This window comes from Pinus tabuliformis, chromosome X (genome assembly GCF_031772625.1).
Source record: "Pinus tabuliformis cultivar Carrire ecotype Pingquan chromosome X, CPIR1, whole genome shotgun sequence".
Taxonomy (NCBI): Eukaryota; Viridiplantae; Streptophyta; class Pinopsida; order Pinales; family Pinaceae; genus Pinus; species Pinus tabuliformis.
Window position 1 is genome coordinate 1132509551 of NC_142308.1, and position 72089 is coordinate 1132581639.

General features: G+C 37.8%; 3 pseudogenes; all 3 read left to right on the forward strand.

Annotated features, from left to right (window-relative positions):
• Positions 1–34197: 34197 nt before the first annotated feature.
• LOC149143829 (DNA damage-binding protein 2 pseudogene) lies at positions 34198–34821 on the forward strand (annotated as a pseudogene).
• Positions 34822–38484: 3663 nt separating this feature from the next.
• Positions 38485–39267, forward strand: LOC149143830 (protein DAMAGED DNA-BINDING 2 pseudogene; annotated as a pseudogene).
• Positions 39268–42786: 3519 nt separating this feature from the next.
• On the forward strand, positions 42787–43569 carry LOC149143831 (protein DAMAGED DNA-BINDING 2 pseudogene; annotated as a pseudogene).
• Positions 43570–72089: the final 28520 nt, after the last annotated feature.

Below are 72089 nucleotides of genomic sequence, written 5' to 3' on the forward strand. Positions count from 1 at the left end.
TCATTGCATTTTCTATAAGAGTATTTATTGTTATGAAGCATGGCATCATAAAAGAAAGCATATGATAGTAGAGGACTTAAAAGATACATGATTAAGTTGCTTTGGAAATAGTCATCTCGCTAAAATGAATGAGAATATTTGGATCATCTTGCATATCATTGTTCATCCAAGTATTTTATAAATTTTAGAGGTAGTCATTTTGCAAAAAGGATCACCAAGATCCTCCAATGAGAACCATCATTTAGGAAAGGTTCTTGGAAGAAGAATTATGACATGACTGGGTAGATTCCATCTGGAAGGATGAAGGCATGCAAATGATCGTGTTGTGGTTCGAAAGGCATAATTGAAGTCTTTCTAAGGATACAAGTAAGCTAATTCAAGGGAAAGATGACTAGATAGCCATGTATAAGAAAGAAAGAAGGTAGAATTCATATCTATAAGAAGTTTGCAGAAAGAGTTGGTTATAAGAGCATAAGAAGTCTTCCATATACTTGGAAGAAGGAGTTTGATATGCTTTAGATCAAGACTCTGTCACATATTAGAATGGGTAACATGGTAATGTTGATCAACATCAAGTATAGTCTTCAAAATAAAGAAAGGGTGTTAATAATGACAACTCCAAGGAAGATATTACAACTTGGCAATCAAGCTTGATCCATGGGCACTTTGATGATTGTATGGAGAAATATTCATATGGAGATGAATCATGCAAAAGGATTTTAATCTCGAAGAACTCAAGTAAGTTTATGCTTTGATGAGAAGGGCCATCATGACAAGGTAAGTTTGATATTTAACATTTTGATATGGGTTATCTGGTTAACATATTGTTTTGCTACCTGGTAAGATATTGTAGGAATGAATGATAACAGTCGAGACAAGTTCAACTGTGGGTGTTGAAATCAATTAAATGAACATATAAATTGAGTATGTGATTTTGGAAATTAAAGGTTTTCACATTATCACCCCGGGATTGAGAGGTAGCAGTGAAAGAAGATAACCTGGTGTTCATCAACAAATATCACTTTCAAGAGGGAGCTATGACTAGCTTGAAGTTTGACAAGGCTCAATATAATGCCTTCATTGATGATGATGAAAGGAAAGTGATATGAAAGGTTGATGGACTAAACCGTGTCACAAGATTGAAGGAGGATGGCTCCAAAATCCTCGGGAAGGAATAAAGCTCAACATAATGAGATGCAAAGAAAAGAGGGAGCCATGAAACTAACTCCATGAAGAACTAGTATCCGATACACTTATGGAATCAATCTAGAGAACTTATGGAAGTTAGGAATATCCTCTATATTTGAGAGAGTAAATGAGTCTCCTTGAATTCTTAAGAAGGAGCAAGGATTTATTTCCTAATCAAGAGGAAATAGGAATATCCTCTCTGGTTGAGAGGAAGTGATGATGGACATCACATTTGTATTCTCTTCTTCATGTGCCATGCGCTTGACCAAGACTAACAACCATATGTCTAAGTGAAGGCCATGGAGGGAGAATGGAAAATGAAGTATTAGATAAGCACTTGTAATTTCCTTGAGGATAGAAAAATCTAAGATAGGCTATGGACCAACACTTACTTTATGTTTGTAATGTTTTATCACATTTTCCATTGGAAATTTCATTGATACAATTGAGTGTGATGTTACACTGTTGGATTGTTGTTATGAGATTTTTGTCAGGCACTACTAGTTTGACAAAAAGGCACAAAATTTTGGGTATTATAGCTTTTACAAGCTTTGCAAGGATAATAAGATCTACAATCCCATATCTTCTGCCCCTTATTATACACAAGATAAGTTATTAGCCTTATCAATATCCACAAGTTCAAAATTCTCTGATATTCTCTAATGTTCATCCTTGTTGACATTCATTTACCTAGTTTATAGTTCTCACACTTTTGCACGGAGATGTTTTTCCAAGCACCAAGTCCAACTCCAATCCTCACCTTACTCCAGACCATGCCCTAGTTACCCCATCAATGAAATTGATAAAGTTGTGTCTTCTTCATGGTTCAACTACAACTAAGGACATGAAGCTCATATTTTTTGCATAGGTGCCTCCAAAACCAACAATTAACTCAATCTTTATTAGGAGGACATTGCTTCTTCCAACTGTTATAAATGAAGATCATTTCATACAATTGTTTCATCCACTCTCACTTCAACATCCATTCTTCTAGTGTCCAACCAGGCTATTCTTTTCAGCGTAGTTCCTACAAACAATGATGTCCTTCACTAGAAAGAGTGTACAATCAATAAAAATTGAGGAAACATTATTTTCACCATGACAGATTTGTTCATACTTGATCCCTAATTCCTAATGGATTTAGTTCAAATGTGTAATATATTAATATTTTATTTATTATGTACCTTATATCTTGTAGTTTATCTACCATATACTGAATATTTCATTAGTGTCTCCATCAAAGATGATCATTCACCTCACTTTGCACCTGATATTTGTAACCCTTGGTGGCTTGGTCAAGTATGATCACTCTCCACCATTTTTGTACAAATATAAACACATAAAACAATAGTGTACAACATGTATGATTTGATGTTCTCCTTTTGGTACTTGCATTCTTCTTTCTTGTGTGAATATGTGCAATGTAGGCTACATGTACTCATATCAATTGGAAATAGAGGAACAATAGTGGAAAATGTAAAAGGAAAATCCAATTTGACAAGTCTTGTCATATTTTAAATTTCATGAGTGATGTAGTATCCATTATAGATGGCTTCATGATCTTGAACGTAAGGTCTACCAAGGAGGCTACATGTGTTCTATACTACATCCATATTAAGGCTTTAAATCTGTGATAATTATAAGTTATAAGACCTCAACACTTCTTGTTAACACTATTCTATACTCGTCTTCTCTGCCCTAGGATTAGTTTGGAGCTAATGTTTCCCATATTCCAATGCCTAAATTCCTAAACTTTGATCTATTGAACTACTAACAATTCTATAATATGAAAAATAGCTAGGTAGTTGGCAACAATTGGAAGTTTAGCAACCATTGGTTGGTTTTCCATGTAAATAAAAATAAAAACCAAGGTCATGGGACACGTATTCCAAGTTGAATGGTGTGAAAACATTATAGTGGGCATCACTTGTGGTTTATTAAGGGCTATGGAAATTGGAAAAGGCAAAGAGGCAATAAATGGCATTTAATTAAGGAAATAAAGGAAAATAAGAGAAAAGGGAGATGAAGAGACACAAATATGCATGCAAGGGAAATTGAAGATAAATTAGAGAAAAATGAAAGAAAAATGAAAATGGAAAGGATGAGACTAGATATCAATGATAGAAAGGAATCAGAGAAACAATTCACAACTTTTGTTCATTACATATTTTTTCAATTTTAGCTTTTGTCAATTTAGTTTTTGGCTCTCTTCTTCCATGCTCTTATACTCTTGCACACTTATAGCATTTTTCAAGCATCATAGCATTCACTTAGACTTGGAGAAAGCAAGAAAAAGACAAGCAAGGAATTGGTGGGCAACAAAAAAGTAGATTGGATCAATAGCTACAACTGGTGTTCACTGCAAGTAATAGGTTGCATGTGTAATTTCCTTGTTGAGATTGGTATGCATGGTACATGCATCTGTTTCTTTGGTTATTTTGTTGTCATTGGCATGGGATTTTCCTGCATTGATAGTGGTTTCATCCTTGCCTTGCCATTTCTTGGATAGCCATCATGTAGTGGGTTCTCTATTTGATTTATCTTTGGATGGAAAGTAGACTTGGATACCGGTTGAGGTGGTCTCGGGAAAACTACCATGGGTCAAGGATGGAGATGGGATTTCTCATAGAACTCTTGACGGATGGGTGGAGATAGGAGAATTCCTCTAGAGGTGGGAAGGAAGTCATAGGAATCCATGCTTTCTTTATTTTTATTGATTTATGGATCAGTTAGGTGAAATCAATTTGGTTGAGGGTTGAGGTGGTTTGACCACTGGAAGTCCTGGTTGGTTCTATTTTGGTTTAAACCATATGATCCCACATTCATGCTTGGAATATGGCATGGGGTGATTGGTTAAAAGAGATATTTGGTTCAACCCAATCTATGGTCGGGTGGTACATGGAAGTCCCTGACTTGGTTACCTTTTGAATATGCTAATATAAGTTATTTCCTTATTGTGATTGATGAGAACTTTTACTAGTTATTATGTTGATCTCATGGCTAATTTGTTATGGATTTTATGATGGTTATATGTATGATTATATGATGTGTTCTTGCTATGGATCTTGTTCATGATTTGAAAAGTGAATTAATGATTGATTTATTCATGGGCTAAAGTGTTGTTGCAACTACCTTGAGAGGGCATCAAAACTTCTTGATAATTCTCTAATGTAGTTCAAAATTTTATGATCTGATATGCATTCGTGACCTGTAGCTTCTATGTTTACTATTTGTTTGACGAAATGTCCTTCATGTATTAGGCATCTCTTGGTCAATATCTTGCTTCAGTATTGATTGTTTAGACTTGTTATCATTGTAGATTGCATTTTGGAAATTTTTGGGCACTTATTGGCAGGTCTGAAAGCCATCCCTGAAAAAGTGGCATAGATCTTGCCATTGTATGCACAAAACTAGGAAATTTTGGTCACAACCACATGCAAGCAGGCTTATGGGTGTAGTTGTAGCCTCATATCGCATCCACATTGTGTCACGTGTGCATTTTGGGTGTTAATATTGTGAAAATGAGTTCCAACTCAGGGATTGATCACCAGAGGTAGTTTTCAAGTTGTTGAGTGATATAGTGTCCCTGAGGGTTGGCAATATGTGTTCCGATTTGTAGGCTCCACTTCCATAACTGTAACTTGGAGGTCGGGTCATGTCATAGTAGCACTCATTTCATGTTTACCCTGGAGAGCTTGTAAAAGTGGGTAAATGTGGGAGGAGGCATTACAGGGTGGTATAAGAGTGACGTTGTAGCACTGGACCTTAGGGTAAATGTGTTTATTATGCATGCATTGTTATGGTTATGGTTATGGTTATGATATTTATGTAAGAATTGATATGCTTGTGATATTGTATCGTGCTAATATGGATTGGCTTGTGCAGATGCAATAGCTTCCCCTGAGACACAATGAGGTATGATTTTTATTATGTCTTCTATTTGGTTTATCTAATGTGGTATATTTGCAGGAAATAGAAGATGAGAGATGAAGAGAAGAGTGGAGGACTACAGTTCACATGACTCCCCTTACAGGCCTGTTGTGAAATCAGTGGAATGGGAAAGGTCATTTGAGCAACAAGGAGTAGATTATTCTCTTGATCTAGAAGATACACTGAGGAGTCTGAGGGTGAATATTCAAAGTTGCAAGGAAGATAATAACATGTTAATTGAGCACAGGAAAGGCTTGTTAGAGCTCAAGAAAAGAAAGAAGAATTCAATGCAGTGATTCTTGAGAGCATTGCAGATTTGCAGAAGTAAGGACAGATGGGGATCATTCATGGACAAGAGGAGAATATTAGTGGGTCATATGGCAGTAGGTCTTAGAGGAGATACATGATGGACAAAGATGATACAATCAGAGGTGGTTGATCTTTGGATACACCTGATAGGCAAGTTAACACTCATGGATTTTATTCCATCTTCGGTTTTGAGAGACATCATCATCATTACCACCATCATACTTACATGAGGAGTGAGAGGGGCTACTTTCTAGATGAGTTCAAGAAATCCAAGCATCCTACTTTCGATGGGGAAGTGAACAAGTCAGAATATGCAGAAGCATGGTTACATGGGATAAAGAAGATCTTCATATTGCATGACTATTCATAGAACATGAAAGAAAATATAAAAATATTTGGTCTCAAAGGGAAATCAGATATCTGGTGGGAATATGTTAAGCAGTTCATAGGCATCAAGGAAGAGGAGTTGAGTTGGCATGAGTTTCAAAGACTCTTCAGGAAGAAGTACTTATCTGAGAGATGTTATGATGGGAAGACCAAGGAGTTATATGAGCTTAAGATGGGTTCCATGATAGATGAAGAGTAAATGACAAAGTTTTTTGAGTTGTTGAGGTATGTGCCCTACATCAAGGATGAGAAGAAAAAGATCCAAAGGTTCATTAGTGGATTTCCATTAGCATTCAAGGATCAGATCGAGTATATGATCCTTAGTCATTGGAAGAAGTCATTGGGAAGTTGAAGCATTGTTATGAGTAGTCTAAGTGCAATCTTGAGTTCAAGCGTGACTGGAAAGGTAATGATAATACAAAAGGAAATTTTCTTAACAAGGGAGGAATATTTGAGGATGTAGGTGACAAGGAGAATGTGGTACCTCATAAGTAGTTCAATGTAGCTAAGATACGACATGGGTCTTAGCTCAATGAGCAGTAAAATAAAGGAAATGGCAGGAAACCTTTGAGGTGTTGGACTTGTGGTGGAGAGTATCGTAGGAGATATTGTCCATCACATGAGGGTGGTAGGCTTCATATTTATAGTGCTAAGGAGGCACGGATAATTGGCGATGTAGGACAAAGAATTCCCAGGATTTATGCAGCAGTGGATAATAGGTAGGCTGATCATCAAACATCTATTATCGATATGGAAGGTAAGCTTTGTGATCAAGTTGTTTCTATTTTGATTGATCCTGGATCTAATTATAGTTATATCACTCCTGACATGGTGGATAAGTGTTGCTTGAGTAAAGAAGTGCATGTAGAATCTTGGTTGGTGCAGTTGCCTATAGGGACCAAGAGAAGAGTTCATCATTGGGTGAGATCTTGTGCATTTGAGCTGAATGGCATGCCTACATCAGCACATCTAAATGTGCTTCCTTTGGGATCATATAACATGCTTTTGGGCATGGATTGGTTTTTCATTCACAGGACCAAGGTAGATATCTATGACAAGGCCATTGAGTGCCTAGATGATGATGGGGAAAGGAGAACCTTGCAAGGAAATAATAAGCCTATATTAAGGAGAATCATTACTACTGTGCAAGAATAGCACAGTCACAGAAAAGGATGTGTATTGTTTACAGTACATATTTCTAGTGACACGGGGAAGAGGATGAGGATGATGAAATCTTGAAGAGTGTCCTATTTTGCAGTAGTTTCAGGATGCATTTCCTACAGATATTCTAGAGTTGCCTCCTCATAGAGAGGTAGATTTTTCTATTTAGTTGATGTCGGGAGTAGCACCAACATCTAAGGCATTGTATAGGATGAGTACTTGGGAATTGGTGGAACTGAAGTTGCAACTTAAGGAAATTCCTAATAAGGGATACATTAGGCCAAGTTTATCTCCTTGGGGTGCACTAATGTTGTTTGTAAGAAATAAGGATAGTACTCTCAAGTTTTGCATTGATTATAGGCAATTGAACAAAGTGACCATCAAGAACATGTATACATTGTCATGTATTGATGATTTGTTTGATCAGTTGAAGGGAGCTGTAGCGTTTTTGAAGATTGATCTGAGATTAGGATATCATTAGGTGCACATCAAAGAAGAAGACATTTACAAGACAAAATTTCCTACAAGGTATGGGAATTATGAGTTTGTGATGGTTCATTTTGGTCTTACCAATGCTCCAACCACCTTCATGTGTTTGATGAACAATGTGTTGTGCCTTTATCTCGACAAGTTTGTGATATTCTTTGTTGACGATATATTGGTATATTCAAAAAATGAGGAAGAGCATGTAGAGCACCTGATAGCAATATTGAGGTTGTTGAGAGAGAATCATTTGTATTCCAAGCTCAGAAAGTGCAGTTTATTTCAGACTCAAATTCGTTACTTGGGACATGTTGTTTCCAAGAAAGATATATCATTGGATCCGGAAAATATTAAAGTTATTATGGAGTGGTCAACTCCTAGGAATATGGATGAGGTCAGATTATTCATGGGACTAGCAGGTTATTACGGGAGGTTCATCAGGAACTTCTCAAATATTGGTTATCCTATTACATCCTTGCAGAGGAAATAGAAGAAGCTCATATGGACTGAGGAGTGTGTAGCTAGTTTTGAGAAGCTAAATCATTTTCTTACTAATGCTCTAGTTTTAAAGATTGCAAATCCTGATAAGGAGTTTGGTTTGTACATATGCTTGCAAGAAAGGAATTGGTGGAGTCCTGATGTAGGAAGGACAGGTGGTATGCTATGATTCAAGGAATTTGAATGAGCATGGGCAGAACTATGTGACTCATGATCTTGAGTTGGCATCTATCATTCATGCATTGAAAATGTGGAGACATTATCCCCTAGGCAGGAGGTTTTTATTATGAGTGATCATAGTGGACTGAGGTACTTATTTGACCAACCTAATCTGAATGCCAGGAAAGTGAGATGGTTGGATACCCTCGGTGAGTTTGATTTTGAGAGAAAGTACATCAAGGGCAAGGAGAATAAGGCTGCAAATGCTCTCAGTAGGAGAGTGTAGGTAAATTATATTTCAGTTGTGAACTCTTATGAGACAGATTTACAGGATTAGATATTGCATGCTAGGTAGCATGATGAGAAATATCAACAACCGAGGAAGAGATGGAAGTAGCAGGGTGAAGTTTATAGGGAAGAGGAGTATCACCTTGCAATAATTGGCTTGGTTAGATCTAAGAACAAGATTTATGTTCCAAATAGCAGTGAGCTCAAGAAATTTAACTTGAGGGAGTTTCATGTCAATCCATATTTAGGCCACCCAAGATACCATAAGACTTTGACAGTTGTTAATAAGTCCTAATATTGGTTGAATTTGAAGAAAATGGTGGCTAATTTTGTTGCAATATGTGTGGACTATCAGTAGGTTAAAGTTGAGTGCAAGCATCGAACTGGTTTATTACAACCTATTTTGATTCTAGAATGGAAATGGAAGGTCATTTCCATGGAATTCATTACAGGATTTTTGAGGACATCAGAGCAACATGATTCCATCATGGTTTTGGTTGATAGGTTGAGCAAGATATCTCACTTCATTATAGTGAAGTCTACTAATTCAGCTAGTGAGGTAGCTCATACCTTCATTAGGGATATACTGAGGTTGCATGGATTCCCAAGAAAATTATATCAGAAAAAGTTGTTAAGTTCACTTCCAGGTTTTGGAAAGAGTTGTTTGTAGGGTTGAGGATAGATTTAGCCTTCATAATAGCTTATCATCTATAGATGGATGGGCAGACATAGAGTATTAACATGATTCTAGAGGATATGTTGAGCATGTATGCCATGCATCAATAGAGGAAGTGGGAGGAGTATCTTCCACTGGTAGAGTTTGCATATAATAATGGGTATGAGGAATGCTTGAGGATGAGTCCATTAGAGGCTCTCTATGGGAAAAATTGTAATACTCTTATCAGTTGGAATGATCGAGTTAACAGGGTGTTGATTGGACCAGATATGTTGGCTGAGATGGAGCAGGAGATGTAGGTCATTATAAGGAATTTGAAGGCAACACAAGATAGGCAAAATATTTATGCAAATCAACATAGAGCATTCAAGGAGTTTAAGGTTGGAGAGCATGTGTACTTGCACATCAAGCCCAAGAGGATATCCTTGAGGATAGGGTCATGTGCCAAGATAATACCTTGGTATTGTGGGCCTTTTGAGATCCTTGAGAGAATTGGACCAGTGGCCTACCAACTTGCACTGATTTTTTCCGTGTTTCATTGCTTAAGAGATGTGTGTGGGATGTTGATCATGTGATTGATTGGTCTCCATTGCAGTTGGAATTAGAGGGAGAGTTTCAGTCAGAGCCATAATGCATATTGCAGTGGAAATAGCTCATGCTTTGGATCAAAGCAACTGAGTAGGTTAAAGTGCAACAGAAGAAATTTGGGCCCGATGAATCTACATGGGAGATGGTTGATCAGATGTGGGCTTTGTATCCTTTCTTCTTTGTTAGTTTAATAGATGTTTTTGGTATATGATTTTTTGGTGTATATTTGTGTGTGTAAGTGTGTGTGTGTGTGTGTGTGTTATTGTAAATACCACATCAAGTTGTGTTATCAATCTCCAATAAGCGATATATTTGTCATGTTGGTCATGGTTTTCAACAGTTTTTTACTGTAAATATTGCAATGATTTGTGTTATAAAGCTTCATGGGAAGTATTTTTTGTTGGTTATAAGTGTCATTGAACACCTAGGAAGGTGTTCCCCTAAGGGGGGAGGGTTAGTAACAACCCTTGGTTGGTTTTCCATGTAAATAAAAATAAAAACCAAGGTCATGGGAAATGTATTCCAAGTTGAATGGTAGGAAACCATTATAGTGGGCATATCTTGCAATTTATTAATGGATATGGAAATTGGAAAAGGCATTAGAAAAGGCCTTGGAAAAGGCATTGGAAAAAGCCTTAGAAAAGGCATTGGAAAAGGCAATAAATGAAATTTCATTAAGGAAATAAAGGAAATTAGGAGAAAAGGGAGATGAAGAGACATGAATATGCATGCAAGGGAAACTGGAGAGAAATTAGAGGAAAATGAAATAAAAGGAAAAAGGAAAGGAAGAGACTAGAGATCAATGATAAAAAGGCATCAGAGAAACAATTGACAACTTTTGGTCATTACAACTTTTGTAAGTTCTAAATTTTGCCAATTTAGCTTTTGGCTCTCTTCTTCCATGCTTTTACACTCTTGCACACTTCGAGAATTTTTCGAGCATCCTAGGGTTCACTTCGACTTTGAGAGAGAAAACAAAGGACAAGCAAGGAATTGGTGGGAAACAGAAAAGGAGATTGGATCAACAACTATAGCTAGAGTTCATTACAAGTAACAAGTTGCATGTGTGATTTCCTTTTTGAGATTTGGATGCATGGTACATGCATGTGGTTCTTTGTTTATTTTGTTGTCATTAGCATGGGATTGCCTAGATTGACAATGATTTTAGCATTGCCTTGTCATTTCCTAGATAGCCATGATATAGTGGGTTTTCTATTTTATTTAACTTTAGATGGTCGATAGACTTGGATCCTGTTAGAGGTGGTATTAGGAAAATTCCCAAGGGTCGATGGTGGAGATAGGCTTTCTCCTGGAATTCTTAACAGTTGGGTGGAGATAGGAAAATTCCTCTGGAGTTGGGAAGGAAGTCATAGGCATCCATGCTTGTTTTGGTGTTAGTGATTTCTGGATTGGTTAGATGAAATCACTGTGGTCTAAGGTGGTTTGGCCTCTGGAAGCCTTGGTTGGTTCTATTTTGGTTTAACCCATATGATACCACATTCATGCTTAGAATATGGCACAGGGGTGATTGGTTTAAAGAGAGATTTGTTTCAGCCCAATCTATGGTCAAGTGGTATGTGGAAGTCCCTGATTTGGTTGGATTTTTCATATGTTAATATAAGCTATTTTTTTATTGTGATTGACGAGCACTTTTATTGGTTATTATGTCGATCTTATGGCTAATTTTTTATGGCTTCTATGTTGGTTATATGCATGATTATGTGAAGTGTTCTTGCTATGGATCTTGTTCATGATTTGAAAAGTGATTGAATGATTGATGAATTCATGGGCTAATAAGTGTTGTTACAACTATATTGGGAGGGAATAAGACATTCTTTATAATTCTTTGATGTAATTCAGAAATTTATGATTAGATATGCATTTATGACATGTAATTTCTATGTTTACTATTTGTTTGATGAAATGTCCTTCATGTATTAGGCATGTCTTGGTTAATATCTTGCTCGATTATTGATTGTTTAGACATGTTATCATCATTGATTGCATTCTGGAAAGTAATGGGCACTCCAGATAGTGGCTAAAGGCCATCCCTAAAAAAGTGGCATAGATCTCACCACTACATGCACATAACTAGGAAATTTTGGTCATAATTGCATGTAGGCAGACTTATGGATGCAGTTGGAGCTTCATAATTGCATGCACAGTGTATCATGGGTGTGGTTGAGGTGTCAAGCTTATGAAAATGAGTTCTAACTCAGGGATTGATCACCAAAGGTGGTTTTCAAGCTACTAATTGATTTAGTGTCCCTGAGGGTTGGTATTATGTGTTTTGGTTTGTAGGCCCCACTTCCATAACTGGAAATTGAAGGGAGGGTCATGTCATAGTATCACTTAGCTCATGTTTACCCTGTATAGCTTGTAAAAGTGGGTAAACGTGGGGTGGGGTGGTTACAGGAACCATGTTAAGATGAGCTCGAGTTAACACAATTGGACACAAACCTACAAACCGTGTCTCAAAAGCTTAATTTTTGAAATTGTAAATGACCATTCACGCCTTTGCCCCATTTCTCCACTAGCAACATTTTCTTATCATATTCTTCTTTTTTTGCACAAATATATCTACTTATTTTGCTACAAAATTAATTTTAAATCGCGATGATTCTCTTCCTACTCCACTTTTAATGATTTTTTGTGGGTTTCTGTAATTGGTTGTTTCTTTTGCTAAATTTGTTTAAATTTTCATTTACTAATTTCTTTATGTTGAAAACCCATATTCAAAAATTTAATATCTCGTGTTTCAACAACTATATGTTGATGAATTAATAAAACCCTACTATAATTGGTATTTAATTATTCATGATCACAAGTGTAATATTTCATCCCAATGCATCCAAGCTTCAAATCTAATATTTCTTGGAGCATATCATAGCTCTAATACCAAGATGAAATTGACCCACTCTCAATATTGTTCTTATACTATTTCCTTGCCATAAATTACAACTCACATTAATAATAATGATGCACTCATTATGGTGAGAAGGGACTTTATATATCCCATAAGAGGGTAATTGTATGCCAAAAGTTGTCTCCTTTTGCAGGTCCTTTGTTTGCTTAGAACAATGTGTTAAAGCTAAATGTTCCTATTGACTCTTTAGAAAGCATTAGACTCTTAGTCAAAGTATACTAAGGTTGAATTGAGCGGATGAACATTCTCCAAGGACCATTTAATTCTATGTACAATCTAGACATTATCAAGCCTAAGCATGTTTGATATGTACTCAACTATTAATATATATAGTGGCTTCAGTAAGTATGTTTATGAATAATTTAACTCATGCGATAAAAGTTGAAGCCAATAACTATTTTCACGAATGATTAATTTTACCTTATTGGTGCTTAGGTACATAACAAGAAGAAAATATATGGTACTACAAGTATTTTTACCCTATTCACTTGTGAGCAATAAAGTTTGGCACAATAGACACTTTATATGATAGGCATGCTTGGTAGCATTCAATAAACTAGTGGACACTTCATACAAACATATCCTATGGCTACGACCATTTTCTATATGGTTACTTCGAAATGTGTGGAATTCCTGTTCCACTGAGAGGAATTAGGGTACCTATGTTTATTTTTGGATTAGGTGAAGAGAAATTGATTAGGATCAAGGAAGGTAGAAAAAATGGTTTATGTCTATAATACCATTAAACTTCTTCTTAGAAAAGACCTTGGGTACAAAAGGGTCCTTCGAAGAAATGTGACCAATGACTATGTCATGTAGCTTATGAGAATTAACTAGATTGTCTTTCCATGTTGCCTATGATTTGATTCCATTGCAAATGTTTCAAAACGTAGAGAGCATCTTCATGAAGTATGTAGAGGATGTAGATAACAAGGATGTCGTCTATCATGTTATCAAATCATGGATTTGATAAGTGTTCTAATATTGTTTTAAATGTTTGGGTATAACATCTTTTGATTTTAATTCTCAATTAATTTTGAGTATTGTAAAAATCATAAACATGAATTCTCCTCTTAGGATAATACTCCCTATTGTTATATGTTGACTCTTTCCATTTAATAATATATCACTATTAATCTTGAAATTGAGATTTGATGAGATCTGATCAATAATATGATTGTAATGTTTCATGTGTTATGCATGTATATATGTATATGTATAAAATATGATATACTCCTTGACCTAATGGTGTCCTTGTTACTACATTCCCACGAACGGATCTTTGACACCTTCAAATTTACTTCTAGCTTTTGCCTTAATTTTTTTAAATCCTTTCATAACGGTTTTATTATGCCAATGTTTTGTTCTTAATTTCCATCATTAGTTTATAGAGTTAAAACAATTTCCTTTATATGATATAGATAGATTGGATATTAGGTTAGGGTAGAGTTACCTCTTTGGCATTATACTAGATAAAAATTGTTTTTTGTGTTCAGTACACATTAATGGTTCGTTGCTAAAGCTATGTTATAGTTATGAGGATAAATATATTAGTTTATTAGGTTGAATTTTAGGTCCATATAATCTAGGTTGAATTTTAATTCCATTTAAGCTACTTCTCTAGTATATCCTTTGGTGTTGGTCTTAAATGTTGTTGACAAGCTGCATGCTTCTCTTATGCCAAAGGATGTTGCTTGAAATCATAAATTATTTTGTTCTTTACCATGTTTATTCTATATTTCCTATATCATTGAAGGCGCTTTGAAATTTGCATGTTTGAGTTGCTTTGATGGGAAAGTAAAAATACACCCCTAATTTTTCCTTATTCCATGAGAAATCTATAATTGAGAATAACGAAGCGTTGCTTAATTTATTATTTGATTATTTCACTCTTTTTGTGTTTACTTGACATGGCTAATCAGTTAACTTGAAATATATATATATATATCTATATATATATATATATATATATATATATATATATATATATATATATATATATATATATAGTTAATAATGTGAATAACATCGAGGAAACTCTTTAATCACTACTACAAATAACATTTGTAAAATTATTTTATCGGTTATTGAATAATATCTAGAAAACTCTTTCATATATAACAAGATTCAAATGGTTAGCCACACCACCGAAATTGTAATGTGATCCGAGTGGATCCAGAAATAGAAGTGGCCTTGAAAATAACTCAAAAATCAAAGTCACATGGAAGTGAAACTAGGTACAGATCGTTGTGCTTGTCATCCTTATTCCAACAGTGCAAACAACACTCAAATCTGAGTTTGTATGCTCAAGTTATAGTTGGTCAAAGTTCTAGTCAAACTTGGCCAAGTGGTAGTCACTAACAAGGCAGTGAATTGGTGAAGGGTTGGTGCACGGAAAATGATGGTTGAAAAAGACAAAATTGTCACCTACTTAATTTGTCTAGTAACCCTTAAAAAAGGGATCCAAAATTTTAACTATATGCCCATATAAATAAATAAATAATTTGGGGTGGTTGGTCACCACCCCCTAACGACATTGAAGTAAACATATTCAAATCTCGTGGGCATGGCACCCCTGGCGAACCCACACGATCACTAGTCAAAGCAATGATTATCTATTACTATGAGGTAGGTAGGCTTTGAACTCACCCGGCCCGGTGGGGCCAAGCAGCCAACCGGGCGGCCTAGTCATATACATACAAATTGCAGCGTTAAAATGTAACCGCAGAACATTCAAAACTTAACTTCCAAATGGAAAAAAAACATGTTATGTGTCAAGATTCATAATTGGAACCACCCTCATGCTACACACCATTTCCACCAACAGGCCAACGACCCCACTTTGGTGGCTCCATTTGCCAACGCTACTTAAACCCTCAGCAAATTCTTTCGATGAGACCAGCGGAGGGTGGACTAGTGAAACCCTGAGTGGTCAGGAGGGTCGGAGCCATGAGCGAGGCAATCTATTAGATGCTAAAAATATTCCTTTAGAGGGCTAGAGGTACCAGTGTCAGAATTTGACAAGTTTATAGTCAGTTTTGCATGTTTTTGCTCTAGGAATCCAACCGTGCAGTCTATTTCTCTAGCTAAGGCCTCCAGTTTCAAGCCATCATAAAATTGGAGGTATAAGGGCCATTTTTTTAAATTTGATTGTAATTCATTTCCTTGCTACCACTTAATGAAAGAAGGCCTTCATACTTTGAGCATGGCCTGGAGACGTAGCCCATATTGGGTGAAATTTGTAATCACTTGTGTGCTTTTGATCTCATGGTTGCTTTATGATTTCCGCTTCTTTTTCATGTGTTAAGTTATTTGGTTAATATGCTCTTTTATATGCAATTCTGTATGCATGCTTGAAGTTAAAAGATCTGGATCAAGTTTGGTATCAGAGTAGATCTTCTTGATGCAAGTTGCATTGGTGAATATTAACCAGTAACAAGCTCCAAAGAGGAGAATGAAAACTTAAATGCTTTGATCCCGAAGTGGGGTGTGCACCACAAAGATGGAACATGGTAGATGAGGAAGCTCGAATGGAGAAAGAGCGAAGTTATTGCAAGATCTTCTTCATCATGGCATAGAAAGTTGAAAAGTTGTTTACAGAGTATGAGAAGACAATCAAGCCTGAGAAGAAAGAGCCAAATTACCATGCATCAGTAAATCATGAAGGTGGAAGAGGAGAGCCTCCTTAACTGCCCTCTCCATCCTCTAGTGACAATTCTTCTTCTTCTTCTTCTTCTTCTTCTTCTCATCACTCTAACATGCATCATAGGAATACATCTAAGAAGGCATTTTTAAAGCTAGATGTAAAGTTTGATTTTCCCACATATAATGGAGAATGTAATGTAGAGAAACTAAACAATTGGATTAGATAGATCAAGGTTTATTTCTGGATTCAGCAGATCGAGGAAGATGAGGCCAAGATCCAATTAGCATTTCTTTGACTGAGTGGAACTGCTCTCGTATGGTGGGGAGCAAGTTGCAAAAAAGTAGCAAAACCTTGGGCAATCTCCTTTCTTCTTGGTCCAATTTTGTTTCTGCATTAAAATATTAGTTTTATCCTTCGTGTTATCGACAAAAAGCTTTAATAGAATGGAAATATTTAAGGCAAGGAAAGAGTCAAAATATACAAAGCTTCACATAAGAATTTAGAAAAAAACATTGAATTTGGGAATTTCACTTGATTCACCTAAAACTGTAACAAAGTATATTGGTGCTTTACATAGTTACATAATGCATTCTTTGTTATTATTTGAGCCTACTACTATTGATGCGGCCAGTGTGAAGGCCATTCACCTTGAAAGTAGGGGAAAGAATGATAAAGAAGAGAAACTGAATAAATCATCTTTTAAACCTCATATTGGCAAGTTCAAAGGAAAAGGAAAGGGAAAGGACAAAAAAACAATTACAACCAAGAAGGAGGAAGGAGAAAATCCATCTTGCACACATTGCAAGAAGGAAGGCCATGATGATGAAAATTGTTGGAAATTTCTTCCGGAGTTGAAACCAAAGAGATTTGGTGGGAAGAAAAAACAAAATATAGTGCAAACCACACAACAGGAACTTGGATCTGATTTCAGTGATGAGACATTGATCACAACAATGGGCATACAAGGTACCTCTTTCTCTTCATGCAAATGAAAATTATGTTTTACATGCAAGTACAAGTTCTTTAAATGATCTCTTGTTAATGAACAAAAGAGAATTGAATTGTTCCACATTAGAGTTGTAATGAAACATACTAAAGTGGAAACATTGTTTGATCTAGGCTCACAAGAAAAATTTATTTCATAATCCTTGGTTAAAAAGTTAGGATTAGAGACCAAGCCTTATCTAAAACCCTACCCTCTTGCTTGGGTGTGTGATAAAGAAAAATTACATGTAACCAAGTAGTGTAGAGATAGATTTGTGATTAGATCCAAACTAGTAAATGAGGTTGATCTTGATGTAGTACCCTTGGATATCTATGGTATTGTATTGGGGAGTCTGTATCTATATGAAAGGAAAGCAGTTTTCTTCTGCCATGAAATAAGTATCATCTCACGAAAGATGAGGTGGAATACATTATTAGATCTCATCACGCCAAAATCAGTGCTAGCCTTGTAAGTGTAGGTCAGATGAAGAGATTGATTAATTCCAGTAAAGGTTGTATGCTCATGGTTGTGAGAGAAAAAGATGCTGAGACATCTGAAGCTTTCCAAGGTTGTGATCCCACTCATAAAAAGGAATTGTATGAAATTGTTTCTAACTATGATGGGATTTTTCAAGAACCAAGTGGATTGCCTCCAAAACGTGAGATCCAACATGAGATTCACTTGCAGCAGGATGCTCCTTACCCAACATTAGTATGTACAGGTTGTTATCCATTGAGATAGAGGAGATAAAGAAACATGTGCAGGAATTTATGGACCAACAGGTCATAAGACCAAGTTCTTCTCCATGTTTTTCACCTATTGTGTTGGTGCCAAAGAAGGATGACACATGGAGGATGTGTGTGGACTACAAAGAACTCAACAAAATAATGGTGAAGAATCAATACCCTCTCCCTCACATTAATGATTTGTTAGATCAAATGAAATATGTTGTCTATTTCACAAAACTGGACTTGTACAATGGCTATCATCGGGTCAAGATTATAGAACAAGATGTATGGAAGACTACATTCAAGACGAAACAAGGGTTGTTTGAATGGGTAGTGATGCCATTCGAACTACGCAATCCTCTGACCACATTCATGAGGGCGACGAATGATATTTTTTGCCCTTTTCTTGATGATTTTGTACTTGTATATCTTGATGAAATTATTGTTTAAAGTAGGACATGGGATGATCATGTGATTCATGTCAAAAAAAGTGCTTGATGTTTTGAAAAAATAAAAATTGTATGTCAAAATGTCTAAGTGTGAGCTTTGGAAGACCTCTTTGGTTTACTTAGGCCACATTGTCAATGGTGGACAATTGAAAATAGATCCTTCTGAAATTGATGTGATTGTAAAGTGGCCTAAACCCACCAATGTTACAAAGGTTCGTAGCTTTTTGGGTGAAGTACAATATTGGAGAAGGTTCATTTCCAACTTCTCTGTCATGGCATCCCCCTTACGTGCATTGACGAGTGTGAAGCAAACCTTTCAATGAGGAGGAAAGAACTAGAAAAACTTTCATACATTAAAAGGGAAGATCATCACCACATCAGTTTTGGCCTTACCTGACCTTGAACAGCCTTTTGAGATTGAGATTGATGCCACTGGATATGCCATGGGAAAAATATTGATGCAACAAAGGAAACCTGCATATTACCATTCAGAGACATTCTCCGAAGCTTTTGTGAACTATCCCACATATGACAAGGAGTTGTATTCCTTGGTTCAAATCATCAAGAAGTGGAAGCACTATTTGATCGGCAAGGAGACCATCATTCACACGAATGAACAAACCTTGTAGTACCTTTAGTCGCAAACCAAGCTTCAATATGCATTCATTTCAGATGGATGGGATTCCTCCAACAATTTCACTTGGTAATAAAATACAAGAAGGGCACTAGACACAAAGTGGAAGATATGCTTTCTCACCTTCTTATTTATGCATCTATGTTTTTGCAAAATGCCTAATCCAGGTGGCTCCAGACACAGGAAAAAGTCCTAGAAGACTCATAAAGGGTCAAAAAATAAAAGTGTTTGGATTATGTTTGAACTAGGCTCATGTTAAATATCTCATCGTCGTGATCGTGGTGGTGCAAATGGTTCGTCAATCCGAGTCCGGATGAGGAAGTTAGAAGTAGTCAAAGTTTGGTTGATTTTCACTGACTCGGTAGGGTAAGGGAGACACAATTTGGACTTTTTCCAGCACACGGAATCCGGTCAACTCTGGCAAAATTCCAGACGAAATTTTCACCTTGTTAATTTGTCTCCTTTGGCCTAAAATCTGAATAGTTAAAGGTGGCTTTATATTTAAAAAAAAATTAATATAAAAGGGAGGTGGTAGGCCATCAGCCCCACCACCCCACACCTCACCTTACGTACCATATACCAAACGTATTAAGGGGAGGCCGGCAGGTACTGAGCCCATGCCAACCACGTGGGCTGGCCCGCCACCATGCAGTGGCCTCATACAACACACCATGTAATACAGCATAACAACGTACACAAATTACAATGGCCCTCCATACCATTAAAACATTAAAACGCACCATGGTTACAGAGGTATGGGGGCAGGCTGCCCAATGTGGACCTTACCCCCCCACTCAAGTTCATTCTGTTAAATCCAAACTATAATATGTTTAAAAAAAAGGAGGGGCGAGATTTGATCCTCGACCCCTCAACCATTTTTCCCTATTTACCACCATACCAAACTATTTCATTGGGTAATTCACCTGAATTTTTTTTATAAGAACCTAGTTTTCTCAGTGCACGGGGGCACATAGAGGAACCAGGAGCGGGCATGGATTTCGAGATAGAGGAGGCAGAATATTCTTTGATGCCCAAAGATTCTCTAGGGAGGTAAAAAATTATTTTGTCAGAATATAACCAAGTTTATAGTCAATTTTCTCATATTTTCACAGGGAATGCTATGACGAGGTTCGATTTGCCTTTTGAACAGCAGATTTTCAGATTCCTAGTAGAGGAGAATTTTTGAGGAATCTTGAGGGAATCTTCCAGATTAGGTGGAGGCTGAAATTCGCCAGAGTCAGAATGCAGCCAACTTCATACTCATTTTTCTCAGAATTCCGCAAGGAATCTGATGGCACAATCAAATTTTGACCTGAGCAGTAGATTTCCAGAGGACACAAAGGAGGGAATATTTGAGGAATCTAGGGGGAATCTTAAAGATTCCTTGAGCCCCAGATTCTAAATTTCTCAGAATTCAAAAATTGGACAGTCGATTTTGCACTATTCGACGTCACAAATCTGATGGTGTGTTCAGATTTTTCATTTTCTCATTCTATTTTTCAGCCACCTTTCTAAGTGGAGTGCAGGTGTCAACATTCATGAGCGAACAATCATTTCCATGCGATTCGATGTCGTGAGATCGATGGCACGAACAACTTTAGCAGTTTTGCATCCGCTTCTTCAGATGGCCCCTGGATGTGAGGTATATGTAGTATGTTCATGTAATTATTTTGCTATGGATTGTACTGCACAAATCCATGTTGATGCTTGATGTGGGATATTGTTTCTTACTCATTTTCATGATTCCTACTTGATGTGATGCGGAATCATCTGCGTGATGTACTCTTTTTCATGATTCATCATGTTATGTTTTGAGATCCCTTTGTTGTATGTTGTTGGGATACTCATGTTGCCATCATGTATGTTTTGCATTGAGATCCCTCTTATGCCATGTTGGCAAGATGCTCATCATGCATGAGTTTGTGTCATACTGATAGGAGTCATTTTTTACTGAGAGTTCCTGTAGCAAAACATCTCTTGGAGCCACTCCTGCGTGAGGGAATTTTCCTTGTATGATAACGACATCACCTCCTATGTACATCATCACTATTGACAACACTTAATGCAGCGGCCTACACCATCTTGACATCGGGGCCCAGAGACGTAGTCCCTCCTAGATGAACTCTGTTATCAACGACTTATGTTTTCATGTGTTGATGAATTTCATGTTCCTCTTCTTTACAGTATGTAGATGTATTCATTTATGTTCTTTTAAAAATGAAATTTAACACATCACAAAAGTAAAAGGTCTTGGAAGGGTCCTTTGTCACACCTGGACCTGGAACAAGTGGTATCAGAGTGGTATTTGTGTGGATGTGAATTGCAAGTGTGAACAATGGAACGTGTAGCGACAGAGGATGCAAAATCGATGTACGAGACCATGCTGAAAATTTCCAAAAGGGTGGAAATAATGTATGAAACTCTATAGAAAGAGACAAAAGAAAAGGAGCAATTGCAGCTTTAGTTACAAGCCACAGAAAAGGCCTTGGAAGAACTGAAGCACATCAAATAGAGTCTTCAAACAGAGAATGTCGAACTGAAGATGCTTCTACATGAAGAGAAGGAGGAAAAGCAGAGTTTGCTACAACAACTGCAAGCTAAGGACAAGACCTTGGAAAAGCTGCAGCATGACCCATGTGAGGTAAAATGTAATTCGTCGAATTCATGTATGTGTCCTGATGATGATTTTGTTGTTTTTGAAAATAATACCACATGAATTGGCTCCAAATTGTTGAAGAGAATGGGGTATGAAGGAAAAGGCTTCGGCTTTAATGGCCAAGGCATTGTCAACCCCATCAAAGTAGAAGAACTACCCCATCAGGAAGGACTTGGGTATGTCAGGAAAGAAGTTGGAGAATGCATCAAAACAGCTAGCAAACCACCAACAACAGATGATGAGAATCCCTCATCAGTTCTTTCCAAATCGACAAAGGAGGTAAAAGATGTTGATTTCCTTTCGATTTCGTCTTCACATAGTATGATTTCTGTGGGAGATTTGGAGATCCCAATTACAGGGACAAACATGAGGCTCCTTACCAGGATGAGGCACAAGGAGGAAAAGGAATTTCGTGTTAATAACCAAGGCATAACTCAACCATTGGAGGTTATGCAGAGACCTCAATTTGCAGGCTTGAGATACACCAAGGGAGAATGCTCGAAGGTGTCAGATGCTTTCGAGACATCGTTGAAATCGTTGAGGAAAGAGAATGATGGGAACACATCCCTAACATCCCATGGTAGTGCCCATTGCAGGGAGAGAGCTGAGACAAACTCTCATCGCTATACTTACACCAAAGACAACAAGGAAAGGTATAACCACTCTCGATGTTTGAATATTCATTCCAATAATAATCATGTCATTAATAATGAACGTAAAACATGGCATTGAAAGACATGTAGCTTTTGCAGATTACATAACCATACATTTTCTAAGTGTTGGAAAAGAATGGCAGCACACAAAAGGATGAGGCGTGAAAGACCCTCTCAACAACAGGTAAAGAAACATGTTAAGCAAATATGGAGGAAGAAGACCTATTGTAGTCATTGTGACAGAAGTGGCCATCAAAGAGCCATGTGTTGGAGGCTCCATCCAGAGTAGCGCCTTAAAGACAAAGTGTCGATGCATAAACCAGGCGAAACAATTGTTAGACAAGCAAAATCGCCACAAGGAGGCAACCCATTCACCTTGATAAGTGAAAAATGGTTTCTAGATATGTTAGTGTTTCATGGCTGTATTTTTGTAAATCATTTGTTTCTTTTTAAAATGTAAAAGTGATGATGTGTTTTCCATCACGTGTTCAGCAACAATGATGTCTGGTCTTATTTTGAGTTGCATGATAAATTGTGAAGGTGACGTCGTGTTTCCATCACTTGTCAAAGAAAATTAGTGTTTGGCCTTATTATTGTAAATCATGTTTTACAGTGATGATGTGTTTTCCATCACCTGTTAAAGCAACAATGATATGCTGGCCTTGTTTTCGTATCTGGGGTATTGTGCCCATCTTGTTGTAAAATTGACCACCGAGTATAAACTTGTGGCAAGTGTGGGATGCTTGGGTCATTAGTTGGTCACGAAATTCAAGCATGTAATTTGTAAAAACAATGTACTACATTTTGCAGAGGTTGCAAGTGTCGTCTCATTGCTTAAGGCTTTGAAGAACAAAGGTGAAGGAGATGGAAGCGAGACCTTTTCAAGACGCTTGTGATGCAGACAGGGTAAAAAGAAGTTGTAGATTATTTTTCATGCTTTTGGAGGACCAAAAGCTCCTCAGTGGGGAGGATAGATCCAGGTGGCTCCAGACATAGGCAGAAGTCCCAAAGGACTCAGAAAGGGTCAAAAAATCAAAGTGTTTGGATTATTCTTGAACCAGGCTCATGTTAAATATCTCGTTGTCGTGATTGTGGTGGTGCAAACAGTTCGTCAATCCAAGTCCGGATGAGGAAGTTAGAAGCAGTCAAATTTTGGTTGACTTTTGCTAACTGGGCAGGTTAAGGGAGACACAATTTGGACTTTTTCCGGTGGACGGAACCTGACCAACTTCGGCCAGATTCCAGGCGAAATTTTCGCCTCGTTAATTTGTCTCATTTGGCTTAAAATCCGAATAGTTAAAGGTGGCTTAAAAAAAAATTATTATAAAAGGGAGGTGGTGGGCCATCACCCCCACCACCCCACACCTCACCTTATGTACCATATACCAAATGTATTAAGGGGATGCCGGTGGGTACCAAGCCCGCGCCAGCCATGTGGATTGGCCCATCACCATGCGGTGGCCTCGTACTATGCACCATGTAATACGACATAACAACATACACCAATTACAATGGCCCTCCATACCATTAAACATTAAAACGCACCATGGTTATGGAGGTATGGGGGCGGACTGCCCAATGCAGACTCGACCCCCCGACTCAAGTTCATTTCATTAAATCCAAACTATAATATGTTTAAAAAAAAGGAGGGGCGAGATTTGATCCCCCTCAACCATTTTTCCCTATTTACCACTGTACCAAACCATTTCATTGGGTAATCTACCTAATTTTTTTTATAAGAACCCAGTTTTCTCAGTGCACGGGGGCAGATAGAGGAACCAAGAGCGGGCATGGATTTCGAGACAGAGGAGGCAAAATATTTTTTGATGCCTAAAGATTCTCCAAGGAGGTAAAAACTTATTTTGTCATAATATAACTTATAGTCAGTTTTCTCATATTTTCGCAGGGAACGCTATGGTGAGGTTGGATTTTCCTTTTGAGAAGCATATTTTTCAGATTCCCAGTGGAGGAGAATCTTTGAGGAATCTTGAGGGAAACTTCCAAATTCCTTGGAGGCTGAAATTCGCCAGAGTTAGAATGCAGCCAACTTCATACTCATTTTTCTCAGAATTCCGCAAGGAACTTGATGGCACAGTCAGATTTTGACCTGAGAAGCAAATTTTCATAGGACCCAGAGGAGGGAATCTTTGAGGAATATATGAGGAAACTTAAAGATTCCTTGAGCCCCAGATTATCAATTTCTCAAAATTCAAAAATTGGATAGTCGATTTTGCACTATTCGACGTCACAAATCTGATGGTGTGTTCAAATTTTTCATTTGCTCATTCTATTTTTCAGCCGCTTTTCTAAGTGAAGTGTAGGTGTCAACATTCATGAGCGAACAGTGATTTCCATGCGATTTGATGGCGTGAGATCGATGGCATGAACAACTTATGCAATTTGGCATCCGCTTCTTCATATGGCCCCTAGATGTGAGGTATATGCAGTATTTTCATGTACTTATTTTGCTATGCATTGTGGATCACAGATCCATGTTGATGCTTAATGTGGGATCTTGTTTCTTACTCATTTTCATGATTCCTACTTGATGTGATGCGGAATCATCTGTGTGATGTATTTGTTGTCATGATTCGTCATGTTATGTTTTGAATTGAGATCCCTCTTATGCCATGTTGGCGGGATGCTCATCATGCATGAGTTTGTGTCATACTGATAGGAGTCCTTTTTTACTGAGAGTTCCTGTAGTGGAACATCTCTTGGAGCCACTCCTGCATGAGGGCATTTTCCTTGTATGATAGTGACATCACCTCTTATGTACATCATCACTATTGACAACACTTAATGCAGTGGCCTACACCATCTTGACACTGGGGCCCAGAGACGTAGTCCCTCCTGGATGAACTCCGTTATCAACGACTTATGTTTTCATGTGTTGATGAATTTCATGTTCCTCTTCTTTACAACATGCAGATGTATTCATTTATGTTCTTTTAAAAATGAAATTTAACACATCATGAAAGTAAAAGGTCTTGGAAGGGTCCTTTATCACACTCGAACCTAGATCAATGCCTCGTTACCTTTTGAAAGTAATGCTAAATAGTATGTTGATGATGATGATTTTAAGGAGATTTATGCAAATCTGACTCATGGATCATAGGTGGATAATTACCATTTGCATGGAAAGTTGTTGTACCACCTTGGAAAACTTTGTATACCCACAAATGAAATAATACATGTAATCAGAGAGGCACATACCTCTATTGTGTTGGGTCATTTTGGTGTAGATAAAACTTTGTGTCATTTGCAGAGGTTTTATTATTGGCCTCACATGAAAAATTTTGTGACTCGATATGTCGAGGGATGTGTGTTGTATTCAGTCAACAAACCCACTAATAGAAAATTGAGGCTTTACACACCACTCCTTGTTTCAATTCGTCCATGGGAAAGTGTGTCGATGGATTTTTTAGGTGGTTTTATTTTGTCTAGAAAAGGTCATGACTATTTTTATGTCACTATGGATTGATTGAGAAAAATGTTTGTATTAATGCCTTGTAAAAAGTAGGTCACTACAGAGCAGATTGCTCATCTCTTCTTCCAATTTGTATCAGTCCACTTTGGGCTAACCACATCCATTATGTCTGATTGAGGCTCTTGCTTTCTTGGAAAGTCTTGGACGAATTTGTGGAGAATGATGGACACCAAGTTGAAGAGGATCATGAAATTTCATATGTAGACCGAAAAAAAAATAGAGGTTGTCAATCACACAGTGATACACTTACTTCGAGGCTATTATGGCAAGCATCCCAAGTTGTGGGATGAGAAACTTCCTTATGTACAACATGCATACAACTGGGCAATGCATTCATCCACTCATAGCACACCATTCGAGACATGGTTTGGGTAGTTTCCAAAGGATCCCTTAGACACTGTCTTTGGGAGAGATGAAGATTCCAGTGGGCAAGATGACAGGGACAAAGCACAAAAGTTCATTAAGTGGATTAATATGATTCACTAGACAATGCAGGAGCAGTTGGAGAAAGGTCAAGCTCAATACAAAGCCCAACATGACAAGCACTAAATTGATCACCAGTTTCATGTTGGGGACAAAGTGTGGCTCCACATCAACAAAGACAGGATGAAAGGGGAAGGAAAGAAGTTGCAACCAATCTGATATGGACCATTCACCATACCGGAGAAGATTGGAGACAATGATTTTTGTCTTGATTTTCCATCATACATGCAAATGTACTCAGTGGTGAACGTTGAAAATTTAAAGCTTTATGATCCTCCTTTGATCATGGACACTGAAGAGGTTGGACAAGTTCCTACAGTGGAAGATTTTGCACCTGAATACTTGGACAAGCTACCAGAGGACATCATTCATGATGGAGAGATGTGGAGTACCTTCGTATTAGTTTCAGAGGAATGCATCCAAGTAAGGATCGATGGATGGAAAAGTAGAAAATGAGGGAGAAATTCCCTCGCTTTCCAATTGACTAATAAAGCTTTTGGTGGTCCAAAAAGCTCATTAGTGGGGTGGAATGATTTGGGTGGATCAAGAAATATAAGTGGCCTTGAAAATAGCTCAAAAATAAAAGTCATCATATGGAAGTGAAATCAAGTTCAGATCATAGTTCTCATGACCCTAATTCTAACAGTGTGAATGACACTCAAATCTGAGTTCATATGCTCAAGTTAAGATGGTCAAAGTTCTCGTCAAAATTGGATAAGTGGCAGTCACTAACGAGGCAACAAATTGGTGAAGGGTCAATGCAGGAAAAATGATGGTCAAAAAAGGTGAATTTGTCACCTACTTAATTCGTCCACCAACCCTTAAAAAAGGGATCGAAAATTTTAACTATATTCCCATAAAAAAAAAAAAAATAAATAAAAAAAATTGGGGTGGCGGGCTGCCATCCCTCAACGACATTGAATCAAACATATTCAAATATGTCATGTGGGCCACCCCTAGAAAACCCACCTTGCCACCAGTCAAAAAAATGATTATCTATTACCATGAGGCCAACGAGGTTTGAACCCACCTGACCCGGTGGGGTCGACTTGCCAATCGAGCGACCTCGTTATATAGATAAAAAATGTGGCATTAAAATGTAACTGTCGAACATTCAAAACTTAATTTCCGAACGATATGCCAAAAACATGTTATGTGACAGGATTCGGAATTGGAACCACCCCCGTGCTACGCACCACCGCCACCAATAGGCCAACAAACCCACTTTGGTGGCTCTGCTTTCAAACACTACTTAAACCCTCAACAAATGCTTTCAACGAGACCGACGGAGGGCGGACCAATGGAACCTTGAGTGGCCAAGAGAGCTGGAACCATGAGCATGGGAATATGCTAGATGCTAAAAAGATTCCTTTAGAGGGCCAAAGGTTCTAGTGTTAGAATTTGACAACTTTATAGTCATTTTTGCACATTTTTCGTGCTAGGAATCCAACTGTGTAGTCTGTTTCTCCAACTGAGATCTCCATTTTCAAGCCATCATCATAATTGGAGGTATAGGGGTCCTTTTTTGTAAAGTTGATTGTAATTCATTTATTTGTTGCCATTTAATGAAAGAAGGTCTCCGCACTTTGAGTAAGGCCCGGAGACGTAGCCCACATTGGGTGAACTCCATAATCAAATCATTTATTTGCCTTTGATCACATGGTTTCTTTATGATTTCAGCTTCTACTTCATGTGTTAATTTACTTAGTTAATATGATCTTTTATATGCAATTATGTATGCATCCTTGAAGTTAAAAGATCTGGATCATAATGTGTAGTGCTTTAAACCTTCATGAAATGCACTAGGATCCCATCATCATGCTCGAAACAATTTTTATTCTTTCACATTACTTGAAATTGGAATTATTCAAGAAAAAAGTCTAAAAATGGTTCATCAATTTTTATAAAGGAATTAACAAGTCTTGTCATGTTCGAAATATGAGATCTTACTAGCTATGTAGGGAATTAATATGGTAAAAATGGATTTTAAGTGTTGAGAATGCAACAAGATGATGGAGCTTAGTGGAAAGGTGTCGCCTTCACTAAGTGGGCCCGCAGGCTATTTTTGGCGCAAAGTCTATTTTTAGACATATGGATCACGGTCTATGAGTTGCAGGATGCTATTTGTGGATGATTGGTCATGTTGGTAAAAATAGATGGACTTCTATTTTTAGACATATGGGCGGAATCTATTTTTAGACTACCAGTCTAAAAATAGAACAGTCGAATATTATTAGCTCATAATAATATTTGGACTATAAACATTATCTTATCCTCTTGGAGCACTTCAGTTCAAGCTACGGATGTGGCACATGCAGCTGTCAGAAGGAAATACGCTTTTCTTATGGGTCAGTTGAGCTATTGCATGGTGAACTTCAATTAGAACTCAAGTGATTGAGTTTGGTGGAGTTGATTGAGGAGTTGATGGAGTTGTGTTCAGTTTGACTTGGTTGAACTAGTTGTATTTAGTTTAACTGCAAATACACTAGTGATAAGTGATGTGAATTAATTGTTAATTAATTCACTAATTATTAACTCATAAAGCAACTAAAGAATACATCAGTTAACTCAGTGCATGGACAATTCAGTGGAGACAGGTGTTAGAGGTTGAGACTGCTATCAGTTGTGACTATAGTTGTGCATGAGATTTGCACATGCATTGATGGAGATTGCCAATGAGGATTGCGCAGTACAAGCCAAGTAAAAACGAGCTTGGAAAGGAATCATTCTCACTTTGGATTGCGCAGTAGAGGCAGGCAAACAATAGAGGAGATTTGAACCTGTGACTTGATTCAGTTTGGAGCTAGTTTGTGTGTAACAGGTGGAGATAGTACTGAGTACTTGAGGGGAGGATTGTACTATGTATTGTTACATGTTCTCTATCATCATAATATACAGATAGTGTGGGGTTTTCAGCTGTATGCTTTCCCTGGGTTACATACTGTGTTAATGTGCGCATGTGATTGATGTTTCATTGTTTTTATTTCCGCAAAATTGATGATCAACATAGAGGAGGTTATGTATTATGCATGCATTCTGTAATAGTGTATAATCAGGATAATGTATGTGAATAAGTGTCATATTATTCAAAATTTCTACATGGTATCAGAGCAGAGTTGATCATCAAATCTATTATTCAGAAAGTGTTTACATTTTATTCTTCAGGAAGAGTCTGTAATCGGGCCAGGTAGCCTCTGGATTCATCCTTCTTTTGGAAGGTGAGATATCCAGTGAATGCCCATATAGTCAATCTCTATACGAGAAATACTTTGTTCTCACGAATTTTAGATCAGAAGCGGTTGAGTTTTGAGCTAGTGGAATTCGAATTTGCAACAATGTTTTCTTGGTGTCAAAGTTGAAATGTCTCTCAACGGATTGCGATTGGAGTATGCTCTTGAAGGCAGCTCGAATTATATTGCATGCAAAGACAGGATGGAGGCGGTGTTAGATGGCAATGGGTTGAAAGAGTTCATAGAGGCTGAGGTCCCAAAGCCTACTGATGCTGCTCACGTTGAGGTTTGGCAAAAGAAGACAACAAAGTGTCAAAGGATTCTGTTGGAGGGCGTGAAGGATCACATTGTGTGCAGCTTGCATGGAAAGGCTTCTCCATACTTGATGTGGAAAGCATTGACATATTTATTCCAAAGCAAGAGCAACCAGAGGACTTGGTGAGCTTGGCTCTCCTTGGTCTTTTGAAGAGTTGTCATTCCTATCAGGACTCTGTCAATGGTCGAGAGAAATTACCAGGATGGGAGAGACTTTGGTCAGATCTTGTGCAAGAGGAGATCAGGTGGAATACCAGGGATGGATCTTCATCAAAGGCACATGATGAAGAAAATTGCACTTTGGCTGCCAAAGCAAAGAAGGGGAAGAACAAGAAAGCTTCTCATTCTGGTGTGAAAGGCAAGAAGCAGGACATGTCCAAGGTGAAGTGCTTTCACTGTCACCAGCATGGACATTATGCCACAAATTGTCCGCAGAAGAAGAAAAATAAGCAAACTGCTGGATCTGTAGTGGGAGAGGCCTTAGCCTCGCAGTTTGAGCTTGATTTTTCATTGATCGCATACTTGGTATCAAGTGTGATGGGATTGGTATGGTTCTTGGACAGTGGTGAATCTTTTCACATGACAGGAGATCGAGATTTGTTTTCTGATCTGGAGGAGAAAGATCTTGGAGTGCACATCGAGATGGGCGATGATGGTAGATACAGTGCGACCGGTATCGGTACCATTTCCTTTGAGAGGGAGTCTGGTAAACCCTTTGCATTGAAGGAAGTGATGCATGTTCCAGGATTGAAGAAGAATCTTATCTCTGTGGCGATGTTAGAAGACAATGGATATGATGTTGTTTTCAGCGAGGGAAAGGATTTCCTGCGTAGTAAGACAACTGGAGAAACCTGGAAGATAGGGGTTCAAGTCAGGAACCTTTATTAGTTGCATGTAGATGGCTGTGAAGCAATGGCATGCAAGGCAGAAGGATTGGTGAGTCGGGATGATGGCGAGTTGTGGCACAAGAGATTGGGCCACCTTCACCATGGAGCCTTGAAGATACTGCAGCAGATTACTACTGGTCTTCCTAAAGGCACTCTTGCGCAGTCAGATCAGTGCAAGGGGTGTACTTTAGGAAAATTTGTGAAAGCCACCTTTCACGAGAAGGATAGTCGCGCCACGACGATCCTTGAGAGAATTCACACAGACGTGTGTGGACCTTTCTCAGTAGCTTCGACAGCAAAGCACAGGTACTATGTGATCTTTGTTGATGATATCTCTCGAAAGTGCTGGATCTTCTTCATGCAAAAGAAGAGCGAGACATACTCAAAGTTCTGTGAGTTCAAAGCACTGGTCGAGAAGGATTCGGGGAAGAAGGTGAAGGATCTTAGGAGCGACAATGGTGGTGAATTCATCTCTGGCGAGTTCAAGGACTTCTGCAGCGCAGAAGGGATTCGAAGAGAGCTCATAGCTCCCCATAACCCACAACAGAACAGGGTTGCTTAGCGGAAGAACATAATTATCGTGGGTGTTGCATGGGCGATGTTGCATGATCAGGGCCTACCCCTTCACTTGTGGGCGGAAGCATGCAATAATGCAGTATATGTGCAGAATAGTTGTCCTCACAGGATACTTGGCATGAGTATAGCCGAGGAAGCTTATTTTGGTAAGAGGCCTGATATTTCTCATTTGAGGATTTTTGGTTCTAACGTTTACATGCATGTGACGAAGGATGCCAGGAAGAAGCTGGAGTCGACCACAAAGGTTGGGATATTTGTGGGGTACACTGATACGCCCCACAACCATCATGTGTATTTGCCAAACAGTCGCAAGACTGTTGTGCGACAGGATATAAAATTTCAGGAGGAGAAAGCCATGAAGTGTTCGCTTGAGAGGGATCCACACTTGCATGCAGATGAGGAGCTATTAGTTCCTAAGGATGAGCTTCAGGACATGGATTAGCCACAAGATGAAGTTCATGGAGTGGAAGAGACCACTCAAGCAGCGCCAACCATCAGAGGGCGAAAGCGCATTACAGAAGCTGAGCGACTAGCTCAAGATGCAAAGAAGGTTGTAGGACCACCTACAGGCCAACGCAGACAGAGACAGTCACCTGATCGGTACACTGGATACATGGCTGTTGTGAGCAAATGTGTTGTGACTGAGCCATCCTCTTTCGAGGAAGCTGTGGAGGATCCCGCATGGGTAGATGCCATGGTGGAAGAGTATGATTCGATTGTCAGGAACAGTGCATGGGAGATTGTCCCAAGACTGGAGGGGAAATCAGTGGTGGGTTCGAGATGGATCTACAAAGTGAAGCAGGAAGCTGACAGGAGTGTGGAGAAGTACAAGGCAAGAGTTGTTTCCTAAGGCTTTTCACAAATAGAGGGGATCGATTATGAGGAGACCTTTGCACTTGTCACAAGGTATTCTTCCATACGGACGATTCTTGCTCTCTCAGCGCAGATGGGGTGGCACATTCATTAGATGGATGTGAAGATTGCGTTCCTCAACGGAGTCATTGAGGAGGAGGTGTACATAGAGCAGCCCGAAGGTTTCGAGATCTTCAGCAGCGAGTTGCATGTGTGCAGGCTCAAGAGAGCGCTGTATGGGTTGAAACAAGCACCACGTGCTTGGTACACACGGATAGACAGTTATTTCACCGAACTTGGATTCTCCAAGAGTGAGGCGGATCCTAACCTATACCAGATTGTGGTGGAGGGTAAGTTGCTTATCATTGTACTTTATGTAGATGATTTGTTTCTGACAGGTGATGAGCTGTTGATACTTTCATGTAAGGATGATCTTGCTAAGGATTTTGAGGTGAAGGACTTGGGCCTCCTTCATTATTTCCTGGGATTGGAAATTTGGCAGCGCAGTGATGGACTATTTGTTTCTCAGGGTAAGTATGCTCGAGAGATACTGGAGAAGTTCAACATGCATGGCTGCAAGCCTGTTGATACTCCTCTTCCTGGAGGTTGGAGGAAGGAGGATGCTACTTCAGCAAAAGTAGTGGATGCTGTTAGACTCCGTCTTGTCAAGTCAAATGTGAGATTGATTCTTCTTCAAAACCCTGTTTTGAAGAAGAAATCATTAAATGTGTTTTTTTAGAATATGTAATTTGTCAAAATGTTCCAAAGCTCTACAGTTATTCAAATGGCAGCAGTTTCATCAGCTCCTATCTCTGAATTCAAATGAAACAAAAAGTTGGCATTTACATAAAGGGCTTACAGATGCATGACAGTGGCATGTATACATGTGGGTACTTAAAACTGTGGGCACAAGGAAAGATTTACATGAACCAACCACAAGCATGCTACGCAGCTTGCACTTGCAGGTAATATATCAAGAGACCAAGACATTTGCATTACAGCAATTTTATACCATTGCCATGGTCTGAAACAACTAGAAACATGCCATGTACCTGCCAATGGGGAATAATCAACAAGCAAGGCCTCTTTAAATCCTTCTTCTCCTTGATGATTCATTGGTGAATAGGATGCAATCAGTTTGGTAGAGTAAGAGCAGTCATTGGCTTCGAAGGCAGCACTATTGATTAATCAGTTACTGGTCAAGAAGCACTTTACACAGGGGAAGCGTTGACAGAGTCTACACCTATAGGAGGTCCGAGCTAAAAAATGCTGGCCAACTAAAGGCCTGAGAATGGGACTAAGAGACCTTTCAAGAATTTCATCTATCTTGCAGTTTCATATTGTGGATGGACATATGCAAGGGACATTTAACCCGTTGTGATTATTCTAACTGTAATTCCAATATAGCCTCAAGATTCTTATGTCAGTAACTCCAAGTAACACTCTCAATTTGTGGACAATATGACTCCATTTTAGAGCAGAACTGTGAATTTGTTGACTTATTTGATAACATGACATTATCTAGATGTCGGCAAAGTTCTATAGTTGCTGGGTGGGAGTCACTGGAAATTCCCTCTTTCTCTACTTTACTCAAGGCCGAGAGCTTCAACTTTCCACTGCATATCCAGTGTTGAGACTTGGGATTTGACGATGGGACTACTTGAGTGCGTGGTCATGATGTTCTAGTCTCTAGATGGGTATCAGAGAACAAGGGTGAGGCCTATTAATAGTAAAACTGAATGTCGGAGGATATCTTATTTCTGAGCTACCACAGGTGATCACTTTTGATAAGTGCATTTTACTTGTCCATGTGCTTAGAAACAATATTTTGTTCATGAAGTTTTGTTGTTGGCAACTATGCTCCATTTTGTTGTGTCCCACGGAAAGGTGATTCCATAATAGCTATTATGAGTGATATTTGTAAACTATTTATTGATTCGGGCTTGGGGATTAATGATGCTTGGTGGGTCTACCCTAATTTCGGGTTTAGTCTCAATGATCATGATGCAGACTCTGAGAAATGACTATGCAAAGTGAAAAGTATGCTCGCGAAGAAGATGATTTGGGTAGCAATAGCTGGCTCATGAATATGGCCCAAGAGGTGTGTAAACGGAAAGATCATGAGGCAGGGTTCAAAGGAGCTACCTATATTGATTGCCTTCAAAAGCCATGTTTCTTATGTAAACAGCCTGGGCACACCACGATGACATGCCCACATCGCATAGCGACAGAATATGGGGTTGTCCCTGGCCCCCGCAAATATGTCCAGAGTGGCTTTGACTTTGTATTTGAACGGCAAATCAGAAATCATATCAATATGATCAAGCCAACTTATGTTATTCCCAACCAGGTTGACTCTGCTATCATCAAGTTACATAGTAGACGGATAACTTGCTTAGAATTTCACCCTACTAAGAACAATATTATTATGTCAGGAGATAAGAAAGGTCAAATTGGTATTTGGGACTATGAGAAAGTGACAGAGAGGACAGTTTATGATACCGTACATTCCTTCATTCTAAATTGTATGAAATTTCATCCCGTGAAGGATGATTATATATACACATCAGGATCTGATGGAACACTTAGCTGCATTGACATTAAGACGGGAGTTCCAATCCTCCTGATGGATGGAATGGACTAGCAACATGGAGAATGTTATATGGCATGGATATCAATTCAGAGAAAGATCTTTTACTGGTTGCGGATAACTTTGGGATCCTTTGGAGATTTTGTGGGATTACGGGCGATGTGGCTCTTAGAAGGCGGATTGTGAGCTATTGTTGATGCTACCATATTGCATGTGATTAGACGTGTTGGAGTTCGATGAGTGGCATATTATAACTCTGGCTTGGTCATCTTTGGTGTCGTTTTTCTAATATTGGATATGGTTATTCATCGGACGTGTAAAAATCTGTAAATACCCTTTTGATCCATGGACCAAGTGCGTCCATAGGGGAGAGAATAAAATTCAAAAGCCAAATTTAAGTACAGATAACTATCCCAGCACAGAAACCGAATTGGTTGGTCTATTTTGGGTCTTCAGTTGCAGTCCAAAAAATTCAGCTACAGGTTCTGCCAATTCATTTGTTATCAACGAACAAATTGTAACGTTGTTCCTTTAGAGCAGACTTTTTCCTATTTTTAAGATTTTATGTGAAACAGCGCCCCTGTTTTGGGGTCGATTTGTTTTTCCCCTAGTAGCGTTTATTTAATGTATTTAAAAAATCATTTGTAGGAGTTAGAAAAAGAGAGGAAGAGAGAGTTCTGAGCGCTGGTGGAGAAAAACAGAGCTTCCATTGTACAGTCTTTGACAGAGATTTTAAGGAAAATACACGGCTCTGGCTTCTGAGATTCCTGTGGTATGAGATTTAACATTTGTGTCCTCCTTTGTTACATGTAGCATGTTATGTGTTCATTTCATTTCATGATCGTTTCCAATTGAATAAATGAAGTGTTAAGGTAGAATTCATAATTTGTATGCTCTGCCTTTAAGTTTGTTCATATTTAGTGTTTTCTTCTGTTTGACAAGGATTCATCCTCTATGCTCTTGTCAGCTCCTCAGCAGTCTTGCCATTCCATTTAATCTCAATTTGATGTTAAACTTTCTTGCCTACCTTGCCTCAGGAGACAATCTATGTTTTTGATTACATTTCTCTGTTCAAGTTGTTTCTTTGCCCCATGCAGCCCAGAAAAACCCCATCATTTTATTAAAAACCCCTTTTTTTATCAATTTACTAGCCTAAAATCAGTTTCTTTTAAAGTCATCTCAGCCCTTTGAAAACCTTTTGCCGAGATAGACCCAGAGAGAGCCCTCTCCTGTCCTCGTAGGGCTAGCTACGAGGCTAAGTGGTTTGATGTTGCCTTGGATTTTTCCTCCCTCAGCCTGAGGCCAAATTCGAGCGTTAACATATTGGCGACCATACTGGGGAGAACATTCGACTTGTTGATTGTCTTTTCCCAGTACATGAAATCAAGTTGCAGATCTAATGCTAATGGTGGACAACAGTTAGACACATATGCAGGCTGAACCATTCACCTGGCGACTCCAATTCGATCCAGACATTCCAGTGCTTGTTGATTCACTCACGCAATGGTGGGGTATGTGGCAAACCCTGCCCTGTGTGAAGCTGTAGAAGAAATAAGAAATGAGTTAGCAGATTCTGAAATTGATGAAGATTTTTTCAGTGCCTTGCTTTATTGGTTGAAATCTCCAAAGTTCTCTTTTGAAACTAAAACTAGATTTTGTGAGTTAGTTGTTGAAAGAATCGAAAAGGAGATTCAATGTTTAGATGAGCAAATCCAGTCATATGATTTCCAAGACCCTAAAAAGTTCTTGGAAATCCTTCCTCCATCGAAACAAGAAATAACAGACTTGCCTACAGATGTTTACATTAACAATGTGCAGCTGGAAATATGTATTGTGGAGTTGGGGCAGCCAACAGAGTCTGGCTTTCGCGATCCTATGGCAACATACATGGAAATGTTTTTCATTTTGATTGATAGATCAGGCTGTCTTGTACGTGACCAGGCTCATTACGTGCATGAAGGGCTGCCAGCAATTACATATGTGTCCTCGTGGAAGCATTCTCGAGCGGCATCATTTTCAGGTTTACTGGAATGGTTGATCTAGCATTTTAGTATTACTTGACCAACTGTTTTTACAGAAAAGTAGGGTAGATTTTGTAAATAAATAAGCAGCCATAAGGCAGAATTTTGGTTCCAGTTTCATTACAGTTTTAGTGTGAGGTTTGCTGAGTCAGTTTATCAGTCTTTTCAGTCAAGTTTTAGTCCATAAATGAGTCAGAAGTCTCATGTTGTCTGTTGAAATCATGACTTCATTGCCCAATGGATGGAGGCACTGTCTGCTCTCCCAAAGATCTGCAGTTCTTGGCACCTCCAAGAAGCGGCAGCTGCCATCCCTAGTGGAGCCGATGTTAGACTCCGTCTTGTCAAGTCAAATGTGAGATTGATTCTTCTTCAAAACCCTGTTTTGAAGAAGAAATCATTAAATGTGTTTTTTTAGAATATGTAATTTGTCAGAATGTTCCAAAGCTCTACAGTTCTTCAAATGGCAGCAGTTTCATCAGCTCCTATCTTTGCATTCAAACGAAACAAAAAGTTGGCATTTACATAAAGGGCTTACAGATGCATGACAGTGGCATGTATACATGTGGGTACTTAAAATTGTGGGCACAAGGAAAGATTTACATGAACCAACCACAAGCATGCTACGCAGCTTGCACTTGCAGGTAATACAGCAAGAGACCAAGACATTTGCATTACAGCAATTTTATACCATTGCCATGGTCTGAAACAACTAGAAACATGCCATGTACCTGCCAATGGGGAATAATCAACAAGCAAGGCCTCTTTAAATCCTTCTTCTCCTTGATGATTCATTGGTGAACAGGATGCAATCAGTTTGGTAGAGTAAGAGCAGTCATTGGCTTCGAAGGTAGCACTATTGATCAATCAGTTACTGGTCAAGAAGCACTTTACACAGGGGAAGCGTTGACAGAGTCTACACCTATAGGAGGTCTGAGCTAAAAAATGCTGGCCAACTAAAGGCCTGAGAATGGGACTAAGAGACCTTTCAAGAATTTCATCTATCTTGCAGTTTCATATTATGGATGGACATATGCAAGGGACATTTAACCCGTTGTGATTGTTCTAACTGTAATTCCAATATAGCCTCAAGATTCTTATGTCAGTAACTCCAAGTAACACTCTCAATTTGTGGACAATATGACTCCATTTTAGAGCAGAACTGTGAATTTGTTGACTTATTTGATAACATGACATTATCTAGATGTCGACAAATTTCTATAGTTGCTGGGTGGGAGTCACTGGAAATTCCCTCTTTCTCTACTTTACTCGAGGCCGGGAGCTTCAACTTTCCACTGCATATCCAGTGTTGAGACTTGGGATTTGATGATGGGACTACTTGAGTGCGTGGTCATGATGTTCTAGTCTCTAGATGGGTATCAGAGAACAAGGGTGAGGCCTATTAATAGTAAAACTGAATGTCGAAGGATATCTTATTTCTGAGCTACCACAGGTGATCACTTTTGATAAGTGCATTTTACTTGTCCATGTGCTTAGAAACAATATTTTGTTCATGGAGTTTTGTTGTTGGCAACTGTGCTCCGTTTTGTTGTGTCCCACGGAAAGGTGATTCAATGATAGCTGTTATGAGTGATATTTGTAAACTATTTATTGATTCGGGCTTGGGGATTAATGATGCTTGGTGGGTCTACCCTAATTTCGGGTTTAGTCTCAATGATCCTGATGCAGACTCTGAGAAATGACTATGCAAAGTGCAAAGTATGCTCGCGAAGAAGATGATTTGGGTAGCAATAGCTGGCTCATGAATATGGCCCAAGAGGTGTGTAAACGAAAAGATCATGAGGTAGGGTTCAAAGGAGCTACCTATATTGATTGCCTTCAAAAGCCATGTTTCTTATGTAAACAGCTTGGGCACACCACGATGACATGCCCACATCGCATAGCGACAGAATATGGGGTTGTCCCTGGCCCCCGCAAATATGTCCAGCGTGGCTTTGACTTTGTATTTGAACGGAAAATCAGAAATCATATCAATATGATCAAGCCAACTTATGTTATTCCCAACCAGGTTGACTCTGCTATCATCAAGTTACATAGTAGACGGATAAATTGCTTAGAATTTCACCCTACTAAGAAAAATATTATTATGTCAGGAGATAAGAAAGGTCGAATTGGTATTTGGGACTATGAGAAAGTGATAGAGAGGACAGTTTATGATACAGTACATTCCTTCGTTCTAAATTGTATGAAATTTCATCCTGTGAAGGATGATTATATATACACATCAGGATCTGATGGAACACTTAGCTGCACTGACATTGAGACGGGAGTTCCAATCCTCCTGATGGACTGCAATCCTGATGGATGGAATGGACTGGCAACATGGAGAATGCTATATGGCATGGATATCAATTCAGAGAAAGATCTTTTACTGGTTGCGGATAACTTTGGGATCCTTTGGAGATTTTGTGGGATTACGGGTGATGTGGCTCTTAGAAGGCGGATTGTGAGCTATTGTTGATGCTACCATATTTCATGTGATTGGACGTGTTGGAGTTCGATGAGTGGCATATTATAACTCTGGCTTGGTCATCTTTGGTGTCGTTTTTCTAATATTGGATATGGTTATTCATCGAACGTGTAAAAATCTGTAAATACCCTTTTGATCCATGGACCAAGTGCGTCCATAGGGGAGAGAATAAAAGTCAAAAGCCAAATTTAAATACAGATAACTATCCCAGCACAGAAACCGAATTGGTTGGTCTATTTTGGGTCTTCAGTTGCAGTCCAAAAAATTCAGCTACAGGTTCTGCCAATTCATTTGTTATCAACGAACAAATTGTAACGTTGTTCCTTTAGAGCAGACTTTTTCCTATTTTTAAGATTTTATGTGAAACAGCACCCCTATTTTGGGGTCGATTTGTTTTTCCCCTAACAGTGTTTATTTAATGTATTTAAAAAATCATTTGTAGGAGTTAGAAAAAGAGAGGAAGAGAGAGTTCTGAGCGCTGGTGGAGAAAAACAGAGCTTCCATTGTACAGTCTTTGACAGAGATTTTAATGAAAATACACAGCTCTGGCTTCTGAGATTCCTGTGGTATGAGATTTAACATTTGTGTCCTCCTTTGTTACATGTAGCATGTTATGTGTTCATTTCATTTCATGATCGTTTCCAATTGAACAAATGAAGTGTTAAGGTAGAATTCATAATTTGTATGCTCTGCCTTTAAGTTTGTTCATATTTAATGTTTTCTTCTGTTTGACAAGGATTCATCCTCTATGCCCTTGTCAGCTCCTCAGCAGTCTTGCCATTCCATTTAATCTCAATTTGATGTTAAACTTTCTTGCCTACCTTGCCTCAGGAGACAATCTGTGTTTTTGATTACATTTCTCTGTTCAAGCTGTTTCTTTGCCCCATGCAGCCCATAAAAGCCCCATCATTTTATTAAAAACCCCTTTTTTATCAATTTACTAGCCTAAAATCAGTTTCTTTTAAAGTCATCTCAGCCCTTTGAAAACCTTTTGCCGAGATAGACCCGGAGAGAGCCCTCTCCTGTCCTCGTAGGGCTAGCTACGAGGCTAAGTGGTTTGATGTTGCCGTGGATTTTGCCTTCCTCAGCCTGAGGCCAAATTCGAGCACTAACATATTGGCGACCATACTGGGGAGAACATTCGACTTGTTGATTGTCTTGTCCCAGTACATGAAATCAAGTTGCAGATCTGATGCTGATGGTGGACAGCAGTCAGACACATATGCAGGCTGAACCATTCACCTGGCGACTCCAATTCGATCCAGACATTCCAGTGCTTGTTGATTCACTCATGCAATGGTGGGGTATGTGGCAAACCCTGCCCTGTGTGAAGCTGTAGAAGAAATAAGAAATGAGTTAGCAGATTCTGAAATTGATGAAGATTTTTTCAGTGCCTTGCTTTATTGGTTGAAATCTCCAAAGTTCCCTTTTGAAACTAAAACTAGATTTTGTGAGTTAGTTGTTGAAAGAATCGAAAAGGAGATTCAATGTTTAGATGAGAAAATCCAGTCATATGATTTCCAAGACCCTAAAAATTTCTTGGAAATCCTTCCTCCATCGAAACAAGAAATAACAGACTTGCCTACAGATGTTTACATTAACAATGTGCAACTGGAAATATGTATTGCGGAGGTGGGGCAGCCAAAAGAGTCTGGCTTTCGCGATCCTATGGAAACATACATGGAAATGTTTTTCATTTTGATTGATAGATCAGGCTGTCTTGTACGTGACCAGGCTCATTACGTGCATGAAGGGCTGCCAGCAATTACATATGTGTCCTCGTGGAAGCATTCTCGAGCGGCATCATTTTCAGGTTTACTTGAATGGTTGATCTAGCATTTTAGTATTACCTGACCAACTGTTTTTACAGCAAAGTAGGGTAGATTTTGTAAATAAATAAGCAGCCATAAGGCAGCATTTTGGTTCCAGTTTCATTACAGTTTTAGTGTGAGGTTTGATGAGTCAGTTTATCAGTCTTTTCAGTCAAGTTTCAGTCCATAAATGAGTCAGAAGTCTCATGTTGTCTGTTGAAATCATGACTTCATTGCCCAATGGATGGAGGCACTGTCTGCTCTCCCAAAGATCTGCAGTTCTTGGCACCTCCAAGAAGCGGCAGCTGCCATCCCTAGTGGAGCCAATGTTAGACTCCGTCTTGTCAAGTCAAATGTGAGATTGATTCTTCTTCAAAACCCTGTTTTGAAGAAGAAATCATTAAATGTGTTTTTTTAGAATATGTAATTTGTCAAAATGTTCCAAAGCTCTACAGTTCTTCAAATGGCAGCAGTTTCATCAGCTCCTATCTCTGCATTCAAACGAAACAAAAATTTGGCATTTACATAAAGGGCTTACAGATGCATGACAGTGGCATGTATACATGTGGGTACTTAAAACTGTAGGCACAAGGAAAGATTTACATGAACCAACCACAAGCATGCTACGCAGCTTGCACTTGCAGGTAATACAACAAGAGACCAAGACATTTGCATTACAGCAATTTTATACCATTGCCATGGTCTGAAACAACTAGAAACATGCCATGTACCTGCCAATGGGGAATAATCAACAAGCAAGGCCTCTTTAAATCCTTCTTCTCCTTGATGATTCATTGGTGAACAGGATGCAATCAGTTTGGTAGAGTAAGAGCAGTCATTGGCTTCGAAGGCAGCACTATTGATTAATCAGTTACGGGTCAAGAAGCACTTTACACAGGGGAAGCGTTGACAGAGTCTACACCTATAGGAGGTCCGAGCTAAAAAATGCTGGCCAACTAAAGGCCTGAGAATGGGACTAAGAGACCTTTCAAGAATTTCATCTATCTTGCAGTTTCATATTGTGAATGGACATATGCAAGGGACATTTAACCCGTTGTGATTATTCTAATTGTAATTCCAATATAGCCTCAAGATTCTTATGTCAGTAACTCCAAGTAACACTCTCAATTTGTGGACAATATGACTCCACTTTAGAGCAGAACTGTGAATTTGTTGACTTATTTGATAACATGACATTATCTAGATGTCGGAAAATTTCTATAGTTGCTGGGTGGGAGTCACTGGAAATTCCCTCTTTCTCTACTTTACTCGAGGCCGGGAGCTTCAACTTTCCACTGCATATCCAGTGTTGAGACTTGGGATTTGACGATGGGACTACTTGAGTGCGTGGTCATGATGTTCTAGTCTCTAGATGGGTATCAGAGAACAAGGGTGAGGCCTATTAATAGTAAAACTGAATGTCGGAGGAAATCTTATTTCTGAGCTACCACAGGTGATCACTTTTGATAAGTGCATTTTACTTGTCCATGTGCTTAGAAACAATATTTTGTTCATGAAGTTTTGTTGTTGGCAACTGTGCTCCGTTTTGTTGTGTCCCACAGAAAGGTGATTCCATAATAGCTGTTATGAGTGATATTTGTAAACTATTTATTGATTCGGGCTTGGGGATTAATGATGCTTGGTGGGTCTACCCTAATTTCGGGTTTAGTCTCAATGATCCTGATGCAGACTCTGAGAAATGACTATGCAAAGTGAAAAGTATGCTCGCGAAGAAGATGATTTGGGTAGCAATAGCTGGCTCATGAATATGGCCCAAGAGGTGTGTAAACGGAAAGATCATGAGGCAGGGTTCAAAGGAGCTACCTATATTGATTGCCTTCAAAAGCCATGTTTCTTATGTAAACATCCTGGGCACACCACGATGACATGCCCACATCGCATAGCGACAGAATATGGGGTTGTCCCTGGCCCCCGCAAATATGTCCAGAGTGGCTTTGACTTTGTATTTGAACGGCAAATCAGAAATCATATCAATATGATCAAGCCAACTTATGTTATTCCCAACCAGGTTGACTCTGCTATCATCAAGTTACATAGTAGACGGATAACTTGCTTAGAATTTCACCCTACTAAGAACAATATTATTATGTCAGGAGATAAGAAAGGTCGAATTGGTATTTGGGACTATGAGAAAGTGACAGAGAGGACAGTTTATGATACAGTACATTCCTTCGTTCTAAATTGTATGAAATTTCATCCCGTGAAGGATGATTATATATACACATCAGGATCTGAGGGAACACTTAGCTGCACTGACATTGAGACGGGAGTTCCAATCCTCCTGATGGACTACAATCCTGATGGATGGAATGGACTGGCAACATGGAGAATGCTATATGGCATGGATATCAATTCAGAGAAAGATCTTTTACTAGTTGCGGATAACTTTGGGATCCTTTGGAGATTTTGTGGGATTACGGGCGATGTGGCTCTTAGAAGGCGGATTGTGAGCTATTGTTGATGCTACCATATTGCATGTGATTGGACGTGTTGGAGTTCGATGAGTGGCATATTATAACTCTGGCTTGGTCATATTTGGTGTCGTTTTTCTAATCCTGGATATGGTTATTCATCGGACGTGTAAAAATCTGTAAATACCCTTTTGATCCATGGACCAAGTGCGTCCATAGGGGAGAGAATAAAAGTCAAAAGCCAAATTTAAATACAGATAACTATCCCAGCACAAAAACCAAATTGGTTGGTCTATTTTGGGTCTTTAGTTGCAGTCCAGAAAATTCAGCTACAGGTTCTGCCAATTCATTTGTTATCAACGAACAAATTGTAATGTTGTTCCTTTAGAGCAGACTTTTTCCTATTTTTAAGATTTTATGTGAAACAGCGCCCCTGTTTTGGGGTCGATTTGTTTTTCCCCTAGCAGCGTTTATTTAATGTATTTAAAAAATCATTTGTAGGAGTTAGAAAAAGACAGGAAGAGAGAGTTCTGAGTGCTGGTGGAGAAAAACAGAGCTTCCATTGTACAGTCTTTGACAGAGATTTTAAAGAAAATACACAGCTCTGGCTTCTGAGATTCCTGTGGTATGAGATTTAACATTTGTGTCCTCCTTTGTTACACGTAGCATGTTATGTGTTCATTTCATTTCATGATCGTTTCCAATTGAACAAATGAAGTGTTAAGGTAGAATTCATAATTTGTATGCTCTGCCTTTAAGTTTGTTCATATTTAATGTTTTCTTTTGTTTGACAAGGATTCATCCTCTATGCCCTTGTCAGCTCCTCAGCAGTCTTGCCATTCCATTTAATCTCAATTTGATGTTAAACTTTCTTGCCTACCTTGCCTCAGGAGACAATCTGTGTTTTTTATTACATTTCTCTGTTCAAGCTGTTTCTTTGCCCCATGCAGCCCAGAAAAACCCCATTATTTTATTAAAAACCCCTTTTTTATCAATTTACTAGCCTAAAATCAGTTTCTTTTAAAGTCATCTCAGCCCTTTGAAAACCTTTTGCCGAGATAGACCCGAGAGAGCCCTCTCCTGTCCTCGTAGGGCTAGCTACGAGGCTAAGTGGTTTGATGTTGCCTTGGATTTTGCCTTCCTCAGCCTGAGGCCAAATTCGAGCGTTAACAGATGCCACTGTTTATCGACAGTTGGTGGGGTTGCTTATGTATCGGGTCAATACATGACCCGATATATGCTAGCTGTTAACCAGCTTTCACAAGCTATGGTTAAGCCAACCAAGCTCTTCTGGAAGGCAGACAAGCATGTATTATGTTATCTCAAAGTCACATCGGGATATGGATTGTGGTACAGACAGGAGGATGAGGTGAAGCTATGTGGCTTCACGGATGCAGATTGGGCAGGGAGCCCAACGGACAGAAAGAGCACATCTGGAGGGATCTTCAGTATCGGGTTGACAGCAGTTTCTTGGTACAATAGGAAGCAGAGATCTGTGGCACTCATTTCAGCAGAGGCCGAGTATATGGCAGCAAGTTTGGCTGCATGCGAGGCTATATGGATGAGGAAGATCCTGGTCGGGTTGTTTGGTTCTCACTTGGAGTCTACAGTGATTTATTGTGATAACCAGAGTTGCATTAAACTCTCAGCTAATCTAGTTTTTCATGATAGATCCAAGCACATCGACATCAGGTACCATCATATTAGAGATTGTGTGCAGCGGAGAATCATGTTACTTTCATACATTCCAACGGAGGATCAGGATGCTGATATCTTGACGAAGGCGCTCACCAGGAGCAAATTCGAATACCACCGAGGCAGGATAGGGGTTGCAGATAATCCATATCTTGTTGAGAGGGAGTGTTGAGAATGCAACAAGATGATGGAGCTTAGTGGAAAGGAGTTGCCTTCACTAAGTGGGCCCACAGGCTATTTTTGGCGCAAAGTCTATTTTTAGACTATGTCTATTTTTAGACATATGGATCATGGTCTATGAGTTGCAGGATGCTATTTGTGGATGATTGGTCATGTTGGTAAAAATAGATGGACTTCTATTTTTAGACATATGGGCGGAGTCTATTTTTAGACTGCTAGTCTAAAAATAGAACAGTCGAATATTATTAGCTCATAATAATATTTGGACTATAAACATTATCTTATCCTCTTGGAGCACTTCAGTTTGAGCTACGGATGTGGCACATGCAGCTGTCAGAAGGAAATACACTTTTCTTATGGGTCAGTTGAGCTATTGCATGGTGAACTTCAGTTAGAACTCAAGTGATTGAGTTTGGTGGAGTTGATTGAGGAGTTGATGGAGTTGTGTTCAGTTTGACTTGGTTGAACTAGTTTTATTTAGTTTAACTGCAAATACACTAGTGATGAGTGATGTGAATTAATTGTTAATTAATTCACTAATTATTAACTCATAAAGCAACTAAAGAATACATCAGTTAACTCAGTGCATGGACAGTTCAGTGGAGACAGGTGTTAGAGGTTGAGACTGCTATCAGTTGTGACTATAGTTGTGCATGAGATTTGCACATGCATTGATGGAGATTTCCAATGAGGATTGCACAGTACAATCCAAGTAAAAACGAGCTTGGAAAGGAACCATTCTCACTTTGGATTGCGCAGTAGAGGTAGGCAGACAACAGAGGAGATTTGAACCCGGTGACTTGATTCAGATCGGAGCTAGTTTGTGTTTAACAGGTGGAGATAGTACTGAGTACCTCAGAGGAGTATTGTACCATGTATTGTTACATGTTCTCTATCATCATAATATACAGATAGTGTGGGGTTTTCAGCTGTATGCTTTCCCTGGGTTACATACTGTGTTAATGTGTGCATGTGATTGATGTTTCATTGTTTTTATTTCCGCAAAATTGATGATCAACGTAGAGGAGGTTATGTATTATGCATGCATTCCGCAATAGAGTATAATCAGGATAATCTTTGTGAATAAGTGTCATATTATTCAAAATTTCTACATTAAATGGTGACGTGATTGCATGGGTTTAACATGACCTCCATGCAACATTAGGCATTCCTCGAACCAAGTGATAATGATGTATTGATATAATAGTTATAATTTGCATTGTAAAAAATCAATAAGTTTTGGTGCTTTTTAGATATTATGCTAACACATTATAAGAAGTGGTGATGCAAAACAACTAGTTTTACAAATTTATATACTAACGGATTTGGATTGTAATGAATAAAAGTATACTATTAATGTCTACATAAATCAATTTGACTTGTTGAAATTGTATTAAAACAGTATGATGATGGAGGGAAACCACACACTTTTTTATGACTGAGGGAAACCAATTCTATGAGGTAAAATACTTGTTAGTGCTTGAACTAGGTTCGTTTTCATGGTAGCATCCATTTCGAACCACTAGGCCTTAGCTTGGCAGTTAAGTTTGTCGACATACAAATATCTTTAGATAAAATATAATTCAAAGTATGCCACAAGTGGGAATCAAATTTGGTACGAGTGGGATAATCTTATAACCACTACCAAAGGTATATGTCATCAATGCAAGTGTTTGAGTTTCTTAAGTTTCACTACTTCTCAAATTACGTCTAACAACAAAATTTGTCCAGTGAATGAAACTAATTGGTAGAATACCCTTTGCACATTTATTGCCATTTACAGTTGTCTTTTACTTTGGATCACTTGAGAGATTTTAATCTAGCAATTGTAGTGATTTTTATGTATATCCGAGGAAAGGATACACACAAATTCCAATTTCTTTGATATCTCCACATTTCAAGAGATTAACACTTAATTGTCCTAATTTGACTTCCATGGCTACAAGTGACACAATTCATGTAAGTTGAGCATGTTGTTATAAGCAGAATTTTGAATTATGGTTTAAGCATGTGATTTTGAACTTTTAAGATTGTGTCTACATGTTACAAGGATCATTTTTCATTATGGTTTGATAATATAATTTTTACCTTTAAGTTTGCATCTACAATCTCTAATAAGTGACATTGTGATTAAGATAAAGTTGTTTTCTTTCTTTTGTACAATATATCAATGCAAGATAATTTTCCACAAATTCACAAAGAAAATTCTATGAGGTAGGTTATTATTGAACAAATTAACAAGTTAGGATATTGGGCACATTTAGTGTTGATTTTTGTAGCATCAACAGGTCTTCCTGCATGCCTAAGTTGGTCTTAAAGAAAAATAAAAATAAATTTATTTTTGGGGCGTCAAGTTAGCCCAAGGCAAAAATTCGCTCCAGCCACATGAAAGGATGTGTTTCTTGGGCTAATTCACCCCCATTAAAATAGTATATATACATGATTTGACACTTCATTTTCATCATCAATTCATCAACATCTTCTCTCTCCTAAATCAACTGTACATGTGACTAAAGAAGGCCAAAGTTTGAATGAAGTTGGTCAAGTGATTTATTTGACCATTGATAGGGCCACAAGGGTCATGGCTGATTGTAGGAGCTACAAGGCAAAATTTTGACCACAAGTTGATCTTTTGACCAATGTTGACTTCTGACTTTTTTGGACAGTTTGACCAACCTTGACTTGTTGGAGTTTGACAAAATTCGTCTAGTATTTTGACTTACGTATTGGCACACATTTCTAGACAAATTATTGATTTGTACACCTTGATATAGAATAATTTCTCCTAAGAAAAGTTGTTTGGTTTTCTCCCAAGTTTAGGTTTCCCAAGGTAAAAATATTGTCTCTATTGTGCATGGTTGTCTCTTTATGATCTTTACTATTTCCGTTGAATTTAGTATTGATATTTTTTTATTTATAATTACTTACTAATATCAATGGCATGATACAAATTGATTGAAGATAGTTAGGTAGTAATTATCTTATCAGAAAATTGTTTTCTACTATGCATCTTGTAGAAAACTCAACATGGTATCATAGCATTATTAAAAGAGCATCCATTGAATTCTGCCTAAGAGACAAGTGTTCAACAGCTTCACTAAATTTTAGATCTCTTACCAAATGGTGCCAAGTCTCAAAATGGAAGACAAGTTGGATAATGTTACAAATATTTAGAAGGAAGTTCTTCTAGATTCAAAGGGTGTTGAGGAGAAATTCCTTGTTTCTACTCTTTTAGATTCCATTACAAATAATGATATTTGGTTGGTGGAGAGTGGTGCTTCTAGACACATGACAGGTTTTCAATATTCTCTCACCTATTTAACTCAGAGGGAGGACTATATATATTATTAGGCCCAAGCATCGGTGCCAAAGGAGAAGAAGACGAAGGACATGTCAAAGGTCAAGTGCTTCATTTTTCATAATTTTGGACATTATGCCTCCCAGTGTCTTGGGAAGAAAAGGAAGAGAAGCAACATGCATCAATAGTCAATGTTGATGATGATGATGATGAGCATAAACCTCAATAGAATTCATAGACAAAAAGGGAGTTGAATATCCTTAGTAGTTTCTTCCGAAATCAAGAGATAAGTATTTCCAATCATATTTTTCTCCCATGATTATTATTACGACTTTTATTTTTGGTCAACCTCTTGTCCTTGTATTCTTTACTTGGTTATAATTTTTCTTCCATGACCTCATGACTAGAGTTTGCAGAAAGGAAGAATAGGTCCATAGTGGAAATTTCCAGGGTGATCATTCATGTAGTAGATGGTAGCATTGAGTAGTACAAAGAAAACTTTGTGGCAAGAGGGTTCTCCTAGAAAGAGGGACTAGACAATGAGGGCATTTTTTCTCCAGTCACTAGATGGTTAGGTTCTTGTATGGCCTAAGAGCTCAAGCATAGACTTAGCAATAGTGCTTAATGTTTGAGAGGGAAGATTGCACATAGTTTTAAGACATCCAAGACCATGTCAGATGACCATAAGAGCTTCTAGTTCTGAGGGACTAGACAATCAGGAAGAATGGAAGGAGAAACCTTCCAAGAGGATGTCATGGGTTGGGATTTTTAGAATAGATCCTTAGAGACTGAAGGTCTTTAGGAGAAGTATTCCTTCTAAGAGGGGACCATGCTAGACAATGGATATGCTTTAGTGATAAAGGGAGTAGTAGTGGCAGAGGAGCCAACCAAGATTACCATAGGAGGATTTGCTTCATTGTCAGGGAGTATCTACTAAGTGTGAATAAAAATAAATTATGGTGATGGATCCAGTGAAGAAAGCTAGCGATTTTATACTATAACTGAGGCATGCAACGAAGCATGTGTTGAGGAACCATCATGGTACAATTTGATATGGTTTGAGATATGTCTCGTGTGGTGAAGTGAGGCTACAAGGATATATTGATTCATATTGGGTCGAGAGTACTGAGGACGAAAAGAGAACCTCGAGGTGTTTCTTTAGCTTGGGATCAATTACGACTTACTAGTTTAGTAGGAAATAGACTTTTGTCACACTTAGTACAAGAGAGGTGGATTATATTTCATCTAGTGTCGCAAGTCGTAAGCAGTTGGTTTTGAAAACTTCTTTCAAGACTCTTTAATCAGGTCACTTCATTTGAGACATGGTGTAGAAGGGAGCAATGAAGCTCCAATAAATATCCATAAATGAGCAGATTGCAGACATTCTCGCTAAGTGTCTATCTAGAATGAGTATGTATGCTTCAGTGACAAGATTAGAATGATGCATAATGTCTCCCTTGCTAAGAGGGAATGTTAATGTCTTTGCAGGATTGGGAAAACTATCTCCTGAGAAGCCAAAAGGACTTAGATGATTAATTTGACCTAGGGTGAATGGCCCATGGAATGTGAAGGATTGGAAAGATCTCATAAGAAGGAAAAAGGACTTCATTGAGTCAATTTTGATTTGACCAAAGGAGATATATGAAAGCTACCTAAGAAGCCATAAAGGACTTTGATTGAGCCATGTTGATTTGGCCAAAGGTGAATAGTCAAGGGAGGACTCCTCTTCTAAGAAGCCATGAAGGACTTTGGCTAGATCATGTTGATTTGACCAGAGGAGATTGATACAGCCACCTAAGTAGCCATAGGGACTTTGGTAAAGCCATGCTGATTTGACTAGGGGTAAATGGCCCAAGTGTCACATTGCCTACTCCAGGATCGAGTAATCTATAGATGTGCATGTGAGGAGTCACAGTGTTATGAAACCAGCTCACAAAAAGATAGAAAAGATAGATCAATGCCTTAGAATTTAGCCTCTTCGAGGGGGAAACCTCCTTTAAATTACATAAATGAACAATTATTGGAAGATTCAAATGACAAAACCTCCTTTCTATATATAGGAGTCTAAGGAGTCACAATATAACCAAGCCGACCTACCAATAATAATATAAAGGCACAAAAATAACAATAGATGGATTCTATGGGGCACAGTACTAACAATATGGGGACAATAGGGACACAACAATATTAATAAGGGATACAACTACAATAGTAATGGGGGCATCATTAGTATTATAGGGACCTAACATGCCCCTCTCCTTCAAAAAAGTGTTGTCCTCAACACTTGAGTAGTTTTGGATGCTTATCTATAAAATTCTCATCTTCCCATGTGGAATCTTCAACGGATAAGTTCTTCCACTTGATGAGATACGCCGAAATGGATTGATTTCATAGCTATCGAGTTCTTGTTTCTATGACTGCTTCCAGTTCTGATATAATTTTTCCTTCCTCGTCAAGTTCTGGCAATATTGTTTGAATTGGGAGCTTGTTGCCCATAACCTTCTTTAAACATGAAACATGGAAAACTGGGTGCACTTGAGAAGCTGCAAGATGCTCCAATTTGTATGCCATAGTACCAATCTTTTGCAACACCTTGTACAGACCATAATAATTTGGTGATAATTTATTATCCTTCTTAGCTTGAGTGAGGGACATTTGTTTATATGGTTGTAGCCGTAGGAATACCCAATCACCTACATCAAAACTTCTTTCGCTACGATGTTGATCTACTTGTTGTTTCATTCTATTCTGTGCCAACACAAGGTTATCCTTTAAGAGTTGGAGAACTTGTTGTTGATGCTCGATGTGATGTTCCACTGCTTGAACCTTAGAATTTTCTCCTAAATATGATGTGATGGATGATCGCTGATATCCATAAAGTGCCATAAATGGGGTCATTTTTGTTGCAGTATGGAAGGAAGTGTTATACCACCATTCAGCCAGAGGCAACCATTTGACCCATTGTGTATGTTTATCATATACAAAGCAACGAAGATATCCTTCCAAACATTTGTTTACTATCTCAGTTTTTCCATCAGATTGAGGATGATAAGATGAGCTATGAGCTAATTGAGTACCAAGACAAGAAAATAATTCTATCCACAAATTTCTAGTAAAAATGGGATCTCCGTCACTTACAATAATCTTTGAGTTTCCATGTAGCTCTTTAATTTTTTCCATAAATGCAGTAGAAACTATATTGGCTTTAAATGGATGTGATAATGCACAAAAGTGTGCATACTTGGTAAGTTTGTCAACTACCACCATGATGACACTCTTTCCCCCAAACTTGGGTAAACCTGTGATAAAATCCATTGAAACCTCCTCCCAATGTTGGCTTGGAATGGATAAAGGTTGTAATAGACTTGGTGTCTTAATTGTTTCAGCTTTATTTTGTTGGCAAACCAAACATTCCACCACAAGCTTTTGAATATCTGATTTACGGCCATCCCAAAAAAATTCCTTCTTAACCCTGTGGTAAGTTTTAAAAATCCTGAGTGCCCTCCTAAGGGAGAAGCGTGCAATTCCAGAAGAATCTTTTGTTTGAGTTGGGAATTCTTACAGAGGTATAAGCAATCTTTGTACCATAACGAACCATTTTTCTAGCTAAATGTATCAGATGTACTGGAATCTTGTTGTAACTTTCGAATAAGTGCCCACACTTCTTCATCATTCTCCCATTCCCCCCTTGCTTCGTTTATCCAATCTCGTTGGATAATAGAAATGGTGCACAACAATGCTTCCACATCCTCATCCTTTCTTGAGAGTGCATCTGCCACAACATTTTGCTTCCCTTTTTTGTAGATGATTTCAAAGTCATAACCCAACATCTTTGTGACCCAATTTTGTTGTTCTTCAGAGGATAATATTTGTTCTAAAAAGTATTTAAGGCTATCATCATCTGTTTTTACCTTGAAGTGTCTTCCCATTAGGTAGGGTTGCCATTTCTTAAGTGCATGTAGTACTGCCAACGTTTCCTTCTCATAAATAGCTTTGTGTAAATACTTTCTCTTGATTGGATGACTTTTGAAAGCAATGGGTCTTTCATCTTGCATTAAAACAGCACCAATTCCATTTCTTGAAGCATCACATTCCACAATAAAGGTTTTTGTGAATTCTGGTGTAGCTAAGACCGGTCCTTGGCACATTGCATCTTTAAGATGTTCGAAGGCCTTTGTTGCTTCTGGAGTCCATGAAAATGCATCTTTCTTCAATAATGTTGTTATAGGTGCTGCTATTTTCCCATAATTCTTAACGAACTTGCGATAATACCCTATCAACCCAAGAAATCCTTGCAAATGCTTTATGGATGTGGGTATTTTCCATTCCTTAATGGCTTTAATTTTGCTAGGGTCTACCTTAACTCCTTCATGAGATACAATATGACCCAGATATTCCACCTCTTGTACTTCAAAGAAACATTTTGATCTTTTTGCATATAATTATTTCTCCTCCAATAGTTGTATCACCCTGTCAACATGTTCAACATGATCCTTCCAAGACTTGCTATAGATTCGTATATCATCAAAAAATACTAACACAAATTTTCTAAGGGTTTGAAAATGGAATTCATCAAACATTGAAATGTAGAAGGTGCATTGGTAAGGCCAAAAGGCATGACCAAAAATTCATAGTGACCCTCATGAGTTCTAAATGTTGTTTTTGGAATGTCTTCAGTCTTCATTTTGATTTGATGATATCCTGAACAAAGATCCAACTTGGTGAAGTAAATTGATCCATGCAATTCATCCAATAATTCTTCGATGACAGGAATGGGAAACTTATCTTTAATAGTGAGCTTGTTGAGCTCCCTATAATCCGAACACATGCACCATGATCCATCCTTCTTGTGCACCAATACTACTAGAGCAGAGAAAGAACTTTGGCTAGGTTGAATTATACCAACCTCTAGCATTTCTGCAACCATACATTCAATTTCACTCTTTTGGGAATAGGGATATCTGTACGGCCTGATGTTTGGAGGAACACTTCCTGGAATCAAATGAATAGCATGATCGTGATCACGAATAGGAGGGAGACCTTTGGGAGTCTCAAATACCTTGGAATGATTGTCCAAGACTTTTTGGAGATCTAGAGAAATAGATGATTTCGATGTGGAAACATCTAGCGAACATAATTGTGCAATTACACCTCGTTGTTCCTTTTTTAGAAGCTTTGTCATACTGTTAGAGCTGATTATCTTTGCCAACTTCCCTGCAATGCCCCTTAATTCAATTTCCTTTCCTTCAGCATAAAATTTCATCAAAAGTTCTTGAAAGTTAAAAGCTATTGTACCCAAGAAGGCAAAATGACTTCATTGAGTCAATTTTGATTTGACCAAAGGAGATATATGAAAGCTACCTAAGAAGCCATAAAGGACTTTGATTGAGCCATGTTGATTTGGCCAAAGGTGAATAGTCAAGGGACAACTCCTCTTCTAAGAAGCCATGATGGACTTTGGCTAGATCATGTTGATTTGACTAGAGGAGATTGATACATTTACCTAAGTAGCTGTGAGGACTTTGGTAAATCCATGCTGATTTGACTAGGGATAAATGGCCCAGGTGTCACATTGACTACTCTAGATCGAGTAATCTATAGACATGCATGTGAGGAGTCACAGTGCATACTCCATGATGGAGTGATCTATAGACATGCATCAACATAGAAAGCTCATGAAATTTTCTTATGGAGGATAAATTTCAACTAAGAGGAAAGATATTGCAGTCAAGGAGAATACCTCTCTCACTAAGAGAGAGTGTTGATTTTTGTAGCATCAAGAGGAATTATCGCATGCCCAAGTTGGTCTAGAAGAAAAATCAAAACAAATTTACTTTTGGGGCATTAAGTTGGCCCAGGAGGACAAGTCGACCTAACCTAGCCATATGAAAGGGTGTGTCCCTTGGGCTAATTCAGCCCCATTCGATTAGTATATATACATGATGCAACACTTCATTTTCATCATCAATCCATCAACATCTTCTCTCTCCTAAAGCAACCACACATGTGATAGAATAAATCCAAAGTTTGAATGAATTTGACCGAGTGATCTGTTTGAATATTGATAGGGTTGTAGGGGGTGCAACTAACTACAAGAATCATGGGGATAAATTTTGACCACATGATGACAATTTGACCAATGTTAACTTCTAACTATTTTTGATAGGTTTAGAAACCTTGACTTGCTGGAGTTTGACCATATTTATCTAGTATTTTTACTTAGGTATTGACACAGATTTCTAGAAAAAATATTGATTTGCAAATCTTGATGAAGAATAATTTCTCCTAAGAAAATTTTTTGGGTTTTCTCCTCAGTTTGGGTTTCCTAGGGTAAAGGCATTGTCTCTATTGTGCATGATTGTCTCTTTATTATCTTTATTGTTTTTGCTACATTTATTATTGATATTTTTTGTGTATAGTTTCTCAATGATATCAGTGGCATGAGATAAATTCATTGAATATCATTAGGTAGTAATTATCGCATCAAAAAATTATTTTCTACTATTCATCTTGTAGAAAATTCAACACTTAGATGGTGCCTATCAAGGAGACCCTTGTTCCTTTAGGGCTGATGTGCCATTTATAAGAATGGATATCATATTTTCAAATTTAGGATGGGCCTTGGAAAAGGAACAAACAGCTATGATGAGTTGATGGTCCTAAAATTATTGCTTATTCTCTATGTGTAAAAAGGAATTTCAAAAGTTTATATTTTTGATGACTCATGATGGTGGTGATAAATTAGATGTGGGGCAACAAAAATATGGAAAATTAGTTGTTGGGGTGTATCTATGATGAAATTTAGTGTTCAAATCTCTTATCATCACATATATAGGGAAATAAATGGATAAGTGGATGGAATTTCAAAGGAAAGTATTTAGTTGAATTTAATTAATGGGATATCGAGGGGCTAAAACATGAACAATATATTGAATATTTACATCTTCCCCCTTTTTAGCCTTAGGCTAGATGATTATGTATATATATATTTTTTTCTTTTTATGTATGTGAACTTGAGGGTTGTAGGTATATCTTGAACATAATAAACATAAATATATATATTATAAATCCTAATAGAAAAAATAATAATTAATAAAGAGACACATCCTAATGAATGGACATGTTTGAACTGAACGAAATTATTTTTAATGAAAGAGAACTCACTTAGATATTTATACAAGACCCTTGTTATAGTTCAATATTTCAATCGTCATCTATCATATTTTATTCAATACAATATCACTTCATTGAACCCTAGACAGAGTTGTTGCGGTTTTTCACAAAAATGTAAAACTTATTTATGGGCACCCACAATGGCATCTCTTCAACACTCATTCACCACCTTTTGGAATATATTTTTCCCATCTTCATACCATCCCATAACTCAATTTTTTCACAACAATGCATTTTTTACCAAGGCACATTATTCTTCGATTATATCATTTTTGTGTTCATTCTTATGAAGTTAAGGAAATAATCTTCCTTTTGTTGATTTTTGGTAGCTTGGGAGGTACTCCAAGCCCTAGGGTTTGGCGTTTGGAGGTTGGAGCACCACAAATGTGATTTATGGGCTTGGAACCCAAGATGTGGGCTTTGCACCTAAGATGGTGGGTGTGTGAATGCATGAGACATTTCGATGATTTGACACATGGAGGTGTTAGAGGAACCTTAGAGGAGAAAGGGGCAATGAAAATCATTGAAATCTGACTTATCTATGTTAATATATTAATTTTTCTTTGTCACTGTTGGGTTTGCAAAAGAGAGTTAAGGTTGGATACTTGTTAATCCCACAAGGGTAATTTTATGGAGCCCTTGAGAAAGGTATAAAAATTAGTGACATTTAAAGTCATTCCTCACATCCCATGTGCATTCAAACATAGAAAATATACCTATTAAGGAAATTAAGCTATAGGAGGAAGAGGACAAGAATTTGGGACAATTTTTGTGGTTATTTTTCTCCCTCAGAGGTTTGAGTTTAGAGCAGAGGTTTTCGCTTTGCATGACGGTTGATGTGATGTTGTTTTAGGCATGATCCTTGTGGTGTATCTCTCCTAGAAGTAGGTTGAACTTGATTGGGACACCTACATCCATGTCACAAGCCTTGAGTACCCTATTCAGGAGTTCAAGAAGCTAAGTTGGGAGGTTGCAGTTCGTTATGCTTGAACAAGAGGTTGTGTGGTTCATTTTTTAGGCCTAGAAGAAGGCTAAAAGGAAATGACTTGTTGGAGGGACTATTTGAAGGGAGGGAACAATCAATAAAAAATTTAAGGGTGTGAAAAGGGTGTTGTAGCAGACTATGTTTGTGCCCTAACTATTGACTAGAATTGCAGAGAAGAAGACACCATCCCTTGGAGCATGCAAAGTTATGTAATTGGTATATTTATGTTGTTTGGATTCTAAGTGGATGTAGGTCTTAAATAGGACATATTTGGAGGAATGTAGCAGCCAAGAGGTAGGGCTAACATGGCATGTTAGAAGCCCTAACCAGTGGGTAGATGCTATAGTGATGATTGGGTGCCTATATTTGCACAATAGCTCTTGTATTGCAAAGCAAAGGACAAATCTTCAGATCTCTAGTTTGATGATGGTTGAGTAGATCTGAAGAACTTGTTGTTTGGTATTGGATTGGTAATTTCGGGACTATTGTAGGATAGCGTGAAATTTCCCAAGTTGGAGCCCTAAGTATAGTTCCTTGATGAACTAAGGGCGGCTAGGACTGGTCATTGGTGTAGCTCAAGGATTGGCTAGCCAAAGGAGTAGTTTTTTGGAGCCTGTGTTCATCATTGGAGAAGAAACATTTGATGGTGATAGGTGGCAAACCTCCTACCATATTTTAGTCATCATTGGAGCAACACAATAATACTATAGTGAGAATAATTCCCTAAGTAGTTGAGAAGAAACAGTGGGTAGTGGTGAATTTTTCACAAACAAAGTTGTGAACAACTCAACAAGAGTCCTGATGTGTTGATGGAAAAATGATCAAAGAGAGAGAAGATTGGATAGTTGAGATTAATTGGCCATATGGACTTGGAGCATTGATAGAGGAAGGTGTTGTAGAATGGAAGCAAAGGACCCGTAGGTGTATAGGTAATGACAAAGAAGTTGTGATCATGCACTACATTAGCTAGACTATCAGAGTATCTTGTATTTTGTATTATTGTACTTGTGGATATTTGAGGGCCATTATCCCTAGTACGGTAGCCCTAGACTGTTTTATTATTCAGTTGGATTAAGATAATGAAGATTGGGTTATTTTACATATGTGTAAAAATTTGTGTATATGTTGTGCACCAGTAGATTTACTGCTATTTATATTTCATTGTGCAAACTAGAATCATTTTGATACTTCATTTGGCAGCATCATTGATTTAAGATTCTATCCTAGACACTCGTATCATGAAAAAACAACATGGTATCAGAAATAATTTGAAGGTCCGATAAATTAGAGTATGCACAAAAAAGTATAGCCTAAGAGGAATTTGGTCACATTGTGGGTGAAGGGCTCACTACAATGTCAAAGTTTCAATTTGGTATTTGGTATGAGGATAGGTTGGAAGGGTTGTCCAACTATATTCCATGGAAGGAAAGGTCAAGTTAGTCATGCAGGTCAACAAGGTCTGGAAATTCGCCAAGAAATCCATCAAGAAGTTGACTAACCATAAGAAATTGGAAGTGTATGAGGAGTTGGATACAATGGCGAAGTTGATCATCCTAGATGGTCTGAGGGACCTCTTAATACCTCATTTGTCCAAGAAGAACACTTCCCATGAAGTGTGGGAGCCTCTTTAGAATTTGTTCCAGAATAAGAACGAGAATCAAGTGTTGGTATTATAGGATAAGTTGAAGTCAACCAATATGATACAGGGTGAAGGAGTGAATTCATATCTAATCAGGCTATCTTAGGTCAAAACAATCTTGCCACCGTTGGTGTGGCTATTACATATGTTGAGATTGTAAGGATTCCCTTGAAGGGGTTAACTCTAGAGTGGCAGTCATTCATCAAGGGGATCGTTGCTAGAGATAAGCTGCCATATTGGAATAGGTTATGGGATGACTTCATTTAGGGAGAGTTACAAGACAAGGATCTTCATCCGAAGAAGAAGGCTTTAGATGATGACATGGAACTGGTATCACGCATGAAGGGTAAGCAAGAGAAGGATTGAGTAAGATCAAGTATCTAAACTATGGTGAGAATGGTCATTTTTCGATGAGATGTTTGATAAATAAGAATCAGGGATATGACAAGAAGAAGAAAGGGAAGCAAGTCGTAGGTGTCTCCACTTTTTCCAAGATAAATTATCTCTCCAAGAGGTTGGAGAAAGAGGACTTTGCCTTGATCTCTTATTTCTCGTAGGGTACCATTGATGAGGTTGCATGGTATATGGACAGTGGAGCATCAAAGCATATAACAAGATCATAGGAGGTATTTTAGACTCCAGTTGGGAGGCACTCAAAGTTGCACATGGTGTTGGGTGACAAGAGTTAGAAAGATATTAGAGGATAAGGGGTTGTGTCATTCAAGATGGAGTGAGGAAAGGTGATTTGATTCCATGATGTAAAAATTTTACCAAGACTCAAATATAGTGTGATGTTTGTCTCAGGGATTGAGAAGAAGGGTTTGAGGTCTTTTTCTATGATGGGAAGGCAAAACTCAGGCCTAGAGGCTCTATCTCCATAAGTTTCATGATTGGAGTTAGAGAGCATGGTCTATACAGGATGATGGGAAATCTTATAGATCATGGGAAGAAGAAGAAGGAAGACCAGGTGCAATTTCCAGAGAAACAGGTATAGGTGTAGTCTTCAGAGGATCAAGTACATGTTCCATAGAATAAGTTCCAGGTTCTAAAGGCTCAAAGGGAGTCGAGTTCTAGAGGGATTTTGTAGGTTCAAAGGGAGACTGTGCAACCCAATAAGAGCACGTGATCAATGGGGAGAAAGAGTGGTTCTACAACTACCAAGAAGGAATAATTGAGAGAGTAGAGGAAATTTTAGGAGAAGAAGAAGAAGCAGGAGGCTTCAAGTGATAATGACACTTTCAAGAGAAGCATAGTCCATGCTACAGGGATTGCTGCAATTATGGGCACTGGGAGCTAGGCGAGTGTTGTGGCAAGTTATACTGATGATGATGAGCTACATCCTATACTTGGAAGTACCTCCCTCGCTAATATGGAGTGTTTATTTTTGGTAGCTTAGGAGGTACTCCAAGCCCTACGGTTCAGGATTTGGAGGTTGGAGTGCCACAAAAGTATTTTGTGGGCATGGAACCAAAGATGTGGGCTTTGTGCCCAAGATGATGGATGTGAATCCATGGTACATTTCAATGATTTGACACATATAGGTGTTAGAAGACCCTTAGAGGACAAAGAGGCAGTAAAAATAATTGAAATCCGAGTTATCTACCTTGAGATATTAATTTTTCTTTGACACTATTAGGTCTGCACAAGAGGGTTAAGGTCGACTAGTTGTTAAGGAGGCCTTATGATAGCTATCAAGCCCACAAGGGTAATTTGATGGAGCCCATGAGAAAGTTATAAAAAGGAGTGACGTTGAAGGTCATTCTTCACATCCCATGTGCATTCAAGCATAGAAAATATACCTATCTGAGGAAATAAACCTACAAGAGGAAGAGGACAAGAATTTGGGATTTTTTTGTGGTTATTTATCACCCTTATAAGTCTAAGAGGTTGCCCCTTTGCTTGAGGGTTGATCTGATGGTGTTTTGGGCATGATACTTGTGGTGAATCTATCCTAGAAGTGGGCCACACTTGATTGGTACACCTACAGCTAGGTTGCAGGCCTTGAGTACATTGTTCAAGAGGTAGAGAAGTTATAGCTGGGAGGCCACAATTTGTTATGCTTGAACAGGAGGTTGTGTGGTTTGTTTTGAGGCCTAGAAGAAGGATAAAAGGCAACGATTTGTTGGAGGGAATATTTGAAAGGAGGTCATACTCAATATAAGGTTTGATGGGTGTGAAAAGGGTATTGTAGCAGACTATGTTTGTGCCCTAACCAGTGACAAGAGTTGCAGAGAAGATGATAACATCCCTTGGAGCATGCAAAGGTATGTAATTTGGTATATTTTTGTTTAGATGCTAGGTGGATATAGGTCCTAAATATGGCTGATTTGGAGGACTGTAGTAGCCAAGAGGTAAGGTTGACATGGCATTTTAGAAACCCTAACTAGTGGAAAAATGTTACAGTGGTGATTGGGTGCCTAGATTTGTGCAATAGCTCCTTTATTGCAGAGAAATGGAAATATCTTCAAAGCTCTAGTTTGATGATGGTTGAGAAGATTTGAAGGACACGTTGTATGGTATTGGATTGGGAATTTGAGGATTTTTGTAGGGTAGTGTGAAAGTGCCCAAGTTAGAGCCCTAAGTGCAGTGCCTTGATGTACTAAAGGTTGCTAGGAGTGGTAGTTGTTGTAGCTCAAGGATTTGCCAACCAGAAGAGAAGTTTTTTGGAGCTTGTGTTCATCATTAGAGAAGCGAAATTTTATGGTGATAGGTGGAAGCCCTCTTGCCTTATGCTAGTCTTCATTGGAGTAGTGTAGGAAGAATATAGTGGGAATAAGTCCTTGGATAGCTAAGGAGCTACAATGGGCAATTGTGAGTTGTTCACTGATCCGGATTTAAACAGGAACGCAAAAAATTACAGATATAACCATAAATACAAAGATGTAGTAGAAATAATAGTTCAATTCATTGATATCAAATATTGAAATATGCTTACAAACAGAATGGAAATAAGACTAGCTCGGGCGATGGTAGCTTATCTCTGAGAAGAGACGTGGCGGCTACATGGCTCTAAACTATGTTATACTGAGGCTCAAAGGTCTATTTATTATTCAAAAACAATGAAAAACCATAAACATCCAAAAACCTAATCCTAGGAGATGAAGCGCCAAACTATGGGCCCCATTTGGGTAAATTAGTATATCAACTTCCTTGGGTGGTAACTTTGGCATACGATCTCCGTTTTGACGTGCACAATACCTTGTTAGAAATATCTATCCGAGGAATACAACTTTTGAATGACCAACATCGATTAAAGACCCATGTTGGTCCCAGTTTTCCTAAGAAACGTCGTTTAGGGCCTCAAAACAGCTTCGGAAGTTCAGGACCCGGAAAACTGCCAAAAATAGTAAATTATGCTACAAATACGGAAACTTAAAAACCGAAAGAAACAATGGTGGGGGTACAAGTGGAATAGGTAGGTGGCCACTAATATCCACCTGGATCATTCCTCTCCCCTTAGGAAGCAATGGTCCCCCTTACGTTGAGTTCCTCCATGAGATGAGGAAACTTTTGTTGAACTATATTTAGTTGGATTAATATAATGAAGATTGAGTTATTGTAAATATTTGCGTAAAAAAATGTATATAGTTTGTGCACTAGTATATTTACTACTATTTATATTCCGTTGTGCAAAGTAAACTTGTTGTGATACTTGGTTTGGTAGCGTCAGTGATTTAAGATTCTATCCTAGACACCAGTATCGTGGAAAAACAACAATATGCTAACTAATGATAATTCATGAGAAATACTTCAAACAGTCTCATACAAGTACCCATGAAGGCATTAATGAAGGATATGGATAAGTTTAGTTTCCTTCATGTTGCTACAACATCCCAAATTGCATTGTTGCAAGACCTTCAATGCATCGTTTTTGTGACGCCTTTATGTTGAGGCAAAACCTTCATGTTGTTGCAACATCCTAATGATGATGCAACATATTTGGAATATTATTGTTGCAACACCTTGGCACACCCACAAATGGAAGGAATTGTTGAAACTCCTCCATGGATAGTTGTAACAACACAACAAAAGTCAATTACCATATGCACAACTTTCATTTTCAGTTTCCCAATCAAAGGATCAATGACATAATTACCCAAAGAAGGAAACAAAAAGGGTGGTTGTCCATTTAGTACGCAAATATTGAATGCAACCAATTTGACCCAATCACCCTCTTTCTGTGGTGTCTAAGTAAGTCAATAGATGTCTAATATTTCCACATTTTAAAAATTTTGTTGTAAATAAGGAAGAACAACTTAAGAATATAAGATTCTCATGATATAATTTGATTACATGATTAAAGTAAGAGATTGAAGCATTGTATATAATTACGCAGGTATACTTGAGCCAAGGGAGCAGAAGAATACTATTGTAATTATATTTTGATTATTGTAAATACAAGGCTCATTGATTCTTGTTCAATTTTTGCTCTATGCATGTGATGTGTTGATAGTGTAGGCATTTTACTACAAGCTTAACCAGTTCCTCATATAAGGAGGTATCCCCCTTCCTTAGTTAGGTACTTCCTGTATTTTAGTTAGGTTAGTTTCTATTTTCATTCACAATTCAGCTGATTTGATTGATTACTATGATTCCTAATTATTAATAATGTTTCAACTCATTAAGAAATTTATTTTTTTCTTAATGTGGTGTATTGATTGAATTAAGCAGTGATTTACTCTTTCTAGATTTTTTAGTATCAACTTTGATTCAACTTATTGGATTAGGTTATATGTGTTACAACTTGCCAACATTTCAGTACCTAATCAATTCATGTGCATTCTAGTTATAGATTTTAGGATTAAGCTAATAGCTTGATCAAGTCACCAATTTACTTTTCTATCCATGTGTTTACTCTCTAGTGAGAGTGATTTACTTTCATTTCCATGTGTTTACTTTCCAGCAAGAATGATTTACTTTCCTACCAAGCATGTTTACTTTCATGCAAGAGTGATTTACCTTTTTGAGTTTTGTAGTTAATATTTCAATTCTTGCAAGTTTGAAAGTGTGACTTTTCAATTCATGCAAGTTTGATATTTCAATCCTTTCAAGTGTGAACCTTTCAATTACTACTAATGTGGTTTTCTTTACTTAATGACCTGTAAAATAACATTAATATACAATTATGTTACACTTAATTAGTACTACAACCTCATTATCACTTAATAGATTGTATTAGCATATATGGTGCATGAAAACTCACAAGTTTCGTACAATCACCAAAGTGATAATTAAATGTACATTTTCTCATTTATCTACTAGATAATTAGGAGATAATTGAAAAACCCATCATTTTTTGCATCATTTCCAAGGAAATATCAATAATACAATAGTTATTTTGTTACTTGATTTTATTCAAATATTATATTTCTAGTGGAAGCTTAATGAAATATGTTTTCATTTAAATTTTTCTTTGAGCCAATTTGTTTTAGAAATTATGTCTCTTTAAATTTCCATGCATAAGATTAGATATTAATAAGGTATATTTGTTAGCTCCACTAAAAATGTCAACAATACTAAAAGTGTAGGACAATCACAAGAGGAAAAGGGGAACACTTGACCTATTTACATGACTCCTACACCTATCTCTCTTTCCAAGAAGAAGCCTAAATCTTCTACTTGGGGCCATGAAATCATGCAAGTCGCATCCCCTACCTCAACAAATATCATGTCCCCTAAAGGCTAGATAGAAGGGAAGTTTCATTTCGGATAATTGACATTTCTCAAATCTCCCAAAGCGCCATCAGAGGAAAAGGACATTTTTCACCAGAAGATGGCACATGAAATCCATGTTAAGGAAGAGACATTCAACTTCAAATTCCCCTTTAAAAAGTTAGATAAGGAAACTAAAATGAATAACATACCACATTCAACCTCACCCAACTTTAATATCTTATCCAAAGAATATCCAAAAACATTCCTCTTCATGTTTGATGTTCTTTGAAAAATTTATGACTATGTATCAAATTCCCATAAATTAAATATCTTTCCCCCAACACTCAAGAACGAAACATTACACTATTTCATGGGTCTTAACAAAGATAACAACTGCACTCAGGCACAGATGAAGAAAAATTCCTTAGAGAAGTATCAAGATTATTGTGAGGACAAGGAATAAAGGAGGGAAGCCTTCAGAATGACTTAGAATGAAGCTGAATCCTAGAAGGTTATGTTCAATGATTCAACTACAATCTATAATGAGCGAAACAAGGAGGCTTGTCTTTAGACACACTACGTGTCTTGCTATTATGTGGAATTCATGATGATTGTATTGAACTCCTAAATTTGATGAGTGGAGGATATGTATCCTTGCAGTCTTATGGTGGCATTGTTAAATTGTGTCGAAGTTATTCCTGACAATGTTAGGTCCCTATAATACTAGTGTAGCCCCATTATTGTTATTGTTAGTGTAGCCCCCGTATTTTTATTTTTGTGCCCATGTATCCCCAATATTGTTATTGTTGTGCCCCATACCCCATATTGTTATTGTTGTGCCCTTACATTATTACTGCTATGTAGGCTTTGATTATATTGTGACCCCTTCGAATCCTATATATACAAAGGAGGTATTTTCATTTGTATCATCCAATAATTGTTCAGTTATGTAATTTAAAGGAGGTTTCCCCCTCGAAGAGGATAATTTTTAAGTCATTGATCTAACTATTTGTGAGTTGGTTGCATAACATTTGGTATCAGAGCTTTGGATTCTAGGGTTTCACTGCTTCAAACAGTCCATCATGGAATTTTTGCTATAACATTTTTTTTACAAAGCTTTAGAAGCTGAAATTGAAACCACGTGAAGCCTAAATCTTGGTGAACTTATTATATGAATTTTATATCTTGTCTCATTATATTTTCGGAGATATAATCCGAGGAATTTAAGGTTTTTGCAGGCTCCAGAATTCCATCTCAAACATGTGACCTAGGGAAAATCGTCATAAATTTCTCTTTGACCGACAGATTTGTTTTTCGTAAACATTTATGGAAAGAGGACAGACTATAGTTTTTGGGTATCATTTTCAGGGCCGGAGGTCAAAACAATGACACGTGGCACTCTGTACAAGTTCGCTCTACTGAACCGGTCCATAATTAGGTCATCGTGGGAGATTGGGTATACCTCTTTATTTAGAATCCAATCTTGGTATGACTTGTTGGGTTGGAAATAAGACTTAGACAACTACTACAAGAAAAAAATTTAAATCTTGGATATTTGCAATTATAGAGATACATCAACTACAATATCTAGCTCCTAAAAAGAAAGAAAAAGGTGTGTATTTTTTTAAATTTTGGATAACTTTTGTTTGAAAAATTAGTTTGAAGTGATTTAAAGGGAATAGTGGAGCATAGATATCATTGGTTAATTTAAAAATGCCTTGAAATAAAAAAAAAAATGGACACACCTAGTAAACAACCAGAAATCTCTTCTATGACACATGAAGAAGAGGAAGAAATGCAACATGATGTATCGAAAATACAATACCAAGTGCAACAAATTTTGCTCGCGCAAATAGTAACCAAAAATGAAATGGAAGCTAAGATGGATGGTTAGAATAATGGTTTAAAATTAGACATGGAATGTTTGAAAGTTGGCACAAAATCAAAAATGAAAGGCAACGTGGAAGATTTGAAGAATGTTTTAAAAGGAGACATGGAAGGTTTGAAGGAAGGTTTGACAAAGTTTCTACAAGAATGCTTCATAATGGAGAAAAGGTATTAGATGAAACTCATGATAAAAAAAAAAAAGGAAACTTTGGATTGAAGACCCACCATATTCCAAAGATCGATATGAGGAAGTTTTATGGCAAGGATCTGGTAACATGGATACTACAAATGGATCAATATTTTGATCTCCATAATGTGAAACACACACAAAATGTATAGATTGCATATTTATATTTATAATCCAAACAGTTTGTATGGTATCGATGGATTTTTTCTCATAAACCTCTTGTCACTTGGTCAATTTTTCTAGAGGAAATCATAGCACATAATGAGGATACAAAGAGAAACACCTTCTTTAGCCAATTGATAAATCTCAAACAAAAGGGTTCAATGGCAGAGCACATTGAGTACTTCCAAAAATTGAATATCAGGGTAAATGATATTCTAGAGGAGCATAGGATTGATGTCTTCATAGGGAATTTAAAGGATAACATCCAACATAAAGTTGACCTTTGGGAACCCGATTCATTGGAGAAGGAATTCAAGGTGGCAAAAAAAGTGGAAAGAAAAATTATGTAAACAAGGAAGTTTACCACTGTTGGTATTGCGATACAGGTGTTTTCCTTGATGGCAACTCACTCAGAAGAAAGATCATAGTACAACATGTCAACAGCAAAGAATTACAGATCAGACTACAAAGAATGAAGAAAGAGAGGTATACGCAGGTTCACCTTGACCAAGCTACATATACACGCAGATTCACTGAACACAAGTAGCGTATACATAGACACTCACTTTCACAAAAGGAAAAGCATGTATATCTTGGAAAACTAAGTTTTTGGTCTCAGGTATTTGGTCCAAGGTATTTTGATCCAAGATTTGGTCCAAGCTATTTGGTCCGAGGTATTGACCCTCGGTATTTGGCCCAAGGTATTGGTCCTAAGTGGCTTTGGTCCATGGTATTGAGAAAGGACTAAAACTATATAAGGAGGAGAAGATCATTAGGCCAAGTGTGCAAGCATCGAATATCTAATGAAGTGTGAGATCTAGTACACAAGTTATTGACTTATGGTGTTGTGCTTGATCTAAACCAAGGATGAACCTTAGCGGTTGATGAGGGATAAGATCTAATGATGGATCAGGATCTTAAGGCTTGAAATGAATTATCATTATGTGGTTTGATCATGTATAGTCTAGATCTGAATACTGACGCATGTTTTATTCTATAAATATTATGATCTGGGTATAACTGATGTCCAGAATAGCTGCAAAATTATGAATTAATATCTACAGATGTGTACGCTGGCTGGATTTGATAAAAGCACGTATACATGCTGGTTCGACACATGGAGGTAGCGTATACCTTATGAAGTATGTTTCAGTTGTTTCTGTTTGCTTTTGTAGAGTTCTGGGTTCTACTTTTGGTTCTGGTGACAGTATTCTAAATGATCAGATTGATTGTGATTTGCTACAGTGATGTTGGGTTGTCAAAGTGATGATTGAGTTTCAGTGATTGGTTGATGCAGATGTATTTGATGATTGTATTGCAGTTATGATGTTGTTTATGTATACAGTCTGAAAATTTATGAAACATGGTCCTTGGAGGAAGAAATAAGGTCGTAACCTTCTGTAGGTCACCGCCTACGTATTAGTAAACATATTGGGTAGTACAAGAGCTAGGGGGTTGTATCTCCCTTCCAGTGGTAGTTGGAGAACAAGAGAAGGTTGTAGCCTTTTTCAGGTGGGTGCCTGCGTATCGGTATGAGTCTGCACTAGTACAAGATTGTAAACGGATTTTCTTATTATTAAAAGAAGACAAAAATGATAACAACAGGTGGTTTTTACCCACATTGGGTTTCCACCTTATATCTTGGTGTTCATGTGTGTTGCTTACGTGTGATGCTTTATTCTGCTTTTACTGCACTGTCTAATAAATCTCTGATATACCTATTAAAGCTCAATACATCGCATATTGTCTAAATCAAAAGTTCTCTACATATACACTGGTTGCTTTAAGTATAGTCGTGTATACAAGCTAGTTCACTTAGCTGAAGTAGCGTATATAAATCTATTTGGGAAATAAAATTATTGATATGATAATATTGATTCCCCCCGCCCCCCACCCCCCCTCTCAGTATTATTTCCAACAACCACCCACAACTATAAAGAAGGAGGTGTTGTTGCTCCTATCCCTCCACAACCTACAAGGTTGGCACAGGAGAAAAAAGTAAAATGGATTTGTTAAAGTCATGATAGTAAATACACTAAAGGTCATAAGTGTGCTGAGAAGAAATTATTTTGCATAGATTTTGAAGAGGAGGAAGAAAAGGACGGAGAAACGTCAAAAGAAGAGGATATACACCAGGAACCAACCCCAAAGAAAGAATAAATGAATCTAACCATATCTTGTAATGCATTGGCAGGAATTACCACTCCACAAACTCTCAAGATAGAAGGAAATATCAAGAAGCAAAAGTTAATACTATTGATTGATTCAGGTAGTACCCATAATTTTATTGATTGTAAGATAACCAAGGAATTGAATTGCTTCCTATATCCTACACCAGAGTGTCAAGTAATGGTTGCAAATGGAGGAACTACAAATTTCTCTAGAAAGTGTTATAATATCAAGCTATCCATAGGGGAATATGTATTGAATAGTCCAATTATTTCCATTCCAATGGGTGGTGTTGATGTTGTACTAGGATTCTAATGGTTACAATCTTTGGGCATGATAGCTTTTAATTTTCAAGAAATTTTCTTGAAATTTTTTTGGGTGGGAAAGGAAGTTGAATTAAGGGGTATTGCAGGGAAACCAAGAAAGATAATCAACTCTAATGGCATGACAAAGATTCTAAAGAAATAACAATGAGGCGTAATTTCACAATTATGCTTAGTATATGTTCAAACATCGAAATCATCTATTTCTCTAGATCTCCAAAAATCCTTGGACAATCATTCCAAGGTATTTGAGACTCCAAAAGGTCTCCCACCTATTCGTGATCATGATCATGCTATTCATTTGATTCTATGAAGTGTTCCTCCAAACATCAGGCCTTACAGATATCCCTATGACCAAAAGAGTTAGATTGAACGTATGGTTGAAAAAATGCTATAGGTTGGTATAATTCAACATAGTCAAAGTTCTTTCTCTACTCCAGTAGTATTGGTTCACAAGAAGGATGGATCATGGCGCATGTGTCTGGATTATAGGGAGCTCAAAAAGCTCACTATTAAAGATAAATTTTCCATTCATATTATTGATGAATTGTTGGATGAATTACATGGAGAAATTTACTTCACCAAGTTGGATCTTTGTTCAGGATATCATCAAATTAGAATGAAGAATTAAGACATTTTGAAAACAACATTTAGAACTCATGAGGGTCGTTATGAATTTTTAGTCATGCATTTTGGCCTTACTAATGCACCTTCAACATTTCAAGGTTTGATGAATTCCATTTTCAAACCCTTTCTTAGAAAATTTGTGTTAGTATTTTTTGATGATATACTAATCTACAAGAAGTCTTGGAAGAATCGTGTTCAACATGTTGACTGGGTGCTCAAACTATTGGAGGAGAAAAAATTATATGAAAAAACCTCCAAGTGTTTCTTTGGAGTACAAGAGGTGGAATATTTGGGTCATATTTTATCTCATGAGGGTGTTAAGGTAAACCCTAACAAAATTAAATCCATTAAGGAATGGAAAATCCCCACAACCATAAATAATCTTCGAGGATTTCTTGGGTTGACAGAGTATTATCACAAGTTTATTAGATTATGGAAGAATATTGGCACCTCTAACATCATTATTGAAGAAAGATGCATTTTATTGGACTCCAGAAGCAACTAAGGCCTTTGAACATCTTAAAGAGGTAATGTGCCAAGCACTTGTCTTAGCTACACCAGAATTCACAGAAACCTTTCTTATGGAATGTGATGCCTCAGTAAATAGAATTGGTGTTGTTTTAATGCAAGAAGGAAGACCCATTTCTTTTGAAAGGCATCCAATCAAAGGAAATTATTTACAAAAACTTATTTATGAGAAGGAAATGTTAGCAATACTACATGCACTAAAGTAGTGGTGACCTTACCTAATGGGAAGACACTTCAAGCTAAAAATAGATCATGGTAGCCTTAAATACTTTTTGGAACAAATATTATCTTCAGAGGAGAAACAAAAATGGGTCACAAAGATGTTGGGTTATGACTTTGAAATCATCTACAAAAAAGGGAAGCAAAATTTTGTTGGAGATGCACTTTCAAGAAAGGATGAGGATGTGGAAGCATTGCTTTGTGCCATTTCTATTATCCAACCTGAGTGGATAATAGAAGAAAGGGATGAAGGGAAGAATGGTGAAGAGGTGTGAACACTCATTCAAAAGTTGTAGCAATATCCCAGGACATCTGATACATTTAGCTAGAAAAATGATTCATTATGGTACAAATATCACTTATATCTTTGTAAGTATTCCCAACTCAAACAAAATAATCTGTTGGAATTGCACTGCTCTTCGTTAGGAGGGAACTCATGATTTTTAAAAAATTACCACAAGGTCAAAAAATAATTTTTTTGGGATGGCCTTAAATTTTATATTCAAAAGTCTGTGACAGAATGTTTGGTCTTCCAGCAAAATAAAGTTGAGACAATTAAGACAAGTCAACATTAGGATGAGGTACCAATGGATTTTTTCACTTGTTTACCCAATTCTAAAGGAAAGAGTGTCATCATGGTGGTAATTAATAGACTTACCAAGTATGTGCACTTTTGTGCATTATCTCATCATTTTAAAACAAGTACATTTGCTACTGCATTTATGGAAATAATTCAAACGCTTCATGGAAACCCAAAGATTATTGTAAGTGACAAAGATCCAATTTTCACTAGAAATTTTTGGACGAAATTTTTTTCTTGTCTTGGTAGTCAATTCACTCATAGCTCATCTTATCATCCTCAATCTGATGGGAAAAATGAGATAGTGAACAAATGTTTGGAAGGATATCTTCTTTGCTTTATATCCGATAAACAAACACAATGGGTCAATTGGTTACCTCTAGCTAAATGGTGGTATAACACTTCCTTCCATACTGCAGCAAAAATGACCCCATTTATGGCACTTTGTGGATATCATCCACCATCCATCACATCATCTTTAAGAGAAGATTCTAAGGTTCAAGCAGTGGAATAACACATCGAGCATCAACAAAAAGTTCTCCAACTCTTAAAGGACAACCTCACTCTATCGTAGAATCGAATGAAACAATAGGAAAAATAGCATCACAGTGAAAGAAGTTTGAGGTAGGTGACTGGGTATTTTTACGGCTACAACCATACAAGTAAATGTCCCTCAAGTAAGCTAAGAATGATAATAAATTATCACCCAAGTACTACGGTACTTACAAGGTGTTGCAAGATATTGCTACTATGGCTTCGCGAGTACAACCAATTTTCCATGTTTCATGCTTAAAGAAGGTTCTCAATGGCAATATTCCAGTGCAAACAGTGGTTCCAGAACTTGACGAAGAAGGAAAAATCATATTTGATACTGAAGCAGTCACGGAAATGAGAACCCAACTAAGAGTACAAAAGTTCAATTTTAGTAGAAGATGCTAAACTCAAGTAGAAAATAAATCCCGTTCCATTAACTTTACCAAAACCTCCTCAAAGGGGCAAAATTGCATGTTCTGAAGAATGTTTTTGATCAAATTTTTGGACCCTTCTCGAAATGCATGAGAGGGGTTTAAATACTAATCTATGAACTAAAAATAGATGAGGAGGTTTAAATGACCTGCCTCATTTTAAGTGAAAATAAACAAAAACAAAAATAAAATATGTCTATGATTAATATTGCATTTGATCTTTGAGATCACAAATATCCAGCATAGGCTTAAGGAGTGTCAGTTGGCCGACTTCAGCTTTCAGTTGTCCTACAAATAC